At 38.6% G+C, this 60,948-nt stretch overlaps 3 protein-coding genes and 1 pseudogene across 4 annotated transcripts; 2 read left to right on the top strand and 2 right to left on the bottom strand.

The window, feature by feature from the left end:
* Positions 1–2,044: 2,044 nt before the first annotated feature.
* Positions 2,045–6,606, top strand: LOC130735357 (uncharacterized; annotated as a pseudogene).
* Positions 6,607–8,785: 2,179 nt separating this feature from the next.
* On the bottom strand, positions 8,786–11,658 carry LOC130737936 (F-box/FBD/LRR-repeat protein At4g26340-like). 2 transcript variants are annotated; one of them, XR_009019045.1, is made up of 3 exons: positions 10,741–11,658; positions 10,236–10,637; positions 8,786–9,377 (listed from the first exon to the last, which is right to left on the bottom strand). XR_009019045.1 is itself a non-coding variant. In XM_057589809.1 (2 exons), the coding sequence occupies exons 1-2, from the start codon at positions 11,497–11,499 to the stop codon at positions 10,497–10,499; spliced, it is 900 nt and encodes a 299-aa protein (XP_057445792.1). In that variant the 5' UTR covers positions 11,500–11,658; the 3' UTR covers positions 8,786–10,496. The 2 variants fall into 2 exon arrangements, 1 of the variants encoding a protein (XP_057445792.1); XM_057589809.1 differs by having other exon boundaries at positions 8,786–10,637.
* A 9,494-nt stretch (positions 11,659–21,152) lies between these two features.
* On the top strand, positions 21,153–33,340 carry LOC130737935 (probable protein S-acyltransferase 7). Its single transcript, XM_057589808.1, has 5 exons — positions 21,153–21,504; positions 22,499–22,681; positions 30,834–31,130; positions 32,236–32,469; positions 32,558–33,340. The coding sequence occupies exons 1-5, from the start codon at positions 21,418–21,420 to the stop codon at positions 33,056–33,058; spliced, it is 1,302 nt and encodes a 433-aa protein (XP_057445791.1). The 5' UTR covers positions 21,153–21,417; the 3' UTR covers positions 33,059–33,340.
* Positions 33,341–39,764: 6,424 nt separating this feature from the next.
* LOC130737934 (chlorophyll a-b binding protein 6A, chloroplastic) lies at positions 39,765–41,906 on the bottom strand. The gene is made up of 4 exons (XM_057589807.1): positions 41,653–41,906; positions 41,404–41,506; positions 40,422–40,710; positions 39,765–40,054 (listed from the first exon to the last, which is right to left on the bottom strand). Exons 1-4 carry the CDS (start codon positions 41,841–41,843, stop codon positions 39,912–39,914), a joined length of 726 nt encoding a protein of 241 aa, XP_057445790.1. The 5' UTR covers positions 41,844–41,906; the 3' UTR covers positions 39,765–39,911.
* Positions 41,907–60,948: the final 19,042 nt, after the last annotated feature.

The following is a 60,948-nucleotide window of genomic DNA, read 5'->3' as shown; positions in this document are numbered from 1 at the left end:
TCATGTAAAACTGGTTCAACTCTATTGTGTTAGATTTAATAAAGTATTCGTTTATTAGACGCAGAATCTCTGGCGAGAACAAGCAGGATTAATAGGAAGCAACTTATGCAACGGAAGAGAAATTCCGAAGGTCTATACCTCAACAAAGGTTGTGGGAGCAGTGGCCAAGGCAAGCATTTCTTTATCAACCTTTCATTTATGTCTATTCTCTTGAAATTTAGTACTTGGGTCATTACCAGTTTCTGCTTCATATAGTATGGTAGTATACACTCAATTTAAAAGTCCAATGGATACATATTAGTATAATACTCTTTACTTCTAGGATCATGCCTGTATTTAATAAATTATTGACCAGTCACATTATTCTCAGGTTTTGTAAAAAAAGAGATTAATTTCTATGAACTAACAATATAAACTAAATTAACACAATCCAATAATCACAACATTCCATTTATTATTTTAGTTATTATTAAATTCAAAATTAACTATGAGCTAGAAAAATGAAAGAATTTGATTGCATAATGTGTAAAACTTATTATACTCTCAGTGCATAAAAATTAATATCTTTTTAAAATGAAGGGTTAGAAGAATTTTAAAAATCCTCTAAGACGCTGAATGTGGGTACTTGATTGAGAAAGAATGAGAGTTATGATAGTGTGTGTGTGTGAGATATGTTTTTCATTAATTTGAGAGTTTTTGTTTGAAGCGTGGTCACCAGTGAAAAAATTATACTTCATGTGTTGATGTTCAACTTATTATTTGAAGAATTGAGAGCGGTAGGAAATGAATTGTAATCCTTTGATCATATAAGCTTTTACTTTATGTTAAACAACCAATCATCCAAGCTTTTTAATAAGAAACACATGCATTCTTTTATATTGAGATTTCTAACTGTCATATGCTAGCTAAGTCAGAGGATGAGGTATATGATGCATGCACATAAGGGAGAAAACGAAGTGGGTACATATTAGTATAGTAGTGACAGTATTATGTTGTATTAATAATCTTCCCATATTTTCCTAACAGTAACTAAGTCCAGGAAGATTATTCAAAGCCCCGTGTTATCAGATATAACGAATATCACATCGGCTGGAACTGGTCGACGCTTTAGGCTCATGAGTTTGGATAGAGCTGTTACAATACCAAGTTCGACGCCTAATGCAGTGTCATCTGATAGCACAATTTGTAAGAACCATTGTTACATTATGTAGAAAGTTGGAAATTTTAAAATGGAATAATTTTATCAAACATCTTGACGTTCTGTTTTTGATACAGGTGATTTAAACTCAAGCTCTATGACAAATAGGCATCCACTATCTATTGTGCAAAATGGACCGTCTATTATGTCCCAACAAAGCGGTATGTTCTGATAGGTGACAATATAACTAACATATTGGTTTGGTCAGACGATTAGTTCACGTAAGTTTGTCTCACATTGTCCAGGTACAAATATTACTAGCAACCAGACAGCTTCCGATGCAAGGTTGAAGAGATTGTTATATTTAAGGAAAAAAAGAAGATCCATGGTTATGGACAAGGAAAATTATGCCCCATCTTATACTGACAAAGGTGTGTACACCAACCATTACTTGAGTAATTTTTTTTTTTGGGATAATAGTCTAGAGAATTTTAGCAATTTGATCTTTATGTTGTTCAGTAAAGTCAATGTACAGTAAAGGTGGTACAACTAAGGTTCTTCCTAAAGAACTTGGTGATAAGATCATGTTATGTAAAGCCAAACAGGCAAGCCGGGATCAAGCAAGCTCTTCATATGATCATTTCGCTTCCCATACACCTGTTACAGGAGTATCATTGTATCGTCAATTGGCTTGTGAGTTTGATAGAGTAGCTGACCCACAACCAAATGTTGCAGACATATTTGAAGTTGCTGAGTTAATAGGTATACACTTTGTAATTTTTGTTTTTTTGGCCATACGTTCGTAACCTCCAAACTGTACCAGCTTGACGTTTATGCCTACTAACTTTTGTAGAAGAGGTCGATCTCGGTGATGCTTCATTTGTATGTTGCTATTGTTCTGCTTTGATGTGGTATGACGAACGGCTAGCTAAAAGTAAGCACTCATTAAATCCTGAATTCACTAGGTGCTGTATGAAAGGGAAGGTAGTCCTTCCATTTCTATCTAAACCACCCCTTCTTTTATATAATTTGCTTCATGGTATAGATCCCCGATCGAAACACTTTAAGGAAAATATTAGGGCATATAATAGTATGTTTGCCTTCACTTCGATTGGGGGGAAGGTGGAGGCAGCTGTCAACAATGGAGGGCCCCCAGTTTGTACTGAGTGGTCAAAATTATCACCGAATAGGTACCCTATTACCTCAAGTTGGTGAAACTCCAAAATTCGCTCAGCTATATATATACGACACTCAGAATGAAAATGAAAATAGAATGAAACCGTTTAAGTAAGTTCTATTATTCATGCCTTTATTATTGACTTATTTGTCAATCTTCAAGTGGGATATTATATTTACATAGTGATGTGTACTATGTGCAGTTCATTAAACACAGATGGCAAATTGGATATCTCATTAGTTGATGAATTGAAGCAAATGATTGATGAGTCTAATGTTTTGGCAAAATCATTTCGCAAAGTGAGAGATTATATCAGTTCTTCACAAAGTTCGTCGTTTGCTTTGAGACTTTTTCGCAAACGGGGTAAGGACCCTCGAACGTATAACCTTCCCACTTCTGATGAGATAGCTGCACTTATTGTGGGTGACTTTGACACAGTAGAAGTTGGCAGAGATATCATTGTCAAAAAAGAGGGGGTTCTTACTAGGATTCATGAAACCCACACTTCGTTTATCCCACTACAATATTCGTTGATGTTTCCTTTTGGTGAAGATGGTTGGCAAGAAGATATCCCATTATCTGGTATTGCTGCATCAACTAGCTCTCGAGTGAAACCTCGCGTAACATTGAGGGAATTCATATGCTTCAGAATACAAGAGAGGAATCATGAGAATGGGAATATTTTATTATGCAGAAGGCTTTTCCAACAGTTTGTGGTTGATTGTTATACAATGTTGGAATCTCAACGACTCTCATTTCTTCGTAACAACCAAAACCTTATTCGAGCTGATTTCCTGAGTGGCCTTGAAGAAGCCATGTCTAGGGGTGAAACTGACCCAAGTTCTTTGGGGACACGTATTGTGTTACCGTCATCATTTGTTGGTGGGAAACGGTATATGTTTGATTGTTGCCAAGACGCGATGGCTATATGCAAGCGCTATGGCTATCCAGATCTTTTCATTACTATGACATGCAATTCTGCATGGAAAGAAATTGATAGGTTTGTTAGAAAAAGGAACCTACGAGCTGATGAAAGACCTGATGTCTGTTGTCGAGTGTTTAAAATCAAGCTAGACCACTTAATATCAACATTGCAAAGTGGTATTATTTTTGGTCCCTTACAAGCAGGTATGGTGTGTCTTAATTATTTAATTATATCATTTGTATGTTTTAGTTTGTAGCAACTCACGCTGTTGCTAACTTACAGGGATGTATACGATTGAATTCCAGAAAAGGGGACTACCACATGCGCATATCTTGCTATGGCTTTGCAAGGAGAACAAGTTAGTTACCACATCTGACATTGATAAATGCATTTGCGCTGAGATTCCTGACAAAAAGGTATATCCTAAATTAAACAAAGTCGTCTCTACTTATATGCTGCATGGGCCGTGCGGTCCAGGACATGGTAAATCTCCTGGCATGGTTAATGGTAAATGTAGCAAATTTTTTCCCAAAAAATTCCAAGACACCACATTAATTGATGAAGATGGTTATCCTGTATATAAAAGGAGAGACACAGGCATTTATGTTGACAAGAAAGGGATTCGTATGGACAACAGTTACGTTGTCCCTTATAATCCTCAACTTCTGATGCTATACAATGGTCACATCAATGTAGAGTACTGCAACAAGTCAAATGCGATCAAATACCTGTTCAAATATGTCAGCAAAGGCCCTGATAGAGTAAATGTTGAGATTTCCAATCAAAATAAAGATTCCACAGATCCTGAGGTGAAAGACGAGATTAAACAATATTATGATTGCAGATATTTGACTCCATGTGAAGCTGTTTGGAGGACCTTCAAATATTACATTCATGTTAAGTGGCCTTCGGTTAAGAAAATGACCTTCCACCTACCGAATAAGCAAAGTGTATGTTTCAGAGATCATGGCGATTTGAACCACATTGTTGAAAAAGCATCTGATAAAGACACTATGTTTATAGCCTGGATGAAAGCCAATTGTATGTATGAACAGGGTAAAGACATAACATATGCAGAGTTCCCATCGTACTTTGTTTACGATGATGACAACCAGACATGGCATCCAAGGAAAAAAGGGCAATCTATTGGAAGACTCCAATATATCCCTCATGGAGTTGGAGAACTTTACTACTTGAGAGTTCTACTAACTATACAAAAAGGTTGCACAAGTTGGGAGAGCATTCGAACCATTGATGGTGTCGTATGTCCATCTTTTCAAGACGCATGTTATGCATTAGGATTGTTAGCTGATGACAAAGAATTTATAGATGCAATAATCGAAGCAAATGATCTAGCATCAGGTTAGTACTATATAAAACTGTGCATTTATTTATCCATTGTTAAACACAAAACATGTTTTGTCTTTCATAGAGTTTAGGCACCAAAGTTTAATATAAAATGTGCTGAATTTTTATTGCAGGTTTTCAGCTTCGTAAGTTCTTTGTAATGTTGCTTACTACGAACACTATGAGCAAGCCTGAATTTGTGTGGGACAAAACCTGGAGGATTTTGTCCGACGGGATAATCTATGAAAGGAGGAAAAAGCTACGCATTCCAGGTTCTTATATTAAAATTAATTTTAATCAAATAATAGACTTAGAGTACCATCTAACATTATATGGTTAAATTCATATTTAGATCTCCAAGTAAATGATGAGGACCTGAGAAATCTTTGTTTAATAGAACTGGAGAAGCTGTTGAATATGAATGGAAGGTCATTAAAAGATTATTCATGTTTACCCTTTCCTGATTTACTTGATGTCAGCCAGTATGAGAACAAATTAGTAGCTGATGAGTTGAATTATGATAGAGCTGAGATGGCAAATCTGCACGATTCTTTACTCAATTCATTAACCGCAGAACAACATCAAATATACAATTTCGTAATGGATGCTGTTAAAGGTAGTGTTGGAGGACTGTTCTTTTTATATGGATTCGGAGGTACTGGTAAAACGTATCTGTGGAACACATTATCTGCTGCAGTAAGGGCACAAGGGTTGATTGTATTAAATGTTGCTTCAAGTGGAATTGCTTCATTACTTCTACCTGGGGGAAGAACCGCGCATTCTCGATTTTCTATTCCCATTTCCATAAAAGAGAGCTCAACTTGCAATGTGGCGCAAGGTTCTTTAAAAGCAGAGCTATTACAAAAAACAAGTTTGATCATATGGGATGAAGCACCAATGCTTAATAGATTTTGTTTTGAAGCCTTGGACAGGACTTTAAATGACATAATGAAGTCGCATCCAGGTGGTACTAATGGCAGGCCTTTTGGTGGAAAAGTGGTTGTGTTAGGGGGAGACTTCAGGCAAATATTACCAGTTATACAGAGAGGAAGTCGCTGTGATATAGTTAATGCCACCATTAATTCGTCCTATCTTTGGAAGAAGTGTTCTGTTCTTAAATTGACCAAAAACATGAGGCTGACAAGTTCTCAATCCCTTAATGCAAACCTGGATATTACAAAGTTCGCTGACTGGCTACTAGATATTGGTGATGGAGAGGTGAACCCAAGTGCGGATGGGGAATCTATCATTCAGATACCAGACGATCTTCTTATTCGTGACTTTGATAATCCAATTCAAAGTTTGATTGATTTTTCTTACCCTGATATGCTGGAGAATTTGAGTAGAAAAAATTACAAGTTCTTTGAAGAACGTGCTATTCTTGCCCCCACATTAGAAAGTGTAGAAGCTATCAACAATGAGATGCTGTCTAAAATACCAGGAGAGGTTAGAGAATATTTGAGTTGTGATTCTACTTGCAAGTCAGATGAGGATTCAGAGGTTGAAGCTGAGTGGTTCACAAGTGAGTTCTTGAATAATATTCAATGCTCCGGCATACCAAATCACAAATTGACTTTGTAGGTGGGTGTCCCTATCATGTTGTTGCGCAACATTGACCAAGCAGGTGGACTTTGCAATGGCACCAGAATGATTGTTAAAGAATTGGGAAAAAATGTTATTGTTGCAAATGTTGTTTCTGGAAAGCAGTTAGGCGGGAAGGTGCTTATATCTAGAATGGATTTAGTTCCTTCGGACTCAGGTGTTCCCTTCAAATTTGTCAGGCGTCAATTTCCAATCTGTTTATGTTTTGCAATGACGATTAATAAAAGCCAAGGCCAGACGCTATCTCATGTCGGTCTGTATCTACCCAAACCAGTTTTTACTCATGGTCAATTATACGTGGCATTATCAAGGGTAAAGACAAGAAAAGGTTTGAAAATTTTGATCTTGGATGAAGAAGGTTTAATTTCTACTGTGACAAAAAATGTGGTATACAAGGAGGTTTTCAATAACCTTTGATCCACATGCTTCAGTTAAACTACGTAAGTTTTATCAATGAACAACCTCTTCAGCATAATTATGTATTTTCATTAGGATACCATTGCATGCAATAACCTTATACATTTCTATTTCTATTTGCAGACTCAATCCTAGAAGAAAATGTTCCCGTGCAATGTAATATGAGTGATTGTATTATAATGCCAGCTCCATGTTCACTATCATTGTTATATGATGCCCACCCATTTTTATTATACTGAATTCTAAATAATTTTGCTTATACACAGTCACAAAGATAGACATTTCTACTCAATTCTAACAACGTCTATTCCATAACTTATCAACAAGCAAATAGTAATCTTATCTTCTGTCATTAAATTTATTGGCATCAGTTACGTGCATGGTTATTTAATCCTGCCAAAATAGTTAATATACCATTGTCAAATTATATAGACAAACAAATATTTGGAAATGCATTTCATGCTGCTTAAGACTATAACGAAAACATATATTAGGAAATATATGAGCTATGTTTTTGTAATCCACCGAATTAAACTGGTTTCAACAACTAAAAAAGATACCCGTTTTTTTCAATTTCAGACCTGGTTGTCAACGGGTATACCTCATAACTTATACTATGCAATTCTAACTTTCCAAATTTTCCAAACGAGGTATACTCATAATGCGTTTTATATACTATGGTAAACTAGATAGATAAATTTGACAAACTTGGTAAGGTGAATTCAATGCATGTCAGACAATGGTAACATATCATTTGAATATCATTGACTTTTTCAAAGCTTCATTCATATGTTTTGAACCATATTGTCAAGAATAATTAAATCGGCCATAATATAGTAGTGTATTGTCTAATACTTATATACTTATATATATTATATATTCAGCTTTAGACAAACGGGTTTGCAGGCAAGTGGTTATCAAAGATCAAAACAAATCTCTGTAAATGGAGCTGAATTTCGTTGATGATCTTCTAGGATGTAAAGATTCAATTGCCATTCTATCATTACCTGAGCAGGTGTCTACCATTATATAGCTTAGTTGTTTTATGTTCTAATTTAACTAGAATCTGTCAACTGAAATACGTATTTTGATTTTTCAGGAAATAGCATTTGTTTCACCTAGATTTGCTGAAGAATTTGATCATGAACTAACTGAGCAGTGGAAGTTGTTTGATCCCATTGGGAAGATGCATTTGGTATCATATGAAAGAAAAACTGAAAAGCCTTTTTTGGGACAAGGGTTATTGGAGATCCGTAAGTTTTATTCATTGGAAGGCCTGAACTGGTGCCTTCTTAAATACCAGGGTTTTTCCAACTTTGATTTATTTATATACAATGAAGGTATTGAGGAAGTATGTTACCTCCCCCCACCTCCACCTCCAGTTATAACTCCCCCTCCTCCTTCGATTTGTGATGCAAAATCCACACAGTCAGACAGCAAAGATAACCTAACACCTCAGGATCGAGATTGGATATTGTATCCATGCTTCTTCTCTTGCAGACTCTCACGTAATCAATCAATAACGAGTCAGATGGTATTGTGTTACCAATTTACTTTTCATTTGTAGTTCTAAAACAATGATTCTAATATTAATTGTTCTGCTTTGTAGAATTTACCTTCTCATGTTTATGATTATCTGCTTCACGGTAAACGACACACCTGGATCTTGAGAGGCCCAACTGGCAAAGAGGTTCATTGTAAAATCCTTGGTGTAACAGAACAACGGACATATGCAAGGATTGGTAGGGGTTGGAGGGCTTTCTGCAAGTCACATTCATTGAAAGAGGGTGACTCCTTAACATTTTTTTTCACCAGTGAAGAAGTTGGCCTCATTGATGTATTAATACACGACGAGGATCAGTAGCTATCTAGCCCTGAATGTTGTACTGTTATTTTCATTTTGCCATGTAATGTCTATTATGGTGTACTGGGTTGTCTCTTAATTCTATGAACCGTTAGATGGAATACGTTACCCTCAACTAATGAATAATTTATGTTGGGTCAACAAATTCTTTAGAAAATACACACCGTGCAAAGCACGGGCACATATACTAGTTAGAAATCATTGGTTAGAAAATTTGCAGCTCATATTTGCTTGCTTGAAAGGATCCTAGTACTGTTTGGTGAAACTAGACAATATGCTCTTTTTCTTATAACTTATAAGCAATAACATGTTGGATGTCTGATAACCATTTCGATGTTAAACATTTAGTAAAAAGTGGATGTTTGATACATATATTGATGTAAATACTGAGAACAAAAGAACAATAATACAACTTCATGGAACTGCCGGATTCTCCCATTTACAAATTTCTTGGACATTCTGTTTGGTCATATCTGCTCTCATGCTAAGTGCAAGACCTTCCTTTACAGCAATAACAGTTCAGGGTTCTTCTTTCTGCCTCTGTATGTTGTGTAGTGAGCTTCTTTGGTCTTCCTCTGGTTCTCCTCAAGCATCCTTTCAAGATCTTACTTCACTTTACAAGCTTGTTCCCCGGACAAAGAAACTGAACTTGAGGACAATAGGACTGCAGATGGAAGTTCCATATTGGGAAATGAGGAAATGATTATTAACTTTGGAAGTTGAGCAACCTTTACTTGATGAGGTTTATGGTGATAGAGAGGACTCAAAAGCTGCCAGAAGTCCAGAACAGAGAAGCAGTGGTAACAGCAAAGCAAGATCAGCTGGGATAACCAGATCCAGCGAGAGAGTCTAAAAGGAGTAGTTCAAGATTCACGATCAGCACACTTGGATAGCATTAGACAGCATCCTGATGAAAATGAACATGATAGAAAGCTAGAACGTGAGAGAAATTGCATGGTACTTAAACCATAAAACAACCAAATCAGCAAATTTGCAAATTGAGAGATTAAAGAAATCTTATAACTTTCAAAATTCATTTTCTCAAAAAGCAAGATAAAGATTTGTTAAATCAAAAGATATGGTAAATCATTAAACTCCGAAAACAGTTTATCCTAATAAACTGGAACCATTATATTTGAGGGTCAGATGAGATGTAACATTGCATAATCGATCTTTTTGCAATTGAGATAAAATATGGTGACAGAGAAATGATATATTGAACAATAAGTTGTAATTTTAAAACATTGATAAATAGACAAAGGGGAAACCAATACAAAAGCCTATAACTAATTAGACAAACAACTTTACCAGAAAAAAGTTTATATGCATTGTGGAAGAATTCCTAGCTAATCTAGCATTGACTATCTAAACATAAATAACAAGATATATAAGGTAAAGAGAAACATCAACACAAAATACTATCCTTGCAATTGGAAAGGAATCTGATGTCAATGAGCAATATATGGAACACTAAATGGTAGCAGCCAAATAAGCATGGAATTGGTGCTTGTGCAAGTATCTTATAACACGATTGGCTACTGAAGTAAGATCTTGAAAGGATGCTTGAGGAGAACCAGAGGAAGACCAAAGAAGCTCACTACACAACATTCCCATATACACCTTCATATCTCGTGGTAAAGCATCAGATAATGGGTACACAAAGATACATAATTAAACGGTCTATGGCCTTCAAGTCCAGTATTTGCATTATGTTAACAAATGGAAAAGCTATCATCTCGTAAAAAGTTTGCAGCTACTAACAAACCTATCAATTAAATGAAAGTTCACACGATTCAGATTTCCTTGGGCACAAAGCTAGCTTCTTTAGCACTCCTAGTTGATTAGGTGCATCACTATGAATTTTCATGGACTGTAAATATGGTGAATTCTGCATAATATATTTTGCAAACAGTAGATCACTTTCTGCGCCTCGGTAGTATTCAAGGTAGCACTTGGTAAAGCCTGATGTAAGGCAATCAGGAACACCAAACTGAAGGTAAGGTAGAACATCCTTAGCCTCAAAAGATCAATTCAAATTAAGTTTAAAACTTTGAAGGTTGGGGCAATTCTTGAGCATCAAAAGCACCACACGCCAGTTATGAGTAACAAAGAAGAGGCCCAAATGTCTTACATGAGGAAATTCAGGCACCACAAAATCAGCTCGAAACTGCAATACATATAAAGACATATTATGACAAATATCGATGATATTATCTAAATACGAAACAATACAACAAACTAAACACACTTCCAATCCGACATGTTCGAACCTGGTGAATGCACAAAAACTCCACATTACATACTGCTTTCAGAAGAATAGTAGTATCATGACCAGCCATATTAACATGAAGTAGATTTGCCCTAACCAACTTGGGAAAGTGTAAGTTATTAAACTGTTCATTTAAAAAATAGCTATCCTGAACATAATCTATGTAACATATTTTCAAATCCTCAAGCAATGGACACCCAAAGAGAAGCCCCATAAGATAATTTGGCTCTTCAAATTGAACTGTTTCGACATGTAGAGATTTGAGTGAGGGAAGGCCAACAGAAGAAGAAACATTAAGAGATAAACCATTCAACTTGAGAACAACAAGAGTTCTGCAGCTGACACTAGAGCAGCTCAAACTAAAATACAAATTTGTAGGATAAATCTCGATGTCAAGGTTCTGAATACCCCGTCTTATAACAGTGTTGACCCAAATATTGATATCAGCATTTGAACGGTCATAAATAACATCGCCCTCGAAAAGTTCAGCAGCAGATGCCCCATATTTGAGACGGAAGCTTGTAATGGGTTGGTGCAAATCTCTGGGTAAAATGGTTGCGTATACGAACCTTTCAAAGCAATATGAGGGTTTTCCGTTTCTGAGATAGATTTCATCGTCGTAGTCGAGAACGGGGACTGAGGTCCAGAGAGGCCTCCATCTCTTTGAAAGAACACTAGTGGCAACAGCTTCTTCAGTTGAGAGAAACGAGAGAATGTGAGTGAGGAGTTCATCTGATAGCCTGCTAATCCTGTCAACCATTTTTGCCGGACTTCGGATCAGGATCGGCGGCGATGAGAACGGTGGTTCACGGCGGATGGCAGGAAATAGTAGCTTTGTGCGCGAGTCTGGAATGATGTGGTGAACTGAATAAGGGTTTGTGAAATGGAGTCAGGAATGATGGAAGGGAGAAGGCCCAATATCCTTTTTTTTACCTGTAATAGCCGGTTTTATGGTGCATTCGGGGGTGGTGGTAGTAAGTTCTCACTTTTTCATTTTTTAAATAAATTTAAATTATTAAAATATAATTTTATAATAATTATTTTAAAATTAATTTATGTTATAGTTTTTTTTTGGTACATCGGAGATTTAAACAAACAAATAAAACTACACCCCTAAACCATCCTTGAAGATCAACAGGGCAACCCAATCAGGAGGATCATCAAGGATAGTAAGCGCGCACTGAGAATCTGAGATGAGACACCCATATTTGCGAGGCAATCAGCAGGAGTAGTAGCTTTCTGAGGTGTATGTTTGAGGCGAGCCTCCCAATCCATGTCCAACAATTGACGAACATCCGCAAACTCACTAGCATAAACTGAAGGTATGAAAAACGGTAGAAAGGGGGGGTTTGAATAACGTTTTTAAGATAAAACTTCCACCTTAAAGATTTTAACAAATCTTTCGAGAACTAAGTGCTTAAGATAAGAGATAGAAAAGCACACAAGGATTTTTATCCTGGTTCACTTGATAAATCCCTCAAACTAATCCAGTCCACCCATCAAGGTGATTTCTTCCTTCTTAGAATGAAGGCAATCCACTAATCAGGTAAGTGTTATAACTGCACTTGAAACCTACAAGTGACTAACAATTACACTGACTTAGCTCACACTAAGATTCACTCTCTTAGTCTTCTCTAGGATCCGATCAACCTTGATCTCCTAAAGGTAACTAAACAAACTGTTTAAGAAAGAATGTTTACAAAGAATTTGCTTCTGAAAAGCTAAGAGTAAACACAATGAATTCAGATGAAAGAATGCTTAGAAGGTTTTGAATATAGCTTGCGCGTATGTAATTCTTCCAACCACATCTTTCAATCTTCAGCCTCTATTTATACTCCAAGGATTAGGGTTCGAACGCTGCATGGAAATGCTACCGTTGGAGGGCAGTTCTGGAAATTCCAGCTTCTGCTGTGGCTGAGAATGTTAGGTAGGTCGTCAGGATAGTACATTTGCTTTTGTACTTGGATAGTGACTTGACCTTTAAACCTAGGAGACTTCTGATCAGGGGAATGCTTCATGTTGGAACTTGTGAAGCCAGTTGATCAGAGTCAGAGGGAAAGCACAGATCCTCTGACCGTTGTATCTTCTGATTCTGAACTCAGAGGGAAGTACATGGTCTTCAGAGTCATCTTGCTTCTGGACATCAGAGTTTCCACTATTCAGCTTCTGGATCTTCAGAGTCTTCTACACCATCAGAACATCTGAACCTTCAGAGTTTCTTGGTTGTCAGAACTTCTGGATCTTCAGAACTTCAAGTGACTGAGTCCATATCAGAGCTTGTATAACTTCAGATCTTCTGAAACATTTCTACTGTTCAGTTGAACATAGATGTAGCGAAAGCGTTGCTTGGGTCACTCTTTATGCACAGTGCTTCTGATTTGTGTGAGATTGAATTGAGGTCACAGCCTATAAATAACACACTCAGAAAAACACGTTAGAGTACCATAATTGTTCATACTAAAATGTTAACTTGTAATCATCAAAACATAGAGTTGTACTACTCGATCAAAACTTGATCTTACAATCTCCCCCTTTTTGATGATGACAAAACTAAGTATTTTGATGAACAATTCTTAAACAATAAACTGAATTCACTCAGAGTTTAGAGATATAGAATAAGACTTATCCTGATGTGAATAGTTTATTTTGCTCATTCTGAATCCAAGTCACAGCTTGATTCTGAGCATAGCTCCCCCTGAATCTAAGACTTAATGAAAACGTTAGAAATGTCTAGATTCTGAGCTAAATAATATAAGAGTTCAGAGTGAAGGCGCATGACATAGATGAAATAAAATAATCAGAGCGCATAAGTATTCAGAGTCAACGATAAGTGGTATCAGAGTCAAATAGAATCACTTCAGAGGAAGTGAAATGTATTCCTTGTATTTGCCCAGTGACACATCTATGGTCATAAAGTGGAACTCTTAAATTCTCCAAAATAAATCACACTTACACATCAAAAACTAGGTGTACTCCCCCTTTTTGTCATAAGCAAAAAGTATGGGGTGTGAAAAACTCAGCTTGAAGTACAAGGTACTCCCCCTCAGATAAGGTCTGAGTGAAAGGATGGAGAAACAAACGCTGTAGGAATGAGAGTTACGCGAATTAAGGAAAGGAGTTAATGCAAAAGAAGAATCGTTTACCACCGGCCACGGGAGTAAAGAGAAGCTTCAGTTACCAAGGACTTAACCTCGAGAAACTGTAGGAGAAATAACTTCCAAGGAGAGAATGAAGCTTATATAAAGCGATTTAGAAGAGGGTAAGCTGCACAACTCGATCAATTCCATAAAAAGAAATGGCATCATACATGGTTGCACTGGAAGAGCTCAGAAGGAAGGCCTTCGAGGAGGACATGTTCCTTAACATCCGGCACCCTGATGGTACACGAACAATACATGAGCTGACACAGACATTGCTTGAAGAGGACCTTTGTCCAGAGCTGGAGAAGGATTTGAAAGAATTTCTTGCCTTTGTGGAGGAAATTCAGGAACTCAGCCAGCTTGAGCTGAGGCTGCTGGAAGAGAAAGAAGCCATAGAAAAGAGACTCAAGATGACAGAAGAGAGTCTGGAGAGGGATGAGCTAAACGCCAATCTCAACAACATCCAGTATTCATTGGACCGTCTGGAGAAAGAGAGGGTAGAGCAGCGCCAAGAATGCAGAAGAATGAGGAAGGATCCTCCATTCTAGATTATAGTGAAAAAGAAATGTATGATGTAAAAGCATAATTGATATGAATAAAGAGAAGAAAGTTGGCAATCACAAAGTTATAGATATATATATATATGTATGTGCAATGATAAACGACAACTAACAAAGCATAGCAAATAAAGTAACTTAAACAAAATAAAGTAGAATTAAAATTAAATTAAGTTAAGAAGAAAAACGAAAGAAATCCTAAGACTAAGGCTTGTCAGAGCGACGCAGAAGTTCTTGAAGTGTGCTTCATGTCCATCAGCAGAGTCTCATGAGAATTGAGACGTTGTTCCATGATGTCAAGTCTGGAAGAACTTGGCTGTGTGGAGCTAGAAGGGACATTCTGAGCAGATTGATGAGCTGGAGTGGAATCAGAAGCAGCAGGAGTAAAGACCACTGGTGCAAGGGCTTGGCATCTAAGAGCTTCAGCTTCAGCTTCAAGTCTCTCAGTTTCTAATCTTGCATGTTCAGCTTGTGCAGCTGCTTGACGTGCAGCTTCCTCTGCTTGCTCTTTCTTTCTTCTGGCCTCTTCAACAGCTTCAAGTAGCTTATTTCTTTGCTGTTGTTCATGCAGAACCACTCTTCTTGTAAACCGCTGCCTAGCAGCCTCAATCCTCTGATCCCTTTCTGTAGTGAGATGACTCATCATAACAGGAACCTGAGCTACTAACCAAGTACTCAGACGATTCCATTCTGTAACACCCCGATTTCCAGGTGTCACTTTAGTAACCAAAAATAAACCTTCGCGGAAAAACAGGTAATAAATTTTTTTTTGATTGATTCCTTTGTAAATAAAGCGATAAGGAGATAAAGACATAACCCAACCACTAAACTAACCAATATACATCAAATATAAACATGTACAGCCTCAGCTGCACTTCCACGTCACACACACTCGCAGTGACTCCAAAGTAGTGTGCCCGTAGGCAAATATTTACAGATCCAGAAGTGTGAGTGAGAAAAAGTATAATTACAAACCACTAGGAGAAAGTCGGCCTCAAAATGGCCTAAGCAAAGACCCCTATGGTCCGACTGACTCACTGTGATCCCTCCGTAAGAGAACCACACAAAAAGCCATGCATCGGGAACCTACCCTGTCCCAAAAGCAAAACGAATCAGAGCTATTACAGTAACAACCAACTCCAAAAGACTCTAACCACCCATACCCCACACTACTATCATCGACCCTCCCTCGATCAGGCATGAAGTCCGGGTCCTCGTCGAAAGCTTCAGTAATAGTCGTTTCGCTCCGGGTCTTTCCCGCACAACGAATCATCACGAACCGGCTGACAGACGCCTGGCAGCAGGCCGACCGCCGAAACACAAACATACAAACAAAGCCAAGGCGCTAGGGTCAACTTACAGAATACAATAGATATACAATCAACTTGTGATAAAGGGGATATATACATATGTTGTATATATATACATATAAGTTATGTATTGCCTACTCTAAGGTATATACATAGCATGTTCTCGAATCTCCTACACAGTTCAATCATTAATACCTAACGATGTTCATCAACATCAAATCATCATAATCTCAACATATGAAGTTAGGTGATAAGGTTAGTCAAACAATGTATCGTCCTCCCAACACACACGTATCCAACTAAACCAATGTTCCCTGTCGTTGCCCTAGGGTAAACGACGATGAAATCTCACACTTCCATGAAGCCTCACGCTTCAATGGGGTCTTACGCTTTCACGAAGTCTCACGCTTCAGTGAAATCTCACACATTCACGAGGTCTCACGCTTCAGTGAAGTTTCGCGCCTTCACGAAGTCTCACGCTTCAGTGAAGTTGCACGCCTCCGCAAAGTCTCCCGCTTCAGCAAAGGTGTACGCCTCCGCAAAGTCTCCCGTTTCAGCGAAGGTTCCCGTCTCCACGAGGTCTCCCGCCTCAGTGAAGTTTCTGCTTTCCCGAAGTCTCACGCCTCAGTGAAGCTTACTCACTTTCACGAAGTCTCACGCTTCAGTGAAGTTCCATGCTTTCACGAAGTCTCACGCCTCAGTGAAGCTTCCCGGCTCATCCTTTGGATGGCTAAATAAACTGCTCAACGAGCGAAGGAGTACCAATGTACTTGGAAACTTATAGTTCCCCCGGCTTATCCTTTAGATAGCCAAACAACAAACTGCTCCGACCCAAACTCAAAACAACCCAAGAGTTAGTGTCGGTCAATACAACACAACTCCATAACACTTCCCCAAGAGTACTAACGTACTCGGTGACTTTCAATCATCACCATAGCTCACCTTAGTGGCTTTCCCAATTCCGATAACTCTCCAAACCCACAACAAAGGTCGACTTTTCCCCCGCCTTTCGTAAATATTTTTCCCCTTCAGTTCTCCTATGCTTAAACGCTAATAAAAATGATTTCAATTCAAATTAGTCAAATTATGAGTTTATTTCTCAAAGTCTAAGTTTCCCAAGTCTTTATTTTTCGAAAGCTCTATCATTCTAAGTTTCCAAAAATCAACCACCCAAAATACATTTCCCGGGGAAAGTCTAGGAATTCCAACGAATCCCAACAAATGGCTAAGTCTCAAACCCCACATTTGGACTTGCCTAGGTTTGTTCATCCAACCCGAAATGTCAAAGATCACCGGATCAATGAACCTCCACTCCGAAGTTGCGTCAAAACGCTCAATTCAACACATCATCAATATCATAAGTTATGAAACAATCATAACAAGAAATCATCATCATATACAACATCAGATAAAGCATAGGTCGAGTTTATCGACGCCTATCATGCAATCATAGCTAAATATAGCAAGTTGCCCTAACCTCGAGCTGATCCAGCTTCGAAATCACAAGCTCCTTCACTCAAGTGCTCCGAACCTTCCAAAGTTCCTTCAACTGAACCTCGGAGAAAACAAAGCAGAATCCGAACAATATCGATTAGTTCGATCACAAAACAACACATAAACGATAGACAAAGCATTAAAGCTTCAGAAGACGACAATCGGTTACGAAAAGACAAGTTTTCGAAAACGAAAACTCCCTCCCCAACACTACAAGGTCACGGCCACAAAGGAAAAAGGGCTTCGGCTCTTTTTCTTTGACCAAATCAATTCACAAGGTAGTTTTAGGGTAAAACTAAGGCAAAGAAACTGTCAGAACAATTTTCGGACAATCGGGCCGAAATACGACTATCCAGGGGCATTTTGGTCCAAAATAAAGGCTCAAAACTTCAAAGTTATCAGTTCTGAAAACAAATTTGACAGCAATGATCCTCATGACATCCGTGACAACAAATCCTAAAGGCACGAAGTCAGATTAAGTCTTTTTGACAATAAAGTTTCGAAATGTGAGACAAAAAGGGTTTTGAAACAGTTTTTCAGATCCTGGACAACTGGATCACAATCAGCGTTTACTGACAGAGGTTTTAGGCTCATGGGAACCTAAGGAACATAACCCAAGCGAGAAATCAGAGAAATCGGACAATTTTAGAAAAAGCTCAAAACTGTGAGCACAGAAACGACTTCAGAAACTCAGCAGAAACAGTAATCAGAGATAGGATTCATGATAGTTACCTCGATACCTAGAAGTAGGGACGAACTACGCGAAGATTGGTCAAGTTTTCGCGAAAATCTCCTCCCCCCTTGCTCTCCACGAATTTGGGCCACTAATGGAGGAAAATGGAAGATATTTTGCTTTTTTCGCCTATTTATAGGCGGGCGAAATCCCGGGAAAATGAAAATTTCGCGATTCCGATTTTTGCAGCACGTTCACCAAGGAATTCTAAGAGAGATTCTGGCGTCAGAAATCCAGAACTCAAAACAAATATCTATGATATGGGAAAAACGATATCGAAAATCTCAAAAGCGGTGTAAGTTAAATCTGTCCCGAAAAACTACTTTTTGCTGTGATTGCCGGACGACAAAACTTCCTTCTGAAGAAAGATTGGAAATGTCGAAACAAATCTGGCCACGCGGACGGAAAGTCCGTTAGAAGTCCCGAATAGAAAAAGTCTTCATCCATCGCTCGAATCTAGGGTTTTGAAGCAAAGAAATTAGCGTCGGCAAACTTCCGAAAAGTGAATACTATCGTGCGTACAGTCCAGAGTTCCGAAATGAAACGCTGGTCGAAGGAAAAATAAAGAGAATCTTTAAATTTTCCAAGGATTAGAAATCTCCCTTAAAACGTTGCTCTAGAAGCGAAAAAGCCTATTCTGGACACGCTCGCATAAGGCAGATGTGCAGACGACTCGTACTAACTCCGAAAGCAACTACGCAACATTCCTCAAGTAATTCCTGAACTTTCTTCTTCATTAATCTTTCTCTAATACCAAACTCCTGTCACGCTCACACTGATTCTACGCGTGAGTCGGAAATTAACTTGTTCTGAAAATCCAGGTCTTACACATTCTTCAGCAACAGAGTCAGCATTCTCACTCAGGTCAGTGTGACCTTGCACATTGCGTAGCATCAATGAAGCTTCATGATTAAAAACATTAATGCACTCAGAGAGAGAGGTTGGTCTGAGGTATGTGTAGGGAACGATGGAGAGGTTGGTTTTAGGAGAGGTTGGGTGGTTGCTGCTGTTGGCCTCAGAGGCACCTTGAGGAGAGCCAATATCAAAAGTTTGGACATCTGGTTCAGAGGCTCCAAGGTGTGGTTCAGAGGTTTCAACCTGAGGATGTGGTGATCTAACCGAAGAGTGGTTAGACACAGAGTTTTCTGGCTCTGGTTGAATGGGCTCTTGATGAACTGGGTCAGGTTGGACTTGTTGGGCTAAAGGGTCTGCTTCATGCAAAGGGTCAGCCTGGATAGGATCATCTGGGTCAACTAGACGTTCTGGTCTAGGTCCAGGGTATCTCTTAGGGCTTGGTACTGTGAGGTAGTACTCTGGGATGGCAGACACTTTTTCTTTCCTGACTTCCATAAATTTACGATGTGACTCAGAGTTGTTGGAAGGTGAGGAGTCAGCAACGTTGGTAGGGAATGATACAGGAGTATAAGCAGTTGAGGAATCTGTATCAGTGGTTCTAACAACCGGACGTTTTGATGCTCTGGGGGCAGAGTGATCAGACGTTCTGGGTTCAGGTTCTGGTTGTTTAGGAATGACGGGTTCAGGTTCATAGGGTTCAGGAATAATGGGTTCTTGTTGAATGGTAATGGGTGAGGTTGGTTCATCTGGACGTGGAGTCTGAAGCATATTCCACAGAGGGGCTTCTTCTTAGGAAGGTTGGAAAAATGAAGACCTTGGAGAATTGGGTTGAGATGTGGTTTGGGCTGCTGGTTGAGATTCTGGGATAGGGGTGAGTTGGGTGGCTGTGCGTTTGAGAAGAGTAGAGATGGGGAGTGCATCAATTGAATTTAAATCATCATCAGATTCAATGACAACAGACTTACTTGATGTACGCACGGCAGACCGAGTCACTATGGCAGAAGTCTCCATTCTGATGACTGCAGCAGCAGGTTCCACACGTGTAGGCTTCTCCACAATTCTGACTTGTTTCTTCTTCTTCTTGGGAGGAGAAGGACCATCTTCATTATCACCATCATCACCATCATCAGGCTTGGTGGTTTCATCATGCTTCCTCTTTGGCTTGTCAGCCTTCTTCTTCTTCTTCAGAGGAACATCAGACTCCTCAGAAGATTCCTCCAAGACCATTTTCCTCTGAACTTTCCTCTTGGGAGGAGAGTCAAACTCTAGAGCGGGTGACAATCGTCTGAAGAACTCATCTACATCAATCTCATACCCTTGTTGCTTCAGATCATCAAGGTAGCACATAATTGCTTCTGGGTTGTCTGCTTGGGTCCACAGAGGGAAATCATTCAGAGGCACCCTTCTTTGTCTTACTTCATCAGAAGTATCTTCATGAGCAGGGGCTATCTTCTTCTTGATCAATCCCATCTTCTTCAAAGATGTGCTCAAAGTTCGGAGCTTTATGACAAAAAGTCGAATAACTCCGTGTTTTTCTTTCAACTACCTTAAACACCTTCTCTATACTCCATAATCATGATCCATGCGCTTAGATTCTCTTCTTGTTGTAGTAGATTTGAATTTCCAAACTAAAAACCAATTTTATTCAACCGTTACTTTTTGAAGCAAAAGCCTTGAACTTGCTCAACGCCTTTAGGATTTGTTGTTGTTAAAGACCTTGTTTATAACTATTCAAAACCAGTTTCAAAAAATTTCAACTTTGAGTTTTTGAGCTGTTAAAGTGGACCAAAAAACCCAAATTCTAGTTTTAGGTCCCGTAATTGTTCCGAGTGTTTTTCTACCCTAGATATCACCTAAGTATACCTAGGAATTAAATTAGATCGAAAAAAAGTTCGGGAACCCTATTTTTCACCTATGTGGCCGAGAGCACCCTTTGAGTATGGGGGAGGAATTATTTTTGCGAAAACTTTTCCATTTGTGCTTATGTGCTAAACTCTAAAGCTTTTAAAGCTTTTCCGACTTCGATTAGGGTTATAAATTTAAAGCTAACATAAACACAAAGAAAGATGTGTAACTATCTCGAAAATTGAATCACATCAATATAATCAATAATTATTAATCCAACAGTACACATTCAATTCATACAAAGGATACTAAAGAATATATAATATGTGTTTTAAGTGAAAAAGTAATATGAATTTACAACTTGTAACCAAAGTAACAAGGTACAAGCAGCTACTCATCCAAAAAAGCATGTCCACCTTCCTCCACGCTCCACCTTATAAAAAAAGCCACATCATTTTGTACATGCTGTAAAGCACAGACATACATTATACTACAATGTGATAGCCAAATCTAGAGGGAACACAACACAACACACACACACTCACACCTTTCCCACAAAAGAGAATAAAGAAACCCTTTACTTTGCTTCCATAGCTCTCTGCTTTGTTCCCAAACCCTCATCATGCCTTTTCGGTGAACTTACCCATTCATTTTCTTTCCCATTTTACTGGTTTTCTTGGATTCCATGAGCTGTTTTCAGGTTTGGAAGTGAAAAACAAGTTTCATTCTGTAGTGATATACGATATGTACGTTGTACCTCCACCCCAGCGATCGGATCCGGGTACAGGATCCGGAGATTTGAGGGTTTACCAAGCATGGAAGGGTAGTAATGTGAGTTCTGGATTTTGTTTCCTTGTCAAATTTTATCTACTTGTTATTTCACATGTTTTTTGCTTACATTTTAGTAAATGGGAGTGTGATCTTATGGACACAATCAAATTTTTAAGATTTTAACAGAGCTGTTTCTCAAGCTGATTTGTTCTCTTTTGTTCAAGCTTAAAAAGTAAAATAGAAAATTGATTTGATTATATGATAGGGCTTTCTTTTTTTTTTTGTAAATTTTTTCTTTCTTTTTCAGAAGCTACTATTTTTAGGGCCAGAGAAGAGAAGCAACTATTTTTAGTTTGTTTAGACTAAAATTTACAGATGGGTCATTGAACTTTTATGTTGCTTTTTTTGCATTACTTAAAAACTTTATTGTTGTACTTGCTGTGAACCATGTGGAGTTTATAAATTGAGAGATGTCACGCTCTTCCTTACAACCTGGAGGCGGCATCGTCTCTGTTGTGATATCTGATGATTAAACCTATTTTATAAAATTTGGTGCATAGCACTCATAAAGTTACTTAAACACTACTGTAACTGGTTCTTCATTTTTCGCAGATTCACTCGTTAAATCTTAATTTTTCAGGAATTTGAACCTAAAATTTTGTGCGAGTTGAATGATAAAATGAGTTTATCGCAAAAATTGTAGATTGGCTACTGAACACTTTATTTGTGAAGTAGGAAGTAATTGCTGGTTAGTTTCACAAGTTGATAATGATATAGTGAGTTTTGGTTGAACGCTTGTCACTGAATTTGGGACAATATTCACTGACATGTAAATTATCATGATAAATTCTTTATACTGTGAGGTAAAAATATTCAAAGTTTAAACTTGTCATTTCTATTCATTAGTTCTTTTTCTCATAGAACTTATGAAGAAAGAAAAAAATGCTAGTGACTGTTGCTACACAGCTACAGTTTAATTTGAAATATGTTTCTGTTATAGTGATTTTATAATAATGTAGATGCATATCAATTGTTTTCATTCCCTTTCCTGCAGAAATTTTTCCTTCAAGGCAGGTTCATATTTGGACCAGATGTAAGATCGTTGGCCATGACAATTTTTCTAATCGTTGCTCCTGTTGCAGTTTTCTGTGTCTATGTTGCCAGAAAACTGATAGATGATTTTTCTGATCACCTGGGGATAAGTGTAGTGACTGTTGTTGTTGTGTTCACGATTTATGTGAGATTCTCTCTCTTTCTCTCTCATACGCTCAAACACAGTCTTTTCCTTTTACCCTACATTGTTCAACTGCATTGGTATGGAACTTTGTTTATAACCTTGAGAGTTCCAACTCACACACACTTGTTTGAAGTTAAGTTAGAAGCTGGAATTTGGTTTCCGAATGAAATATAGCTTAATTGATGCCTTTTACTTTCTCTGCTGCTTATTTGAATGATAACTAAAACAAAACTAGCCATAACCATAATGAAGTTAATATGCTCAAACTAGTGTGACAACGCAACTTTGATCTTATGGAATACATGGGTAAGCCAAATATTGTGGTTGATGTCATTTTGTTTAGATTAATGAAGGATCGGACATCCTCCTTAAACCAACAATCCAAATACAAATGCAAGCCTACTGCAATCTGATAGGTATGTAAATTGTGCAAGTGAAGAACAGAGAAGATTAATACTGAAATGAGAATTATATTGATGAAGGTAAGGAGTAATACAGGAATAGAAAAAGATAGATGGTGTATTGTTAGAGAAAGCTCTAACAACCCAGAGAAGCTCTAATGGCTCTCTTCCTAGAAAGATTCCTCTTTCTCTCTCCTATAACCGAATTTGATTCTCATCCCTCCCTCTCACCCCACACCTCACTACTCTATATACTAACTTACTAACTAACTCCCTCCTCTCCATTTTGCCTGAGACACCTCAGCACCTTTCCCTTTCTTTCTTTCATAAACTTTCCACACCTTGGGCTTTCCTAAGCCCATTTCCCCTTTTGTGTTCGAGTCTCTATCAATTCCCTCCCCCTTAGAAACAGCCTTGTCCTCAAGGCAGAAGTCTGGAAATTGACCAACTAAGACCTCATTATCCTCCCAAGTGACATCATCCACTGATCTGTTGGTCCACTTAATCAAACTTTGGTGAACCTCTCTGTCACCTTGCCTGATACTTCTGGTGCCCAGAATCTCCTCAGGATAAAAGTCAGGAGTTTCCCCAATATCTAAATCAGTAGGCAGCTCCCCTTGGACTTGGTAATTGCCTATAGCCTTTTTTAAAAGAGACACATGGAAGACAGGGTGGATTCTTGATTCTGCTGGCAGTTTGAGCTTGTAAGCAACAGCTCCAATTTTGTCTTCAATTTGAAAAGGGCCATAGAACCTTGCTGCTAGTTTTTGATTAATTCTCTTGACAACAGAATGCTGCCTGTGGGGCCTGAGCTTGAGGAAGACCCATTCTCCTATGTCAAAGCTCAAATCCCTTCTCTTCTTATTAGCATAACTGACCATCTGCTCCTGTGCTCGCTGTAAATGTGCCCTCAGTTGCTTCAAAGCCTCATCTCTCTCACTTAATTCTAGAGCAACAGCTGCTACCTTGGTCTCATTAGCTAGAAACCTGATGATGGGAGGTGCTTTTCTGCCATAAACCACCTCAAAAGGAGTTTGGCCAATGGAGCAATGAAAGGTAGAATTATACCAAAACTCAGCCCAAGGAACCCAATAAGACCAAGTCCTCGGATGCTCAGAGGCAAAGCATCTCAAATAACTCTCTAAGCACCTGTTTATGACCTCTGTCTGGCCATCAGTCTCAGGGTGGTAGGAGGAGCTCATTTTCAACTTGGTACCCTGTAATTTGAATAGCTCAGACCAGAAGTGACTCACAAAAATTGGGTCTCTATCACTGATAACAGTGTTTGGAATCCCATGGAGCCTTACTATTTCCCTGACAAAGACCTCAGCAATGGACTTAGCAGTGTAGGGGTGTTTAAGCAAGATGAAATGACTGTACTTGGATAGCCTATCCACTACAACCAAGATTGCCTCAAAGCCTTTAGATTTAGGTAACCCTGTGATAAAGTCAAGGGATATATCCTCCCAGATAGCATTTGGAACAGGAAGTGGTTGGAGCAGACCCCCTGGAGAAATTGCACTATACTTCTGCCTCTGACAAGTGTCACAACCCCTTACAAAATCACTCACTGTTCTCTGCATTCCCACCCAATATAGAGTTTCAGCCAGCCTTCTGTAGGTTCGTAGAAACCCTGAATGACCCCCAGTAGGTGTGCTGTGGTATTCCTGCAGAAGCCATGGAATTGAAGGTGATGTAGGAGAGAGCACAAGCCTGCCTTGGTATAACAGCACCCCTTGCTGGACTGAGAACCCAGGTTTGGCTTGGGGATTTTGTTGCACTTCCTGTGTCAAGTTCTGGATGTAAGCATCAGAGGCTATCTCCTCCAAGAGCTTCTTTCTATCTTCCCACAGAGGAAAAGATACCAGGCTCATGAGATCACTCTCATCATAGCATCTAGAAAGTGCATCTGCTGCCTTATTTTCCTGACCTGGTTTGTACCTCACTTCAAACTGATATCCAAGGAGCTTTGCCAACCAGCATTGTTGATCAGGGGAAGTAATTTTTTGTTGCAAGAAATGTTTGAGGCTCTTGTGATCTGTGTAGACAATGAAAGCCTTGCCCAACAAGTAGTGCCTCCAATGTTGGATGCAAAGAACCAATGCCATCAATTCTTTCTCATAAACTGACTTGGATAAATTCCCAGGAGATAGAGCCTTGCTATAATAAGCAATTGGTTGCCTTTGTTGCATCAAAACGGCACCAATGCCTCTCCCAGCTGCATCACATTCAACCTCAAAAGGTTTTTCAAAATCAGGGAGAGCTAGCACAGGGGAACTTATCATTACGGTCTTCAACTTGTGGAAAGCTTGCTTGGTCTCTTCACCCCATGTGAAATTGTCTTTTTTTGTCAGTTCTGTGAGGGGTTTGGCCATCTTCCCATAATTCTTGACAAATTTCCTGTAGTAGCCTGTTAACCCTAAAAATCCCCTTACTCCCTTAACATTCTTGGGCTCTGGCCACTCCACAATGCACTTAATTTTCTCGGGGTCAACTGCCACTCCTTTCCCAGATATAATGTGACCCAAATAATCTATTTGGGCACAACCAAACTTGCATTTTGCTTGATTGGCTACAAAACAATTAGATGATAACACTGTCAAGACTAGCTTTAAGTGGTTTTGGTGTTCCAACAAACTCCCACTGTAAATTAAGATATCATCAAAGAAAACCAACACAAACTTCCTCAGATATGGCCTAAAAATGTCATTCATGATGGCTTGAAAAGTGGCAGGAGCATTCATCAGCCCAAAGGGCATGACAAGGTACTCATAATGTCCATTGTGAGTCCTGAAAGCAGTTTTAGGGATATCTGCCTCAAGAACTCTAATCTGGTGGTATCCCGATTTAAGATCAATTTTAGAGAACATTACTGCCCCATTCAACTCATCAAGTAATTCATCCACAATTGGAATTGGATACTTATCTGGGATTGTAGCCTTGTTCAGAGCCCTGTAGTCCACACACATTCTCCAACTCTTATCCTTCTTTTTTACCAAGATGACAGGACTGGAGAAGGCACTCATGCTAGGTCTTATGATCCCTGCCTCCAAGAGCTCAGCCACCTGCCTCTCAATTTCCTCCTTTTGGTGATGAGGATACCTATAGGGTCTGACATTAATTGGCCCATGCTCAGGATTAAGAACAATCTGGTGTACTTTGGACCTGACAGGGGGCAATTGCATTTTCTTTGTGAATACTGCTGGGAATTCTGTAAGCACAACTCTCAGTTCCTGAGGTATGTCATGGTGTTCCTTGGTTGCTTCTGTAGCTTGGAATTGAGGCCACCATCCTTCCCCAAGGTTTCTGCCTTGAGTGTCACTCAAAAAAAAGTGCAGGTTGCTCTGATAGCTGCTTCTACCCTTCATTCCCTGCAATTTCACCACATGTTCCCCTTGCACAAACTGCATAGTCAAGTGCTTCCAATCCATGATGACTTTCCCAAGTGTACTGAGCCAGGACACTCCCAAGACCAGATCCAGCCCTCCTAAGTCCAGCACCAGTGCATCAATGGTAATCTCAATGTTCCCCACTTTGGCTTTGATTCCCTTACAAACTCCCCTGGTTATCACCTTATGGCCATCTCCAAGTTTAATGCTCCTTGTGGTGATCGGGGTGATGGTAAGTCCCAGAGCAGAGGTGATCTTTGGGTCAATGAAGTTGTGGCTCGCGCCACTGTCAACAAGGATGAGAAGTTCCACATTGCCCACTTGGCCAGCTAACTTCATTGTCTGGTGATCCCCCAAACAACCCAGAACTCCCATAGCTTTGCATTCTACAGCTTCTTCTTCTTCGACCTCCTCTACTTCCTGTTCCAGCATCACGATTTCCCCCTCCTCATTCATGGTCTCTCCCTCTCCCAGGATGAGAACTCTCATCGCGCGCTCCGGGCACTTGTGCAAAGTGGGGTGGTATTTGCCCCCACATTTAAAACAGAGTCCCTTGGCCCTTCGCTCTGCGATTTCGTCAACCTGGAAACTCCTGACCCCTTTCCAACGCTCCGTCGAGCCTGCACGGTGGTCGTTGTCACCCTTTCTCGCCGTTGAGCCCAGCGATGAAGATGAGTGTGCGTGGGATCCAACAGAACTCCGGGATCGGGTTTGGTTTGACCCGCTGGCCTTGGTAAAACGGGTTACATCTCTATTGAACAGCCCACTCCTATTTGAGGCTGACCCGGCCCAATCGCCTTGACCCGAGCGTTCGTACCCGCCTTTTCTTATCACCCGCTTTCCCTCTTCTTCGTCTTCTTCCTTAAGCTCGTCTTCAACATCTTTCGCAATTCGCATCATCTCCATGCGAGTGCTGGGATTCAAGGTACGCACCCGCCGTCGAATCGGTGGTTTCAACCCACTCATGAAATACCCCAGATACTGATCCTCCGGCAATCGTCCTACCTGTGAGGAGAGCAACTCAAAGGCTTCCACGAACTCCTCCACGCTGCCGCGTTGCCTTAGCGTCGATAACTCCTCGAAAGGATTCTCCAATCGTCGTCCTCCATAGCGTGCAATCAACGCTCGTTTGAGCTTTTCCCAGGAAAGCTCATCCTCTGTTTCCCTCAACAGATTGAACCAATGGATGGTAGATCCTTCCATACTCAAGCGTGCGAGCTTCACGCGAAGCTCATCGGGGGTGCCTTGCACATCGAAATAGATCTCCGCTCTCGTGATCCAAGCTACAGGATCGTCTCCCTCAAACACGGGCAGCTTGACCTTCTTCCCGGCGAGACGCGATTCGCCGGAACTGGAGTCACCCGTCGAGGTTTCCCCTTCGTGGACCACTTTCTTTCCCATCTGATTGCTCAACTCCTTCAGAAACATGCTCTGCTGCTGCAGCTGGAGCGCGAGTTCCTGCAACGTGTCAGTCACGGTGCCCATCTGTGTCTCCAGAGCTTCCATACGATCAACCATCTTGGGTGGCATCTACTACACTGGTTTTCTGGGGGTGTATTGATCCGGCAGGTCGGACCAATTGATAGGTATGTAAATTGTGCAAGTGAAGAACAGAGAAGATTAATACTGAAATGAGAATTATATTGATGAAGGTAAGGAGTAATACAGGAATAGAAAAAGATAGATGGTGTATTGTTAGAGAAAGCTCTAACAACCCAGAGAAGCTCTAATGGCTCTCTTCCTAGAAAGATTCCTCTTTCTCTCTCCTATAACCGAATTTGATTCTCATCCCTCCCTCTCACCCCACACCTCACTACTCTATATACTAACTTACTAACTAACTCCCTCCTCTCCATTTTGCCTGAGACACCTCAGCACCTTTCCCTTTCTTTCTTTCATAAACTTTCCACACCTTGGGCTTTCCTAAGCCCATTTCCCCTTTTGTGTTCGAGTCTCTATCACAATCCTTCTGCTGCTTGGATGTATGGAAGGTTTTCTGGAAAACAGTGTCTGGGGGAAAAGAGATGCCATGAATACAATTTATTCTATATCAATCAAGCATTAAGCTTTGTTTGGTTTAGAAGAGAGATAGAGAAGAGAGAAGATGAGTAGAGAGAAAAAGGTGAGAAATAGAGTACATATTTTGTTATGATAGGAAGAGAAGTGAGAAAGAAGAGAAAAGAATGACGTGGACACTCTTTCCTCTCGCTTGGTTGTGTAGAGAATGGAAAGAGAGAAGATTACTTTTGTAGGAAATGACAGTTTTACCAAAAATATTTAAATATATATAAATTAGTGGTATAATGATAGAGGGATAAAATAGTGAAGTGAGAGTTGATGTGACAAGTTCTCACTATCTCTCTTCAGTTGAAGAGATTTTAAAAAGTTGATATCTCTCTCTTGTCCATCTCTCTCATCTCTCTCATCCTCTACCAAACAAAGTTACCAACCTCATCTCCCTTCTAACTCTCTCTTCTCAAACTCTCTCTCTTCAAACTCTCTTCAAACAAACATAATGTAAGATGACGAATTTCCCTTAAGTATCTAAGTATATGTTCTAGCTAAAGACACCAAATATCTGCTCACATAGGACACAGTCATAAATCTTTATTGATCTTGCTTTTGTCAAACCTTTCAACTTAATTGAGATAAACTACTCCAAGCAATGAGGTTGAAACATCCCTGTAGTTAGGTGTGTCCTACAAGAATGATGGTGGGAAGTAGAAGGTCAACACATTTGCCTAAGGAGGGAAGACTGTAAATGAAGAGGAATATTCATGTTGATAATCTGGAGCCATGACTAAATGCTTAGCTGTCATGGAGTAGTGGGAGTAGGGAATTTGGGTTTGGGAATGAGAATATCGGAGGGAAGGTAGGAAGCATGAGGGCAGGCAGTAATTGAGCCAAAAAGAAGTAGGTGAAGGGAGTAAGTGCTGTTAGTATCATTGCAGTCCTTGATTAACATAATCTCAGTTTTTACAGAAAATTTTAACTGGAAAATTGGATAAAAGTAAAACATTATGTTTCTTCAGTTATCTATTAGGTTCAAAGGTTCACCAAACACAAAAAATCCTTCTGCATATGATTTGCTGGGTTTTGAGAATGTACAGTTGTTTATGAATTAGAAGCTAGAACAGCACACCTCACATTTATTATGAGACAATGCTTTATTTGGTATACCTTCTCCTATCTGCAATTAACCACTTGCAGCAATTTCACTTGGGTGCTTTTCTTTTTCGTTATTTGGAGGGGCAAAGCCCCACTTTGGGTGCTTTTAAGTCAAGGACTGGACTTCAGTGGGAGCTCTAGGTTTCTGTAGGGCTCGAGAAAGGTTTTCTCTTTATTCTTGGAATATGTAAGAGTCAGAATATAGAAGTACTTATGTTAGATATATGAAACTGAATCTGTATTATTGATGTATAAGCTGTCCAAGATGGATGTACAAATTCATCAAAATGAATGTATGGTAGAGAAAGATGAAATACAACAGTTACTTTGATGGTCCTGCTCCGAAACCTACTCAAATCTTTCCTAACATTCTTTCTGATTCCCACTACCTCTTGCACTCTCCTCACAATTGAGTTCCCCCTGGCCCCTTCACTCATTTTCATTTTTCCATTAGACCATTCTGTTATGATGCAGGATATCAGTGTGAATATTCGTCATGATTTCCTCATTGATTCAATCATAAGCTACCCCCTGCTTCTCACCATTTCCTCCTAGAAAATACCATAGTTATGTGTGTGGGGTTGTATCAACAAACAAGAAATTACACCAAATATGTCAAGCTGGGTTGATAAAATGGAGAAGTGATTCAGGTAATCAGGTTTTATTTGCAATAGAAAAATACCACTAAAGCTTGAGAGAAGATTTTACTGCACAACTAAAAGACCAAATAAGTTATATTGGAATCATTAACGAATGTCGGTCATATAGGGGCAATAAGGAAATAAGCTCAGTGTTACTAATATGAGAATTTATTTATTGATAAGTCAACACAAGATAGAGTTAGGAAAATGTATTCTAGAGAATGATGGTAGAACCTTATCTTATGTGATTTATGCATGCAAGGAGAGGACTTGCAGAAGTCTCAGTAAAGAGAGTAGATTAGATGGAATGTAGTTCACTACTTTACCAGTTAGCGCTAGAGGGGAGACCTAGAAACTATAGGCCAAGCCATTAAACTATAGTCCATTGAAGTTGATATTCTGGTTAATCATTATTTGGGCTCTTTCGTCATAAGGGAAGGTAGTAATGCACCAATTTTTGGGATGAAAGTGGTAATTTTCTGTACTATGAGTGTTAAAGTACTTTCTTTCCTAATTCCAATTGTATGCTGATGCTACAGTTATTGTTTTTCAGGTGTTAGTTCTTCTCTTGTTAACGTCTGGCCGAGACCCTGGCATAATTCCACGCAATGCACATCCTCCAGAGCCCGAAGGTTTTGAAGGTAGTCTTGATGTTGGGGCTGGTCAAACTCCTCCATTGCGGATACCTCGCATTAAGGAGGTTGATGTCAATGGGATTACTGTCAAGGTCAAGTATTGTGATACTTGCATGCTCTACAGGCCTCCCCGTTGCTCTCACTGCTCAATTTGTAATAACTGTGTAGAAAGGTTTGATCACCATTGCCCGTGGGTTGGTCAGTGCATTGGGCTGGTAAGTTGGACCTTTTTTTTACCAAGTTGATTTGTAATTGTGGATGTAATCTACAGAATGTTGTATGATAGGCAGAAAGATTTGTATGGTATATGGGTGAGTAGGTTCTGTTAGTTGGGAAAGCGGAAGAAATGAGTAAACTCTATCAGCTTGGAACATGTGAAATGGTTCAATGTTTTTTGCATGGTCTTTGCTGGAAAAACTAGCTTGCTTCAGAAATTTGTTAATTATCAACACTTATTTCCAAAAGATTGTTTAGGCTCATTGAGTCAAATAAAAAACTCATCATGAATAATAATTTTACTTTCATGTTTGTTTCAGTTTGCAACACACATTAATGTGATGTTCTAGAGAAAACCAGCTCATAAATGAAGATTAATGTGTGTATAATGTCCTTTACGGTGAACTCTGTTTGGAAAATATTCCTTTCTAGCACATCCTTGATAGTTTTTTGAACTTGAAGAATATGTTCATATGGGTTAACAAATGCTTTATAGTGAATGCATGAGAAATTTCTGAGTTCCATCTTGGAAATCACATGTTAAATCTTTTTGGGATGTGGGGTGCAATTAATTAGGTTTATGATAAATTCACACCCAAGTTACTCTTCCAGCCCATTTTCACCCACTTTCTCTTCCTATCTCTCTTTTGTTTTCCTATCTCATCATCTATCTTATCTATCATTTCTCTCTTTTCTATTTCCATCTCTCTCTAGGTGGAGGTGTATTTGGGGTTTGAACCAATTACTTTCCAATTAATTACTATAAGGAGATATGCTACCCAATTATGTTCCAATGAACCAAAAAACATTTCTTTCTATTGGAACTCTTCACTTCGTAGGGAAAACTCAGATTTTAGGTTGAACTGAATCCAGACATGATATAAAAAGTTGTTATGGTTACTTGGGTGTCAAGTCATTGATACAAGAGCTTCAATTGAAGTATTCTTTCCCATATGGAAATTTTCCATTTGAGGATTTTTCATCAGCCTTTTATCCCCTTTCAATTGTATATGCATATCTGGTGTGATGACTTTTAATTGTCATTTGCTACATGTCATCCTTGAATATGTTATGTATCTGAATGTGTGCACAATTGTTATGCAGCGTAATTATCGCTTCTTCTTCATGTTTGTCTTCTCAACTACGCTACTTTGTATATATGTTTTCGCATTGTGCTGGGTCTATATTAGAAGAATTATGGAGTCAGAGGAGACAACAATTTGGAAGGCAATGATCAAAACTCCAGCCTCCATAGTTTTAATAATTTACACCTTCATATCAATGTGGTTTGTTGGTGGCCTCACTGGCTTTCATTTATATCTGATAAGTACAAATCAGGTAATTACTTCTTTTCAGATCTTATGTTTTAAATATAAGCTTTCTGTCCTAATGAATTTACAACTTTATGTGCCCATTTTACTTGCAGACTACATATGAGAACTTTAGATACCGATATGATCGGCGGGCTAACCCATATAACAAAGGAGTATTCAATAATTTCAAGGAGATATTCTGTGCCAGAATACCCCAATCAAAGAACAATTTCAGGGCAAAGGTATCATTGGAGCCAGTATTACCTGCTCGATCAGCGGGTGGAGGCTTTATGAGTCCAAGTATGGGAAAAGGCATGGAGGACATAGAGATGGGCAGGAAAACAGTGTGGGGTGACATAGGTAGTGGCATTGATCACTCTGAAGGCGAGTTAACCGGTCGGCCGGCTGTTAAGGATGGGGAGTTTGGTGAACTGTCTCCAGAAATCAGGACGACAGTAGATGGCCGGGGTGATGGTGCTGGAATACATCCAAGGAGGTCTAGCTGGGGAAGAAAAAGTGGAAACTGGGAATTGTCTCCTGATGTTCTTGCTTTGGCTGAAAGGTCTGGTGATTCGAATCGCGTCGGTGGAGGTAGCAGCAGTCTTGGTCACTAAGAACAAAGATACACAGCCACTGAAATGAATTAACCTGGTAAAGTATTTTATTGGCACTAATTTTAAGATATTACATTTCTCATGTGAGAAATCTATAGCAAAATTAATTGTTTTAGCAATGTCGGGGATGAAGGCTTTGCAGGGTGTGTTTACTACTGTTGTTTTAGCCGTTCTGCTTCTAGGAAGTAATTGTTGTGGTGTTCCAATTGAGGTTTCCTTTGCCTGGTGTTGTATCACGCTTAATTATTAACTATTCTTTGCATCTGTTAAAGTAGTTACTGATATCTCTCTCACACGGAGTGGTAGTGTCTTAGCTCGAAGCATTGGTAGCCTTTCCACGATGCAATAGTCATGGAAGTTATGTGCCTTGGACATTTGAAACTTGAAAGTAGTAATGATGATGAACTCATGTAGAATAAGCAATGGCAAACTCTTGATTGGGAAATTAATGGTTGAGATTTGAAATTAATTGTTAACATGTGCAAGTATATGGTCATCTCAGCCATTGATTTATTTTTCAATCAATATTATAATTGTTTACTTAGCCTTTTAAAGTTACTCCATAGTGAAATCTCCTAATCTCATGTCAACTTCAAAATGGCAAACCAGCAAAACTCTACAATGCCATATTCCAGAATATGTAAAAAACTTCAAAATAGGTTATTGTTGAATTTTTTTGATATATATACTATTTTCTTTTTAGGCATCCAAAATACACATAGGATATTAATCTTGGTGGCACATAGGATATCAATCTTGGTGGATAGCCGTCAATATGGAGTAGTGTTGTGGGTACCCACGACGCAAATGCTTGGAGCTAGGGAAATTGGGATCTTGACCTTGCTCTTTTTTCTTTTTTAACTGGAGGGCCAAAAGGCTCAAAACAACTACAGATGAATTGGCAGGGAAAGAAGTCCTCATACAATCATTACTCATTAGCACACAACAACTACTTGTTGGTGATTCTAATTTCTAATACATTTATACCAAACTACAACTCATGCGACATTCCCACTAAAGGATCAACTACAAGATGATCATTAGATTTGGCACCCCATTAATTAGAAATGCCACCCTACTTACGGAAACTTAGTTTCCGAAATATTTCGGAAATAAGGTTTCCGAAGCATTTTTTCACTCAAAAGTGAGGTGTTACATGTATTTTGCACTACAAATCACGAATTAATTTCGGAATCTAAGATTTCGAAATAATTCGGAACTTGAAAATCCGAAAATAAGGGGTGTGAAATTTAATGGTTGGGGTGGCAAATCCAACTCTCATCAACTACTTGATTTGCTTCACGAATTATATGGAAGCACGGACACTCCACTCCTTTGTAAGCCACTCCCGGATACAGACTACCACCATAGAGCAACAAGGTGCTAAAGAGGATCACCATCTTGGATGAACTTGGCTGCGAGTAGTGAACCACTTTCAATTATTACATACTGAGGGGAACAAGAAGAACTCAAGCATGTTCCAATGATTGCTCCTTGCTGCTTCTTGAGAAGCAACTGCTTTGTAGTAGCCAGCAGCCCAAATAGAACTCAGACAAGAATCATTATTACTGAACACAAAAGCTGCACCTAGCCTTCCATATGTAGCAGAAGACTGATCTAAACACCTCGGTGACCTGATCTCTTCAAACAACATTGACTTGAGAGAATGACACTTGATAGGAAAATCTTACCTCAAGTGTCTTACCTCCATATCCAGTTTTCCAATAAAAAACTGCCACCTAATTATTTAATTTCATGTCATTAAAATATTCTAAACCTCAAACTAACAGATGTTAACGTTTTGCTCCTAAACGCTTGGTACAATAAAATATAGGTTTTACTCTTGTCTATCACGTAAACACGTTCCATCGCTTTGCAGACCATGTATATAATTCTAACCTCAATCCCTTTGCTCTTTTCCTGTTGCTTCAATCAATTGTAGATCGTAAGTGTGGCTAGGACATCCCCCAACCACCTTTAAGGTGTATTTTTGCTCTTACCTATGTTAAAATTCACTTTGTTGCACAGACCATCAATTTTTGTTTGTCTTTAATGAATCAGATTGATACATTTGTTGCAATGAAATTAATTTCTTTACAAAATGCTAGATGATATCCTTTGGAAGAGGAAGCAAGTCTTGCTGCTATGATCTGCAGGTGCAAACTTGCTATATCTCTGGAGGCTTGACAGCAAATTAATAAATATTAATACAAAATCTCCTCTTGTAAATACGATTGAAAAAATGAATAACTAAAAAAGTGTACAAGACAAATCAATTATATTTCACAGTGGAGACAAGGCATAAATCTTACATCAATTACCATAGTTTGCAAGCTTTGATTTTGCTGTAAGAGATTAGCTATCACATCTAAACTGTATAAGCAAAATGATGCACATTTCTCATCAATTAATCGGGTAAATAACCAAGTTGGTCCCTGAATGTGTCAACCGCCTTCAAATTAGTCCCTAAACTTCTAAAATGCATCCTGCGATCCCTGAATGTATCAAAAGACATTCAAATTAGTCCTGGGGTTAAAATTGTTGACGAACGTAACGGAATGCTAACATGGATTTTTTGTTTGTCAAGGTTAAGGCTTATGTGGCATTTAACCCAAAAAATAATAAAATAAAATAGTTAAATAAATAAAAAAACTCTAACCCTAAATTAGTCTTCAATCTTCATCATCTCACCCAAAACCCACAAATCCAGAAGTATCTGAAGAACCAACAACAACCCCATGTGAGATCCTCATTCCCCAAATCAAATCCAACCCATGAAGAACCCCCCACCACCGTATTCAACATCAACATCAGGTCTAAAACCCTCACGTGCCACCCCCCCCTCCCCGACCCTTGCTTGCAGATCTGGATGAAGTTGTTGTTGGGGGAAATGGGTTATGGGTTCAATTTTTATAGGTTCTGGCCTTCTGGGTTCAATTTATATGGGTTATGAGTCAGAAATCGGAGGGGAACATGGGTTCTGGATTCAATTTTTATGGGTTCTGGGTTAAATTCTTTCTGGAACAGAGATCCTGAAGATAAAAAAGTTGGGGTTTAGGAAGGAGATTTGGGTTGGTAGAGGAGGACGAAGGTGGAGTTGAGATCACCAGATAAACACCGTCGTCCTCCGTGAGAAACACCTCACCGCCGCCGCTAAGACGGACGAGAAAGTCGTCCACGCCGCCCGATGCCCACTCCTCTTCTCTGCTATTTTCAAAGACAGAGGTCTGGGTTTGGAAATGCCTCTAAATGTACGAACTTTCCCCCTTATTGCATGATACTCCACTGTAGGGCTGAGCATGATTATTTGACCCGACCCAAACCCGACTTAACCGAGTCCAAAACAACATTAACGGGCGGGTCGGGTCGGATGTATCAGATCGGGTTAAGCTGCTATGGTTCCAGATGGGTAAAAACGGTCGGGTTCGGGTTGAATATTTAAAAATCGTCGAAACTCGAACCGACCCGAGGTATCAATTATTTTATTTACACGTGATGTGCCAGCTTTATTATGACTGTCACACTAGGCTGGGACTATGACCATTGATCAGTGTGATACTGTGATGACTGATGAGGCTTGAGAGCCATCAACTTTTTTCTGCCACAAGCCAGCAAGCTACACATAGCTTCAACTTTTTGTCATACTAGCCTTTCACGTGACTTTGCAAAGAAATAAAGAGGTATGATAAAATAAACAAACTCTTGTCTTCTTCACACACCAGCCCAAGTACCCACAACCTCCTTCTCAATTCTCATCATCCGAAGCTACCACAACCATCACCTCTTCTCTCCCACAAACCAGCCCAAGTACCCACTTGCTCATAAACCACCACCGTTCGCAGCAGAAACCTCCACGTCCGACCACCGTTCTTCTTGCACAGCCACCCATGTTCACAAAGCTTTATAAGAGCTTGTGTTTCATGTCGCGGCGGTCGTGCAGTGTTATCACCACTAGAGATCGTAAAGATCTCATCTTTGCAAGATTTTTTCATTCTAAGATGCTTAACAATGGTGTTTCCTAGACGAGGCAAGTGTGGAAATAGAGTCGTGAAGGGAAGAATAGATGTGGCCAGGAAGAGGAAGGGGGAAGAAGGAGAAGAATGGTGTACCCGTACTAACCGACCCGCATAACCCGCTCATCGATTCAACCCGCACCCGAGATATCCGAGGCTTCCACGGTCGGTAACAGTTTGATATATGTCTGGTTCAAACCCGTCCAAACCCGGTGTGTGCCACCCGAGCCCACCCGAACCCGCCCGATGCTCAGCCCTACTCCACTGTGTTGGGGTTTTAAATTAACACCAGAAACTAATAAAAAAAAAGAAATTTTTAGTTTGTAGCATTTTGGGTCTCTGTTTACATCATATCCCTTCAACAAGTTAATTTTTTTTTATTTCAGGTTTAAAATGGGTGATTAAAGAGCCTTCTTTGTTTGGATTGAGCAAATTCCAAAGGCCTCTAGTTCATTTGACCAATTGGCTGACTTACATCCTTTATTCTTAAGTTGTATCTATAGTTGTCTCTGTATGAACATCATCATCTCAGCCTTGTCGGTGATTAATTTAGTTTTTACGTTTAAAAAAATAAAATAAAATTGCTCTTGATGTGTGCAAGGAAAATAATATGTTTGGATTAATTGATTAATTAACTTTTTTCTTCATCTCGGATTTGAATGTCTTAGCAAAAAAAATCAATTTCTGGGTTGATTTGGTAGCTGAATGTCAAGATTGATGGAGTCATTGCAAATCTTAAAAATGTAGTGAAGAAATCATCAGATAAAGTGAGAATGAGGTTTGAGTTTGAGGAAAATCTACATTTGAGGAAAATCATCAGATGAGTCATTTCTAATTTTTTTTCTTCAAAAATTAGAAATTTTTCTGGGTTTTCAAGTTTAAACTTTGAACTTGAAGATGGAAAAGAAGATAATAGAGGTTGAAAATGATTAGGGATGAAGATGAGAAGTTATGATAGTTTTTTTTTTTTACATTGGGGATTAGTTTGTCACATTTAGGGACTAATTTGACGTCCACATGTTTTTTCCAACATTCAATTTCCACGTCAGCAGTCCAGTTAAGCAACAAAAAATTATAAAAATAAAATCGTTAACGCCGTTTCTATTTTTAACGTCTGGAACTAATTTGAATGTCTTTTGACACATTCAGGGACCGCAAGATGCATTTTAGAAGTTTAGGGACCAACTTGAAGGCGGTTGACACATTCAGGGACCTCAATTAATCATTCCCTTTCTAACCAAGCATATGAATTGGAAACCATTATCAACACTAACCTTCATTACACTCTAATGATCGGAGTGTAAAAAGCACTCAAATGTTCCTGCCATGAATCACAGACCTACAAGCACAAAACGCAGAGTCGTTGAATTGAATTAAATTGAAGGGGGCAAAGGAAGAAGAGAGAGGTGGTTACTTAATGGAATCGAGAGCGGTGTGGTGAAGTTGGTGCGATGTTTGAGGAACAAATCGCGTGATGTATGAGGATGGCTGTGACCTTGGTGCGGTGTTTGAGGAACCAACCGCGCTTCAAGATGTTGAAGGGTGCTGAGGGTGAGGGAGAGGGCGGTGGCATGGCGGTGGCGTCAGGGTCGTTTATCTTGTTGAAGAGATGGATTTTGGAGAGAGCGGTGGGGTGACCTTGGTGCGGTGTTTGAGGAACCAACCACACTCCTATCTTGAGTGATGTACGTTCACATGATGACTATTAACTAAATTATTAGTATCTGGAGCTAACTTATAACACAATAAATATTTTTTTTTGTCTTTTGTAAGTGTTATTCTGATTGGGATATAGATGCGGGTCTTGGCTTCTGAGTTTTCGTGGATACGGTGGTGACTCTAACATCCTACATATGGAGCTGCTTGGAATTTTGCAGGGCTTGAGCCTTGCTTGGACCCGAGGCTATCGCAAGGTTGTTTGTTATTCGGATTCTGCTTCTGCAGTTATTTTTTGCAATGTGCTCCTCCTCCTCATCATTGGTATGCTTCTTTGATTGGGAACATTCGTGACCTCTTGGAGCGTGGGTGTGAAGTGCACTTGCGGCATACCTTGCGTGAAGGAAATGCTTGCTAAAGCTGGCGCGCAACAGGATCTTGCCTTCGCAATCATCCAAGAGCCTTCCTTGGAGTTAGAGCCTTTGTTGTTCGCTGATGCAACTGGAACCTCCGTTGTGAAGGAGTAGTTGCTTTGCATCTTTTTCCGTTTTCTTTTCTTTTCAGGGCCTAGCCCCGCCCATTCACAAAAAAAAAAGATGCGGTCTCTCCAAAATAAATGATTTTCCAGAGATTCGCTCTTGTTACCTCATTCTTACGAGGATTTAACCTGCCTACTATTGGACCAACACCTTTTTAATATTTCAAGAAGATTTTAGAATGGCAACAACGCAACCCTAATTTCAAATTCAACCTATTTAAATCATAAAACCCACAAATATTAGCAGTTGCGATATATATGATGAGTTCCAGAGCGATATATATCATGAGTTCCATAGGAATGTTTTGCATCCCTCTATATTCACTAAATTCTGCATTGAAATTCCCTCAACAATAACCTAATAACCAAAAAAAATATTCATGTTTGCTATTCAATGTGTTGTGCGCTCATATATGAATGTATTGCAAATCATTGGTTTTAATTGAGGTTCACTTTTAGCTTTTGTTTCATACCATCGGGTTGCATGCCATAGCATGAGTTTTGAACCAAATTAATTCAACGTTTAATTACAACACTGGGATCATACAAACATTGCGTGATCGATCAGTTTCATTACAAAATGTTTCACGAGAGTATTACAGGTAGCAACTATCATTACCAAAGATTGGAATTTTCATTACAAAATCTATTGTGGGGGAATAAGGACATTCCCAATGTTGTTGTGCCATGGGTCAGCCAAGTGAGTAGCCAAGTTCTCCAAGGGTCCAGTGCCTGGATAAGCTGATTGCTGAACACAGAAACCCACAAAAGCCAACAGAGCAAGACGTCCTAAGTAAAAAAAAATCTGGTCAGTTTTCTACACAACAAAATAATAAGTATCTTTATGAGTGAATGGACAAATTCGTCCCTGAAAGTTTGAGCTCTGCAAAGTTTGTCCATGCACTTAGGAAATAAAGGCTACGGTCCCTGATTGTGTAACTTCACTGACATTTAACACAATCAAGGACCGTGAGAGTTATTTCCTTATTATGTGACGAACTTGCCGGCGCAGCCGCCCAATGCTTTCAGGAACCAACCGTGAGAGTTATTTCCTTATTATGTGACGAACTTGCCGGCGCAGCCGCCCAACGCTTTCAGGAACCAATTTGACCATGCATTTTGATTTTATCTTTATTTATGGCTCAAAAGTCCTTACCATTCTTAATTTCTTTGACTTTGTATTCATGGAACTTTTTAGGGTCCTTGGAGTATCCCAAAGGATCAAAAGCACCACCAGGGTATTTCTTCTTCTCTGGGTCCTTCTCCATGCTTCTCTGGTGCTCCACAAAAGAAATAGCAAGGAATTCAATGGCCAGAACGGTGGGGAGGGTACCCCATGGAACAGGGTTGCCTAGGTAGGTTGCTTGTCCCCCAGGAAGTGCTGCCCATTCCTGAGCTTTTACCCAGTTGCCTAAGCCTAGTGCCTCTGGTACCAAAATCCCTGGCTGCAAAATATAAAACACTTTTCAACAAACTAAAATTTTGTTTCAACTGTTTGGGACAACAAAATTGAATATCTGAATGCAAGAAAATGATTTTGCCACTGAAAGATTTGCTTTGTTCATTCACAATTTGAATGGATTGTCAATTTGGTCTCTCAAAGATTTAGTCACTAGTAAGTTAGTCCTTGTAAGAATGAAATACGTTCTTAAGTCTCATAATGTGTAAAACGTGAGTTAAGTTAGGCCTTACAGGGCATAAATTGACCAGCACTTTAGTTCGCCGAATCTGATCATAGGTACCAACTTGGCCTATGTTTACACATCCTGGGACTTTAAAATATATTTCATTATTCCAAAGACTAACTTACCGGCGACAAAATCTTTCACCAAATTGATCATTCACTTGCAATTAATTAGAACCATATAAACCAATACCCAAAATTGCCATTAATAAAAAGAAAACATGGGTCACTTTAGATGAGAATGCTAAAGAATCCAGCTTATGATTCAAAACCATGTAGAAATGCACTGTCCATTCATGTCTACTTGAGTTCAGAAATGACAAATCTTTTTAAAAATACTTTCTCAGATAAAAGGGACTACTAAACTAAGCTCATGTTTGTGCTGCATAGCATCTTACTTAGATAAAACTAAGCCGTTTGCTTATTTTTTTGTTCAATAGAGACAGACACTTACAACAGCAAGCATGGCCCATCTGCAGTGAATGAGTTCTGACTCCTTGAATCTCTCAAGATTCTCTGGTACTTCACCAAGACGAAGAGGGTCGAATCCAAAGTCACTGAAACACAAAAACACAGCAACATACAAGCACAAAACCTCATCAGAACGAAACCCCACCAAGAATTCAAAAGCACTAATTAACTCTCTTGAAACTGGACAAATCTATGATGATCAGAACAGAATAAGGAATTGAGTGATGCATACCCAGGTGCTGAGCCATCAAGGTAAGGGGGTCTAGGCTGGCCAGGCATCCAGTCAGCAGTCATGGAGAAACGAGAAGAGGCATTGGTACCAAAACATGATAGTGGAGCTGCAGTGGCGAATCTTGATTTTGAAGAAGAAAGAAGAGAAGGGAATGCTGAGATAGCAGAACTCATAAGCGTGTTAGAAGCCATTCTCACAGGATGTTGGAAATTATGGGGTGTGTAACTGAGAGAATGGAATTGAGGAATGGCACTTTCAATAGCTGAATATAGGAGAGTGGTTTGGATATAGGAAAATCCAAAAGTGGATTTCCATTGGGTGATGATGCTTGCTCGTGACTTGTTATTGGTCCACGTTGATATTTGTCCATCCTGTTTGATTCTTGAGCTGGAACAACTCGTGGATATCTCGGAAGCTTGTTTGTGGCGTAGGTTACATGTCAGATGTACCCAACAAAAAATCAGTGAGTTGTCCACAGTATATCTATTTCTGTGGTTAAAGAGCTACGAGGGAATTTAGTTGAGTTTGTTAATTTTTTCAACTATTTATTCAATAATGTTTTGTTAACACATTATTTTACGGTACCCGAGTGATAGATAAAGTGGTAAGGGTTGGTGGAGTTAGAGAAGGGAGGTCCAAGAATCAACTCTTGAGGGTTGTAATTTATCTTTTCGATGTTAAAGAAAAACACATTATTTTAGTGGAAAAGAGGTGGACCCAAGAGAGATATAGAAAGAAAATGGAGATAAAAAATGAGATATGATATGTGATATGATAGGAAAAAAAAGTGATGTAATGTTGACATCCAAAAATATTGGTGTATTACTAAAATATTGGTGCTTGCTTTGCTCTAGTTCGACAATTAAGTTGAGTGTAGACTACATTTGACCGGAGATTATAAGAGTATTTTTATGTGTCATTTATTTAATTTTATATTTAATTTTACGAATTTTATTTAAGTTTTAAAGTATTTTGAAGCATATTTCCTATTTTATATTTTCCTAAGATTTTGATATTTTATCTTAAAGTTATTATTTTATTTTAACTTATTTTATGTTGATTTTATTTCAGGAAAAATAAGGAAAAGGGGACAAAAAGCAGAAAATTCATAATTCTAACCTAAAGGCTGGCGCGATTGCGAGTGCGATTGCGCCACTTTTATACTGGCTAGTGGCGCAATCGCGCCACTTTCTGATAAAAAAGAGGATTGGTCTCATTTTTTCTAATAACATTTGCATCTGCAAGCCGTTTTGTGAACCGTTATCTCTGAAATTCACAAGAGATCAAGGGGAACATTCCAAGGGCTTGCTCTAGGGCTTTTGGATTCAATCTCTCCATCCTTATAATCATGTTAGCCATGCATGGTTAAACTCTCTTAGGTAATTGAGGTTTTTGATGGATTCTTTTGACCATTTGTTTTGAATTACCTTTGTATTCATGGAGTTTTAGTTTTATATGTAAATTTCTCATTTTTTATCATTGAAGTCTAACGCGTGAGGGTTATTTTACTACGTTTATGCGATTGCAAGATCGAAACCAGTGAGAAATTGATTGAGAGCGCATACGCCTTAGAGATAAGGGTGACTTTCGCTTGTGTTAGCTAGTAGCTAAGAACAATAATTCTCCAATTGAATATGTCTAGGAACTAAGAGATTAGTGTTAGCAATTTAATTGGAAAATCCTTCATACTTAATAGATTATTAGGTAGAAATCTAGGCAAACACCATAGATAAGCTAGATAACTCATTAGTCAATTGGTCTTTTAAGATCATAAGTTAGATTAACGAAATCATACCCCAGGTACTATCATTTTTTACTGTTTCTGTTCATCGCGAACGTTCTTTAGAAAATTACAACTTTAATATTTTGTTCGTTCACAAAATATATTTTACACCCAAACTTTTTACCCTGTCTTTTTAGTAATTTATTAGGTAAAATTGATTTAGGAAACCACAATCCTTGAGTTCGATATTTTTTATTACTATGTAATGAATAAGTAAACTTTCCTAGGAGTTTACAAGTTTTTGGACCGTTGTCGGGAATATAAGGGTATTTTTGTGTGTTTTTTACTTTATTTTTATTTTTATTTTCCAAGTTTTATGTATTTTAAGGTATTTTTATTTAGTTTTCAGATTTTTTGTTTATTTTAGGATTTTATTAGTTTTTATTTTTATTTTCCAGATTTTATTATGTTAGGATATTGGTTGTTTTATCTTATATTTATTTTATTTTAATTTCAAAAAGTATTTAAAAAAAGAAAAAAAAATATGTTGGCTATAGAGTGGTGTGATCGCGCCAGATGTACACTAGAGAATGGTGCGATTGCTCAAGCATCGTTTCAAACTTGAATAACTCTTTTATTTCAAATTAATTATTGGGTTATGGAAGACATGCTTTGCTAAACCTTCCTAAGTACCTGGGGTTTTTTGGTGAATTCTTTCAACCTGATGCTTTGAATTACTTTTGAACTCATGATTTCTAGTTTAATTTAGGAATTCCTCGTCTTTTATAACATAACAATGAAAAATTAGGCGATAAAAATATTATATTTGTATTTTTTATTGATAAATCAAAATTTATTGAATAGGAAGTACAAGGGATACTTTAAACAAATATAAATATAAATGTACAAAATAGATAAAAAGTAGTGTAGATGAATCTTTGAGTTGGATATTGAAGGAAACATGCTAGTGTTAGCAAGTGAGTTTTACTATGTTTGATTGGAACCTAAGGATTAGAACTGATCCTTCAAATTGAGAATCATGTACGAATAAAAGATCTTATGGTTGTAGTTGAGAGAGTGAAGGTTGAATTTGGAAGCTTGAAGAGCTGAGGATGAAAAGTTAGTTTAAGTCCCTTGAGATATAGTACATGGATTAATCTTAAAGGGAATAAGTTCCGAGTTGTGCAGAGTGTTAAGCTTGAGATAAGGTTATGATTTGATGTGTGAATAAGTGGAAGGTTGTTATTATGGTTAGGATGAGTTTAGTATCGAATAGAGAGATGGTGTTAGTGATGTGCGTATATTCTATGCATGACTTGTTGATGCTTGAGTTTGACTTGTATTGTGCTACCTTTTGAAGTTGATCAGAGTAGCACAAGAAATTGGGGTTTGAATTGTGCAATCCAGAAAGTTGGTTTATCAGGACTTCTCCTTACTAAGTATTATCAGGACTCCTCCTTACAACAAGTATTCTTCAGGACTTCTCCTAAAACAATCTTTCTCAAGATTTTTTTCTTCTACATAAATCTCTTCTTCTAAGAGTGATTGTAGATCAATTAAGCCTAGAAACTATAAAGTATTGTTTGTCAGATTTGACTCTATGAATATACTTTATGTTCTATTACATGATAGATGTAGAGAGGATTTGACTCTTAATAAAATCTACTCTTCATGTTGAAGCAGACGATGTTATATGGTTGTTCATTCAAGTCTATCATCAGGATCTCTCATGGTGAGCTCTAAAAGCTGGTAAGCATGACCTTGTGAGCATTATCGCTTGTGAGCATAAAATCTTATTTTCAATGTCTTCAGTTCTTCCCTTTATACTTCTGAATCTTCTATGTGACATATTATAGCCGTTGGAGCTTATTCTTCATGAAGATTCTAGCCGTTGGATCAAAGGGTACATTGTGTACATGCGCCAGAGCATAGTACTGTTCAATTGAGACTATTTTCCAAAAAGATGTATTTTGTCAGCTAGTAGGTAGTATAGGTCAGAACTTCTATCAGTTGGTGTACAAATATGACAATTTGATAGCGACACCACGGTACCTTTCTCTTCATCATAGGATTGCGTCAGATCACGAGATTTCGCCTTTGAAACTTCTACACAAAGCTTTCTTGTCTTCTTCTTCAGCGGGTAGTGTACTTGTTTTGACATTGTAGCTATCTTCGAGCGTAAGTTTCATTCTCTTCTTTAGATTATCCTTCTGGTTCTATCGTCTACCTTTTGCTTTGACGGTCTTTCTTCATCGTTTTTCAGTTCTTCATAACGATGACCTTGCTTCAATCCTTCTGCTTACTTTCAGATGATCTATCTGTTTAGCTCATTCTTCTTTCTTTCCTTCTGACACTACATTCTTCATTTCATGATAGACGATGATCCTTTCAGAAGTTCTACTTCCATCGTTCTTCTATTCTTTAGACGATGTTTCTGCTTTGCTCATCCTTCTTTCCTTTTCTTCATTTGGTAATTCAGAAAGTGATAGCGTTTGACCAAAATCTTCTTCTCCTTTAGAAATGGATGGTCTTATGTTGCCTGAATCAGATTGATGCTAGTAGGCGTAGACAATAAACTTTGCTCAATTTCTTCATCCCTTGCATGGGAGAGAAAAATAAAACTTTGATGGTAAATTGATGTACTTGTTTCCTTGGTCAACATGCTTTGCAGAGTATCACATGATTTCTTAGCACTTGACTTTCTCCTCAAGAATGTTAGAGATATTTCCATTTGAATATGACGCTCTTTTCTCTAGAAAATTATTCCTTTGGTCAGCTTTGAGATAGACGTTTGAACGTAAACGTTGAGTGCAGTCTTCTTAGACGATATGATAGCTTTGCTTGATCTTGCATGCTTAGTTCTGAAGCTTGGACTGTCTTCTCATGTAGATGAGCTTGATGCTTTGGCTTTTCCTTATGAAGATGATCTTGATGAGTTTGACTCTTCTTGTATCTTGATATGGCTGATATGACATTCACTTGCTTAGGTGATCTGGTAGATATAGCATTCCTTTTTTGGTCAATAATGCCATGATGCCTTGACTATTCTTCTGGTCAGACGATCTTAGCAGATTTGACTCTTCTTTAGTTGTCCTAGTTGTCTCGCAGCTTTGACCAGTCTCTTCTATGTTGATGTTGTCTTCGTGTCATCGTCTTGCACTACTTCTTTAGACGATAGAGCACGAGGGGTATAAGTGTGATTTCCTGAAATGCAATTCACATGATATATTTAATCAATTCACTTATACTCTTGAAAATTGTTATTATTTAAAATATGATATACGATACATTTTGCGTTTGAACTTAACACCTTATGTTTGTCTACCCTTGCGATACAACTGTTGAGAACTTCCTTGCAATTATTTTTTGTATGATTATCGTATCTCTTGATGTGATATTGGGATGGGTTGATAATTCCATCTGATATGTGAAGAAACAACACAAGGGGGGGGGGGGGGGGTTAAATTCTGTCATCCAAAACTTTCGTTATTAGTTTTAGAAACTTTTTCGCAATCCTTTGGTGTAGCGGATAAGAAAGCAGAAGAATAGAAATAAGAGACACAAGCTTTTTATCCTGGTACACCCCTAAACCACATGGTTACATCTAGTCCTTGGCTTTACCAAGATTTTACTAAACAAGTATCAAGGACTTCTCCTACAAGTATTCCCGCAGGACTTCTCCTTCAATTATTCTCCTTAAATGATCTTTTTCAAGATTGTTTACTTCTACAAAGATCTCTTATGACAAGAGGTATAGTAGAGAATTTTAAATTCAAGAACTATAAAGTATTGAGTATGGGATTTGACTCTAAGATTATACTTTATGTTCTAATTCTAGAGAGAGTAAGTGATGGAAAGTATTTACGATTCTCTCTTCTTGAAGCAAACAGTGTGGATATAGCTTTTTGAATTGTGAGCTCAAAATCTATCTTGCAATGTCTACAGATCTTGCTCTTTATATTTCACGATCTTCTGTGAGATAGATGATAGCCGTTGGAGTGCGTACTTCACAGAGTTTGTATGTTAAGTGCATTGAATGTATGGTACTGTTTGATGAAGACCTTTTGCCGAAATGATGTAGTCTGCCAGCTGGTAGGTAGCATATGTTTGTGCTTCTATCCGTTTGTGTGAAGATGTGGTAATTTGATAGTGACGCAATTGTCCTTTCACTTTGTGCATTGTACCTTGTTAGATCATATGATCTTGCTTTAAGACTTCTTCACAAAGATATTCGGAGATCTCTTCCAATTTGAAGGTGAAGCACATCCTTCAGACATTGCAACTTTCTTTATTCGATTGGCTTCTTCCTTCAGATAGTCTTTCTGCTTTCTTTCCATTGACCAGGGAAATCAGACGATGTGAGTTGATCAATCATATATAGCTTCTTCTCAGATATTGAACTATCTTGTATTTGTATTGCCTGACTAGGATAGAACAAAGTAGGCATAGACGATAAGCTTTAAACAATCAACTATAGAGAGAGAAAGAGGAAACTCGACAGTGGAAACGTTGTACTTGTTTCCTTGGTCAATGTACTTTGTAGAGTATCATGTGATCCTTTTACACTTGATTTTCTCTCCAAGTATCACGTGATCCTTTTACAATTGAAAGATGACGCTCATTCTCTAGACAACACTTTTATTGGTCAACTTGAGATAGACGATAGATGCTTTCAGTTAGTGTAGTCTTCCCTTGGGTAGACTGTCTTGTATATTTGACTGTTATTCTCTTACGTCGACTATCTTTTAGCTTTGACCATTCTTCTCTTGTGCAGACTGTCTTGTAACTTTGTCTTGTAATTATCATCAAACAGTAGAGGGTGTGAAGCATAAGTGATATTTCCTGAAATATAATTAACATGAAATTTTTAACCATTACACTTATATCCTTGAAATTGTTATCATTCAAAATATGATAAACGACATGGATAGCGTTTGAATTTAACACCATCAACATGTTTTCTTTGGATCGTACCCGTAAAACAAAACTTTTTGCTTTAGATACCTTTGGGTATCTGACTGTTGATCACCTGGGTACTTTTGAGAGAGTAATCTCAGGAGTTTTTGTGGTGACCAGTTGTAACGCCCAAATTTCTCAACTAAGGAATAACATTAGTAACCAATCAAAGTCTAATCACTATTATGACCTTCTTAGGACACAAGGTTTTTTTTTGAAAACAATAGAACACATCATCGCTAAAGCGAGTACACCTGCCACCTAGTTTGATAAAACGTTTACTTTAACCATAGGTTTTAAAACATAATACATTCTTAACTATGAACATGTTCCCAACATTTAGTAGTAATAACAAAAGAGTAATTCACAGTAACATAACCAAGATTCAAAATAAGTAAACACACTTAGATAAGTGACAAAAGTAAGGTTTTATAACAGAGTTTTTTAGATGGCGAAGAAGCGTCCAAAATCCCACAAAACGAATCATCACACTTCCTCTCCCATCCTTAGTCCACCGCCTACAAGCTCTCCTCCATCTCACACATAGCTAAGCTTCGTCGGAGGGTTCTCCATTGCCTAATAGTGTTAAGCGCCCAAACAACAGAAAACAAAAAGGGTTAACTCCATGGAATCACTTCACATAAGAGAGAAAAACATGTTATTCGAATTTAAATACATGACATGGTAAGTAAGCTAACAACTTACTTCAAGACAGATGACAACACATCCAACAACATAGAATCAAATCAAGTATCAACAAAATCAAATGTTAGTGTCTTATAATGCGACTATATATATATTGCTACCAAGATAGATTGATCAATAATGTCTCGTAAGACGGGACAATTACGTGGGAAAATCACCACCACATCGCCAATTCGAGCAATTCAAATAATTCTGAAGAATGAGACAATCTCTTGGGACAAATAACCATCACATTGCCACTTCAAGCTCAAGCCATATATGCCAAAGTTAGTCAACAACATCTCATGACCTTGCTAGTCACTCGATCAACAATTCCAAATCCAATACTCAAGTAAGAATAACGAGGTGGCATTCCAAATTTAAAAAAGTATAAATCAAATCAAACATACTTATGAACTCATCAAATCAACATTAAAAAAAGGAGATTCTCATAGATTTCTAATCATGCAAGTTATTGAGTAATTCATGCCATATAGACAATAAGGTAATCAGTTAAACCAACTATATTCTTAAGAAATTTAGCAAGTATACAATAGAGTAGAACATGCCAATTCATAATCAAACGACAATCAAACTAAAAAAACACATTCATCTCAAACGCACGCAATTTAATTAAAGCATGCAAGACTCAAATGACACTTCTATACTGAGTTACCCTTCCCTTCACGAGTAGTAGTGCATAGGAGTTGCAGACCTAGAACAAAGAAACGCAGTTTAATTAACTCCATTTCTACAAGAAGCATCAAACCCAAATACTTAACCTCATTCATGCATTAATTCTAAGTTTGTGCAAAAAAAGATTTCCCCCCCCTCTCTATGGAGCTCTAGGCCACCTAATCCAAAACAGGGCTTCCCGAAATTTTTCTTCGATCTAATTTAATGCATAGGCATTCTTAGGTGATACCTAGGGTAGAAAAACTCTCAGAAAAATTACGGGACTTAAAACCCGAATAAGGACTTTTTGGTCCACTTTAAAAGCTCAAAAACTCAAAGTTGAGATTTTTCGAAATAGGTTTTGAATAGCTCTAAACGAGGTATTTATCAACAACTATTCTAAAGGCGCTAAGCATGGGTAAGGCTTTTAGCATCATAAAGTTTCGATTTGGTTCAAGAATGGCTTTTCCTCTAAATTCAGATCTACGACAACAAAAAGAGAATTTAAGCGCATGGATCATGATTATAGAGTATAGAGAAGGTGTTGAAGGTATTTGAAAGAAAAAAAACGAAGCTATTCAACCTTTTGTCAAAAAGCTCCAAACAGTGAGCACAAAAAGACATGGAAATAGGTCGAGAATCGAAAATCGGTCGCGAATTTCTTCGCCTCCTCTCTCTCACTAGTTCACGGCCTCTCGCTCTCTAAAAGTGAGGGGTATCGTGTTTTCCCCTCCTTTTATAGGGGGAGGAAAAGGAAGAAAAAGAAAGATTTTGCGGGTCCGGGAATTTTGGTACTTTTATCTCCTGATTTAAATCAAGTATTCGATGATAGAAAGTTGAATCTTATTTTGGGGTTCATTTAAAATGAGAAAATCACTTAAACGTAGCGTGCTTCAAAATTTGCCGTAAATTTACATTTTGCAATAAACGTCGGATGAAAAAACTCCCTTTGCGGAAAAGATTCATAGCGACAAAGGAATTACGGTAGCACGGATCGAAACTCCGAATAGAAAAACCTTTTGTTCAAGGTCTCACTTAAAGTCCCCGCGGAGATAAAGTATAACTTTATCGGGTTTCCGAAAAGTGAAACTGGACCGGGCGGGCTTCGCTCAACCTATTGCCCGCCCAGTACGCTCTAGAAGCACCGTGAGATAAAGAGGACACCTACCTCGTTTGTGGTCCCATGCCAACTGTTAGATTCTTTCTTTCTTGTCCTATTTGCACTTGGTTTGGGCCTCGATTGTGAGGCCCAAATGTGGGAACGTTCTAGATAAGGATTACACCCACTATAAAAGGGGAGTCCCCACATTGTACCTGACACATTTTTGATCATTAATGAGAATTTTACCTTATTTTACATCATCTTTCTATTTATGCTATGCTAGGGTTTAATCAGTGTACCTTTTATACCTAATTGAGCTCTAGTACGGAACAGAAACCTATCGAGCGTACAGTCGAAACTTCCATATTGGAACACTCGTCATCATAAAAATACCCTAAGGGTCTTATTTTCTTGTAGCTATCGAACTATAACTTAAACAGTTCTCTAGTAGTGGAATTAGCCTTTGTCGGACACTCCGAACCTTATTCGGGTGCGAACATCACTCGTGGCATCACTCAAACTGTCTATAGTATCATAATTAAACATATTCTGAACTTTCTACTTCATTTCACTTGTCAATTCATTAAACACTTTCTCAGGTTCCTCTCACGCTTACACGGTATCCTAGGCGTGAGTCGGAATTTAATTAATTACCCTAATCTGAAACCTTGGTCTTACACTAGTCGAGATAAGAAGGAGGATGGTTGATCGAGTCTTTGCGGGAAGGATCAAAAAACTAAAGGATCGATGGTTTATGATTCAACTTTGCGAAGTAGCTAAGTGGCTAGGATGGACTTGAGGATCATGTTTTCATCTTCAAAGGACTAAAGAAAAGGATATTTCGGGGCTGATTTCTAGAATGTATATGGATGTCATGAGTAACTTATGATGTTAATTGGAATTACTGGGGCAATTCTGAGACTTAGGCCTGGATAAGCTGAAAAGAAAGTGGGACTAGGCAATATTTTGTAGATACGACGAGCATGTGTGTGTGACTGAACAACATAGACCATAAAGAGGTGCTTCTTTGATGAAGGCCATAAGAACAGATTGAGTATTCACCTACCTAGGAATGTCAGAAATGTCAAGATTGGAAGTTAAATTTCTGGTGGCAGAGAAAGAAGAAACATGTTGCCGAGTATGTGGCTTCGTGCCTGACTTGTCAAAAGGCCAAGGTGGAACACCAGAAGCCAGTAGGAATGCTTCGGAGTTTAGATGTGCTACAATGGAAATGAGATAGAATATCCATGGACTTCATGGTGGCATTACCTCGAACTCAGAAGATGTACGACTAGTTGGGTGATCGTTAACTGATTGACCAAGTCAGCTCATTTTCTACCGATAAGGGCTACCTACAACGTGGAGAAACTCGCAGAGATTTATGTGGGGAGCTCCTCATGAGGAACTAGGACATAGTTGAGACTAGGCTCCACTTGTAAGATGAAGAAAATGATCCACTCGTTGGAAGACTTGTAACGAGCCTGTGTCTTGGACAATAGATGGAGCTAGGATGACCCTCTGTTGCAGATTGAACACTTATAGCAACAGTTTCCACGCAAGTATAGGGATGACACCTTATTAAGCCTTTTATGGGAGGAAGTGTCAGACACCATTGTGTTGATACCAAGATGGAGATAGTTTGTTAGTTGGACGTGATCTTCTACAATAGACGATAGAAAAATTCAAGCAAATCAGAGATAAGATGAGGACTTCTTAGAGTACACAAAAGAGCTATGACGACCAACTACTTGAGTGGGAAGATCCATTAGATCCAGAAAACTCACACTGAAGTTCATCGATCCATATCAAATTACTCGATGTTTAAAGTCGGTAGCCTATCAGATAGTACTACCGCCATTTCACTCCAACATTAACAATGTTTTCCATGTTTCGCAACTGTGAAAGTATATGTAAAGCTTTAACATTAGATTCATAATTTTTTAATCTCATGTTTTGATAAATAAATATGTTCTTGATTTCTTTACCATGAAAGCATTGCCTTTAAGGCTAAGAAGAAATGATTGCAGGATGATGTTCTCACATCCTTGACGAGGAAGACGAAAAGTTCAATTAGAAGTCCACAAGAGCTCTTTCTGAAGACTCTGGCTCACGAGATTAAGGCCTCGAAGTTAGGCTATGTTGTTCAATCATGGAAACTGTCATCTGAGGCTTCTCTAAACTTTACGCTGTTTGCTAGAAAAGATGAAGTTCCTCCTCCCCCAATGGTGTACGGTCCTTGCAAGCTGCAATGGCTCATGTTGGAACCGTGCCCTTCTATATTTTGATTGGACCGGGTCCTCTCATCATCTCTATTGGTTCCTGCATTTTGATCCTGTTCCCTGTAGATGTTTGTTCAGCAAATAAAATTTCTTGTCACGCACCCGAAACCTAAGCCGTGACCGGCGCATAAGCTATTACCATAGCCTAGCAAGCCTGCTTTCACACAACTCATTTCCGCAATATCACTTATAAAAATAAACAAGTTTAAACGATAATTTAAAAGAGTTTACTTTGTATTTATAAATTTCCCAAAATGACAAGACCTTCCAATGAGGTTTAAAATCCAACTAAAGATCCAAATCTACACATATCCACTATCCAAGAAGTAACATCATAAAGTACATCATAGAGTTTTTACACTTTACAAAATATGACTACTACATATTCTCTATAGCTGTAGAATACCAAAAAGATAGAAAAATACATCAGCACAGCCACCAATCGAAGGAGGCCTACCAAAAAGAAGTAACTGTACAATCAACAATTAAAGCAGCCTCCCACTCAGCTGGTTGTGAATCTGAAATGGAAATAGAGGAAGGGATAAGTCACAAAGACTTAGTAAGGGCCTATTAACCACCATGAAGTAGAAGAGGAAAATCATAAGCATGATTTTTTTTCCTTTAAAAATCGGGTTAAATATGACAAATAATCAAATCAAGTAACTCAAATCACTTACATAAAACATATATGTTATGGAAAATGCTTCATACTTTACTAACTCGAATAAATGTCACTATAATATTAGGAAAACTTAACGAATCAAGGAATGCGGTTAAATCATTTCCAATTTATAAAATCATCAAAACCCGATAATTCAATACAATAGGCTCAAACATGTGAGAACCAAAAACATAAGGTGGCTCCATCTCGGTTATAGCCCTTTCCTCCTACGGGTGACCTTTCCCGAGTGGTGGCTCCATCTAACGGACAACCCTTTCCTTTCTTAAGTCACATCTTGTCATCGGGGGAAGCTACATCTCGTTGATAGCCCTTTCCTCTTAAGGATTATCTTACCAAAGAGGCGGCTCCATCTAACGGATAGCCCTCTCCACTCGTAATCATGTCATATCTCATCAATCTCATCAGGGGCAGCTATATCTCGTGGATAGCCCTTTCCGTGCACTAGCGGCTCCATCTAACGGATAGCCCTCTCCACCCGAAATCAAATAACTAAGTGCACCTAGGTCGTTACTTGCGTTAACCGCTACGGGATTCTACATGGATTCCCACAATCAACCTTCCAAAACCATAAACAATCTCATATCAAAGTTTCAAATATGATTGTTCTCAATAATTATCGAAGCTCATCAAGATGTCATCCTCAATGCATCATGATTCAATACACAAATTTTGTAACTTCATAGCTTGTAACAACTCATAAAGCTTCTCAAGAATATTTATTCAAATTTACATCTTCGAATAAATTAATAAAAAGATAGTCAAGTGAATGAAATGATGTTTCCCAATTTTAAATAAATGTACAACTTCTGGTTATAATAAAATAGTCAAAACCATAAACATAAAGTAATTAAAAGTATGCCACAATGGTCATAAAACACTCACAACTATGAGGATCAAGAGGAGTGCTAACCGATAAGCTACTGGGCCAACTCGCTATAACATGCGAAGGATCATGTAGATATTTCCGAAGCATAGAGATATGAAAAACTGGATGAACTCCGGAAAGATCTGGCAGAAGTGCTAACCGATAAGCTACTGGGCCAACTCGCTCTAAAATCTTAAACGGTCCAATGAATCTTTCACTTAGATTCCCTTTCTTTCCAAACCGCAACACCCCTTTCATTGGAGACACACGTAAGAACACATGATCTCCCACTGCAAACTCCAAAGGGCGTCTTCTCTTATCGGCATAAGACATTTGGCGACTCTGAGCTGTATTAAAAAAACTTCGAACTAGCTTAACTTTCTCAATTGCATCTTGGATGATTTCAGGGCCTTCAAGCTTAGCTTCCCCCACTTAAAACCAACCTATTAGTGACCTGCATCACCTACCATACAATGCCTCAAATGGTGCTATCTTAATAATAGACTGATAGCTATTATTATAGGTAAACTCCATCAATGGTAAATACTGATCCCATTTCATTCCAAGAGCATATCTTCCAATATCTAAATTGTTCTCTCAGACAGACCATCAGTTTGAGGGTGGAAAGTTGTACTCAAATTCAAGCGAGTCCCTAAAGCATTATGGAAAGACTTCCAAAAGTGTGTAGTAAGCTGAGCCCCTCGATCTGAAATAATAGAAATCGACACACCATGCAAAGAGACAATCTCATCCAGGTAAAGCTTAGCATACTAAGCTGCAATATAATTAGTCTTCACCGGCAAGAAGTGTGCAAACTTAGTCAATCGATCAATGATCACCCACACAAAGTCATAACCTTTCAAAGTTCAAGGCAAACCGGTCACAAAATCCATAGCAATGCCTTCCCATTTCCACACTTGAATCTCAATAGACTGAAGCAATCCTGCTGGCTTTTGGTGCTCTGCTTTCACCTGCTGACACACTAAACACTTAGAAACAAAATCTGCTACATCTTTCTTCATCCCTACCCGCCAATAAAACTCCTTTAGATCTTGATTCAATTTAGTAGAACCTAGATGAATGGTTGATGAGCAATATTTTACCCACATTACATAGCTTTAATTTGTCATTATTAATGATTATTCGTAAGTAATTGACCTTGCTTGACAGTGATTTCTATTATTTGGTCTAATTACGTTTATTATTATTTTCAGGTCTTATTGACATCAAGGGCATTTTGGAGAATTACGGAATGAAGATTTAATTGTGCTGGAGTGAAGATTGTATTTTAGGAAATATTAGGATTTAATTTTGGAATAAATTAAGTTTGCTATCTTTAAGATTCAAACTTATTTAGGTTGTTATTTTAAAACTCTATCTTTAGGATTTATTAGGATTTATTGTTATCTTCTAAGATTTGATTTTGATTAGGATTTGTGATCTCAGCTCCTATTTAAGGGTTTGTGCTGAGACAAACAATTACCTTTTACCTTCTGCTTATTATTCAATATAATTTCATTTTTCAGTAATTATTAGAGCTCTGCTAGGGTTTATGCTTTTATTCCCTGCTTCCTCCCATTTAATTGCTGAATTCGCCCCATCAATTGAAGGCTAATTTCCTTCGAACGAATTCCTTTGCAAAGTATATTGCGCTCTTGAGGTATAGTGCTTAATAGAATTCGCCTGATTAGTTTTCTTTATCTCTACTTCTGACTTAGGTTTGCTTAATTCCTTATGATTAGAAATAGAAGATGATGCATGTTCACTTAGTTTATGTTAGGTCGTAACCGGTTCTTAATCGCTTAGTTTAGGAATCTGTGAATTAGTTATCGCTTAGTTAATTAATTCTCATGAACTAGGAAACTAATAACAAGAATTGATCTTTAGATACCCATGATTGAACAGCGATATACTGAACAAAGGGATTCGTCCGTCTTTACTTGATTATATTAATCTGTTTTTACTTTCTGCTAATCTCTTGAAACTGAATCACAAAACCCCCCCTGAGTGTGTATGCGTTTGTGCGTTTTTAATATTGAATCTTTGTTGATCGATAATCCTTGGGAAACGACCTAGGAGTCACTTCCTAGTTACTACAGTTTTCTTAATTAATTTTTTGTATCGGGTACGACCTCGATCAAATTTGGCACCGTTGCCGGGGACTATCGTCCTTGCCAAAGGTTCAATAGAGTTGGTATTAGTATTAGTAGTAGTATTAGTAGTTCAAGTTCAATCTCTAGCGTAGGTACTGGATTTGTTGCTGAAGGTAAGGAATAATGATTTTTGAAGGATAATTAGGATGTAACTTCAAACGGCCGTATCTTTTGCTCCAAAACTCGAAATTCAACATAATTTATATGCTTTTGGGGTAGAAAAAAATTCCTATTTATCTGACACCGCTAGCCGTGAGATCAATTTTTAAAAAAGCAAAAAGAGGCCTTCCGCCAAAAGTTTTTTTCAAAAAAAGAAAAAAAAACAAAATATTTACTTTCAAGTGATTCTGTTTGGGATAATTAGTGTTGCATGACTAGGGTGAATCCTGGGTTTGTGCATCCATTAATTTCTGAAATAGATAGAGAATTTCATAGGTTAATTAGAGCACGTAGAGCTTTTGTTACTGATCCTCATTCAAGTGATTCTGATTCTGACCTTGATTTTGATTCTGATTTTGTTGCAGTTTCTGAAAACATGGCTGAATAAGGACCGCGAGAGAGAACACTAAGGGAGCTGGCTGCACCTGATTTCACCTACGAAAGCTTGTGTATCCAGTATCCTGAGGATGTACCAGGTGTACTCAAAACTGGACTAATCCATTTATTGCCTAAGTTTGATGGTCTTGCAGGTGAAGATCCTCATATGCACATCAAGGAGTTCCGTACTGTCATATCCACCATGAAGCCTCCTGAAGTTGACAAAGATCATATCTGTTTGATGGCTTTCCCTCATTCCCTTCAGGGAACTGCAAAGACCTGGTTGTATAACCTACCTCCTGCATCAATTGCAAGCTGGGACGACCTGAAAAGAATGTTTCTTGAGAAGTTCTTCCCTGCCTCTAGGACAACTTCAATCAGAAAAGACATCTCAGGAATCAGGCAGCTACATGGAGAGACTCTATATGAATACTGGGAAAGATTCAAGACACTATGTGTGAGCTGCCCCCATCACCAGATTTCCGACCAGCTCCTAGTTCAGTATTTCTATGAGGGTCTGCACAACATGGACAGAAATATCGTTGATGTTGCTTGTGGAGGCGCATTGAATGACATGACTCCTACTGAAGCCAGGCGTTTGTTTGAGAAGATGGCTGCTAATTCTCAGCAGTTTAACACAAGGAGTAATGATGCTGTTAGAAGTGTTAGTGAGATTGGGACAGATCCAAGGGTGGACAAGCTTGAGAAGAGGATGGAAACCATTGCCACCTTGGTTACTCAATTGGCCATGAACCAGAATAAACCTTCACAACAGGTGAGAGTTTGTGGCATTTGCACTAAAGACCATAATACTGACTTTTGTCCCACCTTGCAGGAACCTACAGCTGAGAACCCTGAAGCATATGCTGCCAACATTTTCAACAACCGACCTCAGCAAAATTATGATCTGTCATCTAACAGATATAACCCTGGCTGGAGAAATCATCCAAATCTTAGATGGTCTGATCAATCACAACCTGCCCAAGCACCGTTTCAGATTAATGCTAGACCATATGTTCCTCTTCCAATGCAACAACAGGCTAACAACCCTGCAGCACCACAATCTAAAGAATCTTCATTGGAGGATATGTTGAAGCAGATGACAGCCCAAAACATGCAGTTCCAACAAGACACCAGATCCTCCATTCAAAGGCAGGAAGCATTTATTCAGAATCTGACCAACCAGATAGGACAGATGGCTACTTCATTAAGCCAGCTACAGTCCCAAAATTCTGATAAGCTGCCCTCTCAGACGGTTGTCAATCCAAAAAATGTGAGCGCCATCACCTTAAGGTCGGGGAAGCAGATTGATGCAGACCATGAACCTGAACCAGAAAAGGATACTGAGACCACTTCCACAAGAGCCTTCCACGTACAACCACCTTCCATTCCTTTTCCATTCCCTCCGAAAGCTAAGCCAAGCAAAAAGAAGGAAGAGCATAAGGGAATCTTGGAGATGTTCAAGAAAGTGGAGGTGAACATACCTCTACTTGATGCACTCAAGCAAATTCCAAGATATGCGAAGTTTCTGAAAGAATTATGCACTCAGAAAAGGAAGGGGAAAGGAAATGAAATAGTTCGCATGGGGAGAAATGTTTCTGCAATCATAGGTAAAGTTGGTAAACCTGCTCCTGTTTCAGATGTTCCTGAAAAGTGTGAAGATCCAGGTACGTTTTCTGTTCCTTATGTCATAGGTGATACTAAATTTGAGAGTGTCATGCTAGATCTAGGAGCTTCAATTAATGTAATGCCTATGTCTATTTTTAAATCTCTTTCACTTGGACCTTTGAAACCTACGGGTGTTGTCATCCAATTAGCAAATAGGAGCACTGCACACCCTGTTGGTTGGGTAGAGGATGTCTTGGTTAGGGTTGGTGAACTCGTTTTCCCTGCTGATTTTTATGTGCTTGAAATGGAAAAAGGGTCTTCCCGTAATACAGTTCCTATTATTTTGGGGAGACCATTTTTAAAGACAGCCCGAACTAAGATAGATGTTTATGCTGGAACACTTACTATGGAATTTGGTGATATTGTGGTTAGGATAAATATTTTTGATGCTATGAAACATCCACCTGAGGATTATTCTGTGTTTCACATTGATTTGCTTGATGAACTGCTTGATGATATGTTTGATGAACACGAGTCTGCTTTTCTACATGATTATGATTATCCCTCACTCACTGAGTCATACACTTTCCATGCATGCACTGATTCTGAAATGTGTGATTCTTGCATTGATCAATTTTTGGAAACTGTTGTTGAATCAGATGTTAAGAAATCCGACTGCACTAACCCAATTGTTGAAGTGTAGGCTGCAGAAACTGTATCTGCTAGTTTGGTTCCATCTGTTTTGCAGGCACCCACCCGTATTGGAGCTTAAGCCCTTACCAGATAACCTCAAGTACGCTTACTTGGGGGATGATAAGAAGCTCCCTGTCATTGTTTCCTCTCTCCTTCATGATAATCAAGAGGAAAAGTTGCTGCAAGTACTAAAGAAGCACAAGAAAGCTATTGGTTGGACCTTAGCTGACATTCCTGGTATTAGTCCATCCATGTGCATGCATAGAATACTCTTGGAAGAAGTAGCGAAGCTAGTAAGACAACCACAAAGGAGACTCAACCCAGTGATACTTGATGTTGTGAAGAAGGAGATCACCAAGCTGCTACAAGCTGGAATTATATATCTGATCTCTGACAGCCCTTGGGTGAGCCCAGTTCAAGTGGTCCCTAAAAAGACAGGACTTACTGTAGTGAAGAATGAAAGAAGCGAGCTTATCCCGACTCGAGTAAAAAACAGTTGGAGAGTCTGCATTGATTACAGGAGGCTCAATCAAGCAACTAGAAAGGATCACTTTCCTTTGCCCTTCATTGATCAAATGCTTGAGCGCTTAGCAGGTAAAAGTCACTACTGTTTTCTTGATGGTTTTTCTAGGTACTTTCAAATTCACATTGCTCCTGAGGACCAAGAAAAGACCACATTCACCTGCCCCTTCGACACTTTTGCCTATAGAAGGATGCCCTTTGGCCTATGCAATGCTCGTGGTACATTCCAGCGGTGCATGGTAAGTATTTTCAGTGATTTCTTAGAGAGTTGCATCGAGGTATTTATGGATGATTTCACTGTTTATGGATCTTCATTTGATGCATGTTTAGATAATCTGGATAAAGTTTTGCATAGGTGCATTGAAACTAACATTGTTTCAAATTATGAGAAGTGTCATTTTATGGTAGAGCAAGGCATAGTTCTAGGTCATGTGATTTCTAACAAAGGTATAGAGGTGGATCCCGCCAAGATAGATGTTATTTCACATTTGCCTTACCCCTCTTGCGTGCGAGAGGTGCATTTTTTTCTTGGCCATGCAGGTTTTTATCGTAGGTTCATTCAGGATTTCAGCAAGAAAGCCATTCCTCTCTCTTTAACTTGCTGCAAAAGGAAGTGGCGTTTGATTTTGATGAGAAATGCAGAGAGGCGTTTGATTGCCTCAAGAAAGCCTTGACCACCACTCCTATCATTCAGGCGCCTGATTGGACAACCCCTTTTGAGCTTATGTGTGATGCCTCTAATTATGCATTGGGTGTTGTCCTGGCTCAAAAAGTAGATAAGTTGCCTAGGGTCATATATTATGCTTCTAGGACTTTA

Source organism: Lotus japonicus, chromosome 2 (assembly GCF_012489685.1).
Source record: "Lotus japonicus ecotype B-129 chromosome 2, LjGifu_v1.2".
Classification (NCBI taxonomy): domain Eukaryota; kingdom Viridiplantae; phylum Streptophyta; class Magnoliopsida; order Fabales; family Fabaceae; genus Lotus; species Lotus japonicus.
Note: the sequence above shows the minus strand (reverse complement) of the source record. Positions and strands in the feature narration are given on the sequence as shown.

What these genes read in the sequence shown, in the direction of transcription:
- LOC130737934 (XM_057589807.1), bottom strand. Translation starts at nt 41,843, where the DNA reads ATGGCTTCTAACACGCTTATGAGTTCTGCTATCTCAGCATTCCCTTCT. An exon ending in CTTGATGGCTCAGCACCTGG is followed by an intron (nt 41,507 to 41,652) that starts GTATGCATCACT and finishes TTTGTGTTTCAG; the next exon opens with TGACTTTGGATTCGACCCTC. An exon ending in GATGGGCCATGCTTGCTGTT is followed by an intron (nt 40,711 to 41,403) that starts GTAAGTGTCTGT and finishes TATATTTTGCAG; the next exon opens with CCAGGGATTTTGGTACCAGA.
- LOC130737936 (XM_057589809.1), bottom strand. Translation starts at nt 11,499, where the DNA reads ATGGTTGACAGGATTAGCAGGCTATCAGATGAACTCCTCACTCACATT. An exon ending in AGTTTTTGTGCATTCACCAG is followed by an intron (nt 10,638 to 10,740) that starts GTTCGAACATGT and finishes TATGTATTGCAG; the next exon opens with TTTCGAGCTGATTTTGTGGT.
- LOC130737935 (XM_057589808.1), top strand. Translation starts at nt 21,418, where the DNA reads ATGTACGTTGTACCTCCACCCCAGCGATCGGATCCGGGTACAGGATCC. An exon ending in TTGGTCAGTGCATTGGGCTG is followed by an intron (nt 31,131 to 32,235) that starts GTAAGTTGGACC and finishes ATTGTTATGCAG; the next exon opens with CGTAATTATCGCTTCTTCTT. An exon ending in ATCTGATAAGTACAAATCAG is followed by an intron (nt 32,470 to 32,557) that starts GTAATTACTTCT and finishes TTTTACTTGCAG; the next exon opens with ACTACATATGAGAACTTTAG.